Source organism: Gigantopelta aegis, chromosome 8 (genome assembly GCF_016097555.1).
Source record: "Gigantopelta aegis isolate Gae_Host chromosome 8, Gae_host_genome, whole genome shotgun sequence".
In the NCBI taxonomy this organism is placed as follows: Eukaryota; Metazoa; Mollusca; class Gastropoda; order Neomphalida; family Peltospiridae; genus Gigantopelta; species Gigantopelta aegis.
This window is the reverse complement of record NC_054706.1, coordinates 27895455-27956402: the sequence shown is the minus strand read 5'-3', so window position 1 is coordinate 27956402 and position 60948 is coordinate 27895455. Positions and strand designations below refer to the sequence as shown.

Genomic DNA, 60948 nt, shown 5'->3' with positions numbered 1-60948 from the left:
TTTGCTCAAATATGTGGGTTTTTTTGCCTGAATTTGATGTTTTACTTAAACATTGCACACACACACACACACACACCGTCTTGTACACTTAAGATGACGGGTGCCATCAATGGTGATTGATCCTACGATCTGGGGATGGGCATTATGAGAATTTTAGTATCGCTATGTCTTTCCTGTATTGTATTATTCACAACACCATCAACAGACCTCGCTGTTTAAGGGAGATATCACTCTCACTACACATTACTTCCAAGAGACTTATTTTTGTTTATCTCCCCTTAGCATGTGAATTTATATGGTATCAGTAATGGTAATATGTTAAATAGCTCCCCATAATCTGTTAGGGTAGCAATTAATCACTCCCTTCAATTTTTTCATGGTGAGGTCTGCTTCAACTCATTTTAAGTTACTGTAATCATGTAACAAAATAAAGAAAATACATGATACAAGTTTTAGGGGCAGGGTGTAGCCCAGTGGTAAAGCGCTCGCTTGATGTGCTGTTAGTTTGGGATTGATCCCCGTTAATGGGCCCATTGGGCTATTTCTCGCTCCAGCCAGTGCACCATGACTGGTACATCAAAGGCCGTGGTATGTGCTATCCTGTCTATGGGATGGTGCATATAAAAGATCCCTTGCTGCTAATTGAAGAGTAGGCCATGAAGTGGCGACAGTGGGTTTCCTTCCTCAATATCTGTGGTCTTTAACCAAATGTCCGACACCATATAACCGTAAATAATATGTGTTGAGTGCATCGTTAAATAAAACATTTCCTTCCTTGATACAAGTTTTAGTGTACTAAAGCTTATTAATAACGTTGGGTCATTAATGTTTGAACAGTTAAGAAAACCAGTTGAATCCGACTGACAATGAACTTGAAATCACAGTGTATCGATACATGTAGAGCGTATCATTGCATATTATTTATCCTTTGAATCGTAATCTATCAGCATACCGATAATACTGTTGTCCATCAGACCTCCGGCGAGATGTAGCCCAGTGGTAAAGCAATCATTTGATGCATGGTCGGTTTGGGATCGATCCCTGTCGGTGGGCCCATTAGGCTATTTATCGTTCCAGCCAGTGCATCATGACTGGTATATCAAAAAGGCCATGGTATGTGGAATACTGTCTGTGGGATGGTGCATATAAAAGATCCCTTGCTACTAATGGAAAAATTGAGTGGGTTTACCAAATTTTGACATCCAATAGCGGATGATTAATAAATCAATGTGCTCTAGTGGTGGTGTTAAACAAACTTTACGTTTAACCTCGGACAAGCACTGACACAGCTAAATCCCAGTCCTACCACTGGCTTACATGGACATATATGTACTACTCCATCACTTGATGTCATCATGGCAACAAATCATTTGGGCCTGTGTGTAATTCTGATCTTCAAGATCATGTTTTTTTTTTCTCATATATTCACCTGACCTCACCATATGTGCACTCAACTCCCCAACACTGAACTAGTTTGAACACAACAACCAACCATTGGCTACAATCTTCCACTGTGTCAAGGATTGCCTTTTCCAGTCACTGATAAAATCGGCCTTCACAATGTATTATTATGCTATTAAAGTCCAACCAAAATCTTAAGCTGAGATTTTATGGATATAATTAGTTCAAATAATATTTGTTTCCACAAACCAGTCGGTAGTATTTATTTATTATATAGTTTGGGATTGGCCAACAGGCTAATTGATACCTTCCAGTATGTTAAGGCCTCTCTCAAAATTTAATAAATTTATATACATATACTATAAGAAGATGACAGAAATTACGGTAATCAGGCCTGTAGGAATGATATCTGCAGTGAGGGGGGAAGGGGGACAATCCAGATGTGTACATCTATATAGAGTAGGACAAGAAATTAACCCCCACCCGCAAAGTATCCACAGGTCTGGTAAAAAATATATTTCTGGAAATAATGTGGTGGAAAAACTAAACGTTCATGTTACTCTTACAAAACAGATCCAACATTATTATATATTGTATTATATATTATTATATAACATGTATTGTGGCTTCTGAAAACATCTTTAATATTCTGAACCATTCTCTGTCCACTGTGCATTTTATTTTTTAAGCTATGTTTATTTGTGGTAGAAGGAAGAAAGAAATAACTAGAAATTATGGCTGAAAGAGTGGGGCAAGTTTTATGAGTCAATATAAAAACACCACAGCATTTTGTTTTTCAAACGTTGACTTTATTAATCATATGGTACACAGTTTTATTGAACTTATGTGATTCTGGTCACTTGGTCATAAAAACCTGTCAACTTTATAAATTAAAAAAATTAATTATTATTGGATTATAGACCCTTAATCTGGATTTCTACACAATCTAGATGTCCATATCTGCATGCATGCATGTGTTTTGGTTTGGTTTTTAACTGGGATTTCTAAAGAAACTTGTTTTGCTTTCAAAAAACATAACAAAAACAAATGGGACTTTTGGGGGTTTCATCAGGGTAGTGCATAAGCACATTTCCCATACTTTGGTATAGCTCTGGTTAATATTGGAAAAATAACAATAAAACAATGACTTATAGACCCTTAATCAAGATTTCTACACAATCTAGGTGTCCATGCCTGCAAGCATGCATATGTTTTGGTTTTGTTTTTAACTGGGATTTCTAAAGAAAACATGTAATGCTTTCAAAAAACATAACAAAAACAAATGGGACTTTGAGGTTTTCATCAGGGTAGGCCCTAGTGCATAAGCACATTTCCCATACTTTGGTATAGCTCTGCTTAATATTGGAAAAATAACATTAAAAAAAGAACTTATTTAACAAGTTCAGTCTTTTGAACTACTACTTCTGCATGTCTTTGACAACACTTTCAAAGATCTCCAAGAATATGTGAGCATGTTTCTTCTCAAAAACTAGCGTTGGTCGCAGTCTTATTGTCTGAATTCCAGAACTGCCCACATTAATACCTGGAACAGAATAGAAAATTTGTTCACCTTTAATTAATTCCACTTCCACATATAGTGAAACCCCTGCAAAACCAGAATTCCCTAAAAAAATAAAAATGGACGTTTTTCAGTCCCTCTCTACATGTATGTGCCCGTCTTGGATGGGTTGTGTTATGGTATAACATTGTCTGTCACTACACTATATGTTCATCTGTCCATAAACTTTTCGTTTCCGGAGCATATCTTTCTTATCAATTTATATAGGATCATCAAACCTTGCATTCAAGTACAACATGTGCACCATTACTAGGTCACAGTGACCTACTTTTGACAGGCATATCATGTACCTCATCAGTACTCTCGTTAAAGTTTAATACAGAACATATCCTCTATAAATCAGATAACTCTTTTAACTGGCCTCTTTACTTGGTCCCATGGGTGTCCAGTTTAGAGGGGTTTTACTGTATTCATTTTTAATTTCTAGCCAATCAAGCACTGTCTTGAAATGGAAAGGAGACCAATATTTCTTTAACGACACATATGATGAAATATATAAAAGGTGATTTTCATGAGTTTATTTTAGATGTAGGTCTTAAATGCACTAAAAATAACATTTATGTTACGTCATCAGGTGGCTGGTTTTCAAAGAAATATTTCAAGCCCTGAATATTTTGACACAATCAATACCTTTTTTCCTCAGCCTCTGCAAAGCCTGGTCTCTTGAAGCTGGATCTTTGAAATCAATGGCAATCAAGGTTCCTAAACCTCTGGCATTTTTCAGCAGTCCAGGGTACATTTTCTAAAGAAGACCCCCAAAAGAAGAAAAAGGTACAAAATTGTGACAAAACAAAACAAAACCACCTACATAATTTGAGATTCACAAATAATAGTTAATAAATGGAAGAAACTAAAAGTATGTTTAGAATGTAAAATATTAAAGGGAAAGTCCTGAGTTTATTAAGATGTTGCCGACTAACAGAGATGACCAAAACTGCATATTAAATAAATTTTTCTACATAAAATATCAGTACGGTAGCTGTATATTAAATGTGTTTCTGATCATCCTAGTCTTTGTACTAGGTCAATCTTTGTTTTATTTCCTAAAATATATATTGTTTGAAATTATTGCGGGGAAAATTCCAGTTTGGATGTCAAGAAACACATTAAATATACATGTACAAACATTGCTATTCCAAACAAGAAACTATATTTGGTATGTGATTTTACTCGTTAACTGGAAACATCTTACAATGGCTGTAAACTCAGAATAGTCCCTTTAAAAGTGTCAAATATTGTTTCCCCTTCTACCCATTCTCCACCCCTACACACACACATAGCATAGTCTCTAATGGGGGCACAAGCCAGATTTTTATATCTTTATTTATATACAGTAGGACTAAAAAAAGGTACATTTTCGTTCTCGAGTGTCTGGGAAGTACAATTTATATATATATATATATATATTCCACAATTTAAAGGGGGTTGGGTGAAGATGGTACACTGGCCCCCAATCACACCTCTCTTTCTTTCTTTTTTTCACCCACCACATTATATAGAAAATAACTTACGAATTACGAGGAATTACGGATTATCTGTCCCAAGTGAAATTAATGTTGTCTGTCACGAGCTTTAGTTTGTGACTGACAACATTAATTTCACAAGGGACAGATAATCTGTAATTCCAAGTATCGAGTGGGTTATTGTATTTATTACCATAGTGTAAATAGTTTAGAAACTTAAACTTTAAACTTCTTACATGACACAACCTATATAATATACAAGACATGAAAGTCTGAGGAAACTGATCACGCCACGAAAGAAAAGCAAACCGATGACGTCACCAAACTAACGTCATGACATCAGCGGGGAAAGATGGCGTCTATCTTTCCCTAGAGAACAATAGAAAATATATTCACCCACATCTCACTGCACATAATATGGGTAATAAATAGAGTATAATAAATGAGTTACCAGTTATTATAAAATTTATGTCCTGACAAGTGAAAATTATTTCACGAGGGATATAAATTTGATAATAACTGGTACCGAGTTTGTTATTCTATTTATTACCCCAGCTATTTGGATGTTTTTTTTAAAAGCCTTTATTTTCTATATAGCTTACATTGGTTACACATCCATGTATATAGAAACGACGTAAACTACTTTACTGTTCTGGGTATTGCTTTAACTTTGTATTTTATTCACGGTTCACAGATAATTTTCAAAACCCAAAGTTCTATATATTCTGTAAAAAAAAACCCTATAATGAATTGCATTAAACTACCATTTTGACACTGAAACCATAAAGACAAAATGCAAACGCTTTAAACTACGTGACGTCATTGTGTGTGCTTTGCCAAATTGTGATGAAATCATATTTAGTACCGACAAGGCGATTGGTTTTTTGGCATCAAATTGTCCAATAGTAGTGTACGTTAAACCAATGTATGATAATTTCTTATTTTTATTTTCCCCATTATGAGTGCCTGTTGGGGTAATAAATATATTTCTGTCACCCCTTAACATGACTAATAAGACAGTGTGGGTGCACACACACACACACACACACACACACACACACACACACACCCCACACACACACAAACATAAAATCCTGGAAACACCAATGGAAACAACCAGTTGTGCCCATTCCCAAGAATCTATCATTGTATATACCTGTACATCCTCCAGTCCCTTCGTTACATAGTTTCCAACTTGTTCAGCATTTCCCAGAAGACCCTGCTGCTTGATTGTGTTGACCACTTCCTGCAGTAGCACCACCTTTGACGGGTCGCCCACCCATGTGTTGAAAATTCTATATGCCTGCAGGTACAAGAGAAAAAATGTGAGGAGAATATGATACTAACCTCAGTGATCAGGGTCCAAGTTTAAAAAAAAGAAGTTTGTTTTGTTTAACAACACCACTAGAGCACATTGATTAATTGGATGTCAAACATTTGGTAATTGCAACATATAATCTTAGCTTAAGTTTGTTTTGTTTAACAACACCACTAGAGCACATTGATTAATTAATCATTGGCTATTGGATGTCAAACATTCGGTAATTGCAACATATACATGTAGTCTTAGAGAGGAAACCAGCTACATTTTTCCATTAGTAGCAAGGGATAGCACATACCACAGCCTTTGATACACCAGTCGTGGTGCACTGGCTGGAATGAGAAATAGCCCAATGGGTCCACTGATGGGGATCGATCCCACACTGACTGTCGCATCAGGCGGGAGCTCTACGTCAGGTTTTGAGAGAATTCCGCTTTACAGAGGTTCTACTTTTCACTGCAGTAACTTTTAACGTTCTGACCAACCCTCTTGCTGTTAATCATGCTGCCAAACACCACTGTATACCAAAGTGATGACTTCTCACTTTTGTATAGGCACTCTAGAAGGTCTGATTAAAATCATGGTAAACCATTTAAACCCCCATATTAAGTAGCAGACACACTTACCCAAATTAGCCATCCCTGTTCTGCACCATGTATCTCATAACCCTGCCTTCAGCATGTATTTTATACCACTTCCAAACTGAATACTTAAACTATTATTTAAGCAGAGGCCTAGCTTCCATATATGTAAACCGGCCTCGGTGGCATCGTGGTTAGGCCATCGGTCTACAGGCTAATAGGTACTGGGTTCGGATCCCAGTCGAGGCGTGAGATTTTTATTCCAGATACCGACTCCAAACCCTGAGTGAGTGCTCCACAAGGCTCAATGAGTAGGTGTAAACCACTTGCACCGACCAGTGATCCATAACTGGTTCAACAAAGGCCATGGTTTGTGCTATCCTGCCTGTGGGAAGTGCAAATAAAAGATCCCTTGCTGCTAATCGGAAAGAGTAGCCCATGTAGCGGCGACAGCGGGTTTCCTCTAAAAATCTGTGTGGTCCTTAACCATATGTCTGACGCCATATAACCGTAAATAAAATGTGTTGAGTGCATCGTTAAATAAAACTTTTTCTTTTTTTTCCATATATGCAGGTACGCAGCTGCATACCACCTGAGATTACAAATACATTTTTTTATTACAATATATGATGTAAATGTGTGTATGCTCTATGCCAATAGTGTTTTATTCCATCGCCGAAAAGTCTGTGTACCACCTGAAAATCCCAAGCTAGACCCCTGATTTAAGCTTTTACATTTCGTCGCGTGAGAGCCAGAAGGATGTAAGTGCATAAAAATTATTTTTTTAAAAGCCGAGATAATGAAAGAAAACTGTTTTTCTTGATCAGTAGTTAAGATGTCGAATTTGTTTTAATGACAATGAAAGCTGAACATATTTACGATTTCTTTGTATATTTGCGGTATTTATAGCATATTAGGTGTTTTAATTATTTGCTTAAATAGTTGTAGTTACAACAATTATTCATGATTAAATTAAATGCGTCATTTACGACCAACAGTATATCAAGTAAATTTAAATATTTATTCTGAAAGAACCATCACTTCTAAAACATTTCAGTTTTGCAAATCACATATTTATTTTTTAAAAGGAGAAAGCTTGTAAATAGAAAATATTTAGAAGCAAACAATCAAAAAGGAATACAAATAGAAGTACGTATTAATAAAATCACCGCTTAAACAAAATATTAAAGAAAGAAAGAAATGTTTTATTTAACGACGCACTCAACACATTTTATTAATGGTTATATGGCGTCAGACATATGGTTAAGGACCACACAGATTTTGAGAGGAAACTCGCTGTCGCCACTACATGGGCTACTCTTCCGATTAGCAGCAAGGGATCTTTTATTTACGCTTCCCACAGGCAGGATAGCACAAACCATGGCCTTTGTTGAACCAGTTATGGATCACTGGTCAGTGCAAGTGGTTTACACCTACCCATTGAGCCTTGCGGAGCACTCACTCAGTGTTTGGAGTCGGTCTCTGGATTAAAAATCCCATGCCTCGACTGGGATCCGAACCCAGTACCTACCAGCCTGTAAACCGATGGCCTGCCATGACGCCACCGAGGCCGGTAAACAAAATATTAAGTGAAAACAGTTATTTTACTTTTGTTAATAATAAAACGATAAATAAAATCATCAATTGAACAAAATAATAATGTGAAAAAAAACTACTCTGACTCGTGAAATCCTTGTTTTCTTTAACCGACCCCTGATTTTGTGTGACCTTATCTGGTGCAGGGTTTGTGCCAGAGGGTAAAATTGGTATGGTACCATACCTAAATATTTCTGCAGAATTTATTTTTTAAGTTAACTTTTTGACAAAATTAATTACTCTTATCATTACTGTATGATTTTCTTAATCCTAGCCCTAAACTTAACTCATTTTCTTTCTCAGGAAGGACCCCCCCATATCTCTGTTGGCAGTGGTTGCATTCAATTCCATACAGCCATACCCAAAAAGTTATATCTGGCAGAAACACTGTGGTGGTAGTGCTCCATGTTGTTTGATGATGGTGCATCAGAATCAGACAACTTGTCCATAAAAAAAAGCAGAGTCATCAGAAAAGCTGATGTCATGTTGTGTGCAGTGTTCTTTCTGTGTTCTTTGCGCCATGGGAGTCCTTTTGCAGATAGTTCCTGGTTCTGCTGCCCCAGGGTGTACTTCACTGGTTTCAAGAATACCTGGTTTATCAGCTAGTGCAATAGACAAACCAGAATAGTTAAGCAAACTGAAACTGGTATCCTTTAATGAAGAAACTATTTTTAGCAGCTTATTGGTTTGGGATACACCGGGTTCAAGTGAAGCTCATTCAAAGGATATAGGGTTTACATTTCCAATGATGGGTGTGTACTGAATATCAAATCCAGAAGTAGTGAACACTATACCATGTCCACCTGTTTAGCATGCAGGATTCTCTCCAGGTTACATTGATTGAACAGTAAACCCTACAGCTTCTGCTGTGCGTTGGGTGTACTCTCCGGGTTCTGTTGTGTATTCAGTGCACACTACTGGTTTTATTGTGTATTTGGTGATCTCTCCGGGTTCTGTTGTGTGTCCAGTAATCTCTCCAGGTTATAATGTGTGTTCAGTGATCTCTCCAGATTCTGTTGTGTGCCCAGTGATCTCTTCAGGTTCTATTGTGTGTTAAGTGATCTCCCCAGGTTATGTTGTGTGTCCAGTGATCTTTCCAGGTTCTGTTGTGTGTTCAGTGCACACTCCTGGTTTTATTGTGTATTTGGTGGTCTCTCCGGGTTCTGTTGTGTGTCCAGTGATTGATCTCTCCAGGTTATATTGTGTGTTCAGTGATCTATCCAGGTTCCGTTGTGTGTCCGGTGATCTCTCCAAGTTCTATTATGTTCAGTGATCTCTCCAGGTTCTATTGTGTGTCCAGTGAACTCTCCAGGTTCTATTGTGTGTCCAGTGATCTCTCCAGGTTCTATTGTGTATTCAGTGATCTGTCCAGGTTATGATGTGTGTTCAGAGATCTCTCCAGATTCTGTTGTGTGTTCAGTGATGTCTCCAGGTTCTATTGTGTATTCGGTGATCTATCCAGGTTCTGTTGGGAGTTCAGTATCTTTCCAGGTTCTGTTGTGTGTTCAGTGATCTCTTCAGGTTCTACTGTGTTCAGAGACCTCTCCAGGTTATGTGTGATGTGTGTTCAGTGATATCTCCAGACTATGTTATGTGCAGTGTTCTCTCCGTGTTTTGTTGAGTGTTAAGTGATCAATCCTCCGGTTTCTGTTGTGTGTGCAAAATTATTTTCTGCGTCTGTTGAGAGTGATATGTCATGTTCAAGTTCTCTTGTGTGTGCTATGTCATGATCATGGTATGTTGTATGTGTGTTCTGTCATGTTCTTCTTCGGGTTCTGTTGTGTGTACTATGTCACGTTCAGGTTCTGTTATGTGTGTCACGTCATGTTCAGGTTCTGTTATGTGTGCTACGTCATGTTCAGGTTTTGTTGTGAGTTCTCTATTATGCTCAGGTTCTGTTGTGAGTGCTATGTCATGTTCAGATTCTGTCGCAAGTGACTGGGTAAAGGCTGTGGTATGTGCTGTCATGTGGTATGTCTGTGGGAAAGTACATATAAAAGATCCTTGCTGCATTAGGAAAAATGTAGCGGGTTTCCTCTGATGACTATGAGTCATAATTACCAAATGTTTGACATCCAATAGCCGATGATTAAATAATCAATGTGCTCTAGTGGTGTTGTTAAACAAAACAAACAAATAAACTGTCGCAAGTGCTATGTCACGTTCAGTTTCTATGGTGTTTATTTTCTCATGTTCAGCTTTTTGCTGTGTTATGTTCAGGTCTTGTTATCATTAATGTTCCAAGTTCTGTTGTGTATGCTATATATCATGTTCAGGTCCTGTTGTGTGAGCTATGTTATGTTCATATCCTGTTGTGTGTGCTATGTCATGTTCAGCTTATGTTGTGTGTGCTATGTCATGTTCAGCTTCTGTTGTGCGTGCTAAGTTGTGCTAATGTTTTGGTGTGTGTGTTGTGTCATGTTCAGCTTCTGTTGTGCGTGCTAAGTTGTGCTAATGTTTTGGTGTGTGTGTTGTGTCATGTTCAGCTTCTGTTGTGCGTGCTATGTTGTGCTAATGTTTTGGTGTGTGTGCTTTGTCATGTTCAGCTTCTGTTGTGCGTGCTAAGTTGTGCTAATGTTTTGGTGTGTGTGTTGTGTCATGTTCACGTTCAACATTCTGTTGCTAGCTTAGCTTAGTAACTGGTTTAACTTGTCCATAGTCCATATACCACTAGTGTTTCGAACACGCATATCCAGAGTCCGGCCTCCGATAGAATCGGGGGTCTGACTCAGGACAGAGATATTCTGTTGCAAATATTTGTTAACTGTAAAGTTAATCAAAGTTCATAGATCTTGCTATCGTTTATGTTGACGCCACATTCACTTTATTCGCCTTTTAACCTTAAGTCTGATTACACTGTCTTTTGTTACTGGACTTTGTCATGGATAACTTACAATGACGTTTGTATGTGCAATATTGTTAATCCATAATGCCTATATTAGATCTTCAAAGGCAGCTGAAAGGCGGAACTTGATCACCGTAACATATAATTAAATACATGTACATCCAAAATCAGTGTGATTATGCTTGCACTTTGGTCGTATATGCCACATACAACATTATTATGAATTAAAATTGTATATACAGATACAAATTACATGTTGGAAACTTTGCTTCAATTAAAAACATTTCAAAATAGATATTTGTTTTTTAAGAAAATTCACCAAAACATGTTTATTATTATAATTATGGTGTACATAAAATAGCAAACCATACAAACATTAATGTTTATGCAATTCCTATTTATATATACAGACACCATTCTTGTCTGTTGCCAAATGGTTCGGTGCATGCAGTACCAAATGTTTTTCTTAAATAGACCGGGCTCTCACAACGACAAGTCATATTAATTTTTGGATTCAAGCACATAAAAATATTGACATAATGTATGCTCTATTGTACTTCACATTTGTAATTTCTATCACAGACCGATACCAAAGAATACATATGTGTTGTATTTGGCACATACGACCTGTCAGACATAATTATATAACGAACTGTATTTAAAAATGGTGTTCACATAATGGACAGCAAGCAAATCGGAAGAAAGTCATATGTGTCAGTTACGTCTATTTTCGTGCAAATTGGTATCTGTGATTCACTTACGACCATTTAAATCCTTCTGTATAAACGATGCAATTGGGGACACAGCAACGATTTTTTGTGACAATATGTAATCGGGGATGGCGATTCCGAATATGCAAAAAAGACGTTTTGGGTCGTATCTGCCACTTACGACCTTTTAGCTCTCACGCGACGATTTATTAGTCCTGTGCTGGTCCATCAGAAGGGGACTATAGACTCTTTCTCCATCTGTCTGTTCATCTATCCCACATATAGTTTTCCAGGCTTTTTTTGGTTTTGCAATGCCTCAAAATATTGAGCTGAAATTTTGTCTGTACAAGCTTTACAATACACATGGTAGAGTTAGCAGACAAGTTTGACTTTCATGTGGCTTTCTCATTTTTACCAGTTATGGCCCTTGAATTTAGGAGATTAAAACATTTGTTGGACCGGTCTCGGTGGTGTTGTGGTTAAGCCATTGAACATAAGGCTGGTAGGTACAGGGTTCGCAGCCAGGTACCGGCTTCCACCCAGAGCGAGTTTTAATGACTCAGTGGGTAGGTGTAAGACCACTACTCCCTCTTCTCTCTCACTAACCTCTAACAATTAACAACTAACCCACTGTCCTGGACAGACAGCCCAGATAGCTGAGTTATGTGCCCAGGACAGCATGCTTGAACCTTAATTTGATATAAGCACGAAAATAAGTTGAAATGAAATGAAAACATTTGTTGGACACTACTCTTAGACTGCTTGTTCCATTATACTGTGGTAGGTATAAGTAATTGAGGAATTAAATGAAATAAAAAGTTATTTTACTTCTTTGGGTCTGAATTTATCACTACAGTAGAATCCTCCAGTCATCATCTTCTTGGCGAAGGTCACGATATCGGGGGGTTCTCGCAGGTTCCAGTGTTCGTGAGCCCACATCCTCCCCGAGATGCCGCACCCCGTCTGAACCTCGTCAATCAGCAGACCCATGCTGTTCTGAAATACATCACATACATAGGCTACATGCATTCAGCATAATTTCTATGTAACCAGTTTTTGATAATTTAAAAATATACATTCTGAAATACATCACATACATACATTCAGCATAATTTCTACGAAACCAGTTTTTGATAATTTAAAAATATACATGCTGAAATACATCACATACATACATGCATTCAGCATAATTTCTATGTAACCACAGTTTTTGATGATTTAAAAATATACATGCTGAAATACATCACATACATGCATTCAGCATAATTTCTACGTAACCACAGTTTTTGATAATTTAAAAATATACATGCTGAAATACATCACATACATACATGCATTCAGCATAATTTCTATGTAACCAATTTTTGATAATTTAGAAATATACATGCTGAAATACATCACATTCATGCATGCATTCAGAATAATTTCTACGTAACCACAGTTTTTGATAATTTAAAAATATACATGCTGAAATACATCACATTCATGCATGCATTCAGAATAATTTCTATGTAACCACAGTTTTTGATAATTTAAAAATATACATGCTGAAATACATCACATACATGCATTCAGCATAATTTCTATGTAACCACAGTTTTTGATAATTTAAAAATATACATGCTGAAATTTATCACATTCATGCATGCATTCAGAATAATTTCTACATAACCACAGTTTTTGATCATTTAAAAATATACATGCTGAAATACATCACATTCATACATGCATTCAGCATAATTTCTACGTAACCACAGTTTTTGATAATTTAGAAATATACATGCATCATAACTCACTAAACGTATGACAATAAAGTTTGTTTTGTTTAACGACACTACTAGAGCACATTGATTAATTAATGATCGGCTACTGGATGTCAAAGATATGGTAATTATTTCTCATAGCCATCAGAGGAAACCTGCTACATTTTTCCATTAGCAGCAATGGATCCTTTATATGCACTTTTCCACAGAAAGGACAGCACATACCACGGTATTTGACCAGTTGTGGCTCATCACAAATGCACTGACACAGCCACAGGTCATGGAAACATTGGCCACCTACAATTACACCTCGTTTCCCCCTCCCTCCCTAACACAACTCATAAACAGTGTGATTTCCCCCTCCAAAGTGGGTGCCCCCCAATATTAAAATCCTGGCTACTCCATTGTAAAAATGGTGTTAAACTCTTCCTATTTTTTTCAGTACATATGGTTCAAAAGAAGGAAGGAAATATTTTAATTAACGACGCACTCAACACATTTTATTTACGGTTATATGGTCTCAGACATATGGTTACGGACCACACAGATATTGAGAGAGAAAACCCACTGTCACCACTTCATGGGCTACTCTTTTTGATTAGCAGCAAGGGATCTTTTATATGCACCATCCCACAGACAGGGTAGTGATATACAAGTCGTGGTGCACTGGCTGGAATGAAAAATAGCCCAATGGGCCCACTGACGGGGATCGATCCCAATATGGTTCAAAGATGATTACTGATGAAAAGAGGAATTTAACCTCAATATTTGACTTTTAAAGTCACATGCTCCAGTGATAACTGGGTTTACCTGAATTTTGGACTATGAACAAAGTATCTAGCATAGTCACCTACTTTTAACCAAAAAAAATATCATCAAATATTTTTCTACATTTACTGCAGATCTGTCAAATCAACTATTTGTACAGCCAATGCAATCTCAGACATGAAATTTTGTTTTTTAAATTTAAGTTATCATTATACTAGATAGATACTAAATTTCTATGCAACAGATCCATACTACAAACAATTGGTAATCCACAATGGTGTACCTCATTGGTGATGTTTTGCAGTTCTTGGAAGAAATATGCAGAGGCATGGTTATCTCCCCCTTCACTCTGAACTGGCTCCACGGCTATAGCCACCGGAGGTTTTCCTTGTTTTTGGTATTTCTCTATCAAATCTTTCACCTGTCAAAACAAAGTGCCACTTCAAATGATCAGGCAGTATCAGACTTGGCTGTGTGTTTATCTCTTGCAAATATGTAATGATGTATTGGTACAAGTTATGAGTTCAGTAATTTGTTAAATTACAGACCCTAGGTTTTAAACACTATTTTACTATTACAGTTGGGGGTTTTATAACTGAAATCAGACATTACTTATATTGTATTGTTTAGAATATCAGTTTCTATACATCTGAATTGTTTATGGCCATCTTGGTCTTTGTAATGCCACGAAATGCATTTTAAAATATTTTTTTTAATACACATACCTCTGAGAAGTAACTGTAACAGAGATGCAAGAAAGAAATGTTTTATTTAACGACGCACTCAACACATTTTATTTACGGTTATATGGCGTCAGACATATGGTTAAGGACCACACAGATTTTGAAAGAAACCCCGCTGTCGCCACTACATGGACTATTCTTTCCGATAAGCAGCAAGGGATCTTTTATTTGCGCTTCCCACAGGCAGGATAGCACAAACCATGGCCTTTGTTGAACCAGTTAGGATCACTGGTCGGTGCAAGTGGTTTACACCTACCCACTGAGCCTTGCGGAGCACTCACTCAGGGTTTGGAGTTGGTATCTGGATTAAAAATCCCATGCCTCGACTGGGATCTGAACCCAGTACCTATCAGCCTGTAGACCGATGGTCTAACCATGATGCCACTGAGGTCGGTGTAACAGAGATGAGCTCTAGTCTATTTGTAGAGGGTATTTCCCTGTTTCTATGTCACAGACTCTTGTTTCACTTGATTGCAATTTTATCCAGATGTATTACAGGTTTGTAGATTCACCAAACTTAAGTGTTTATTTCCAAGGATTGAAACAATAGTCTGTGACTTTAATTCATATTCTGTGGCTTTATCGGAAATTCTCCTGGACTCTAAAATTATGCAGAAATATAATTTTGAATGAGGTAATAGTGTTATTGTTTATATGCTCTGTCCATATAACCAGGATAGTACATACCACATCTTTTTATGTAGTAGATGTGGGGCAATGATTTGAATGGGGCTGTTCCACCAGAGCAGATAGGAACATTTTATAGAAACATTGCTGTGTACTTTCCCATTCTGCCAGAATGTCTACTACAGTGAAACCCCTTTAAACCGAACACCCTAGGAACCAAGTAAAATGTCCGGTTTTAAGAGGTATCTGGTTTAGAGAGGTTAAGTTCTTTAATGATTTTTAAAAAAAAGGACCGTGAAAATGTCCGGTTTTGAGGGAATTCCGGTTTACAGAGGGTCCAATTTTGAAAGGTTTCACTGTAGTATGGTTTAAATCCTTCCAGGGAAAGCTGAATTACTATTACAAAGCACTCCAAATTTAAATAAATTCATTTCTATGGCTTGCAACCATGTACATGTATATTTACCATTTTATTTTATGATTTTGTTGATTAAAAAGTACCCACCTTAACATACAATATTTAATATCTGAAACAAAGAATACAGTCTTTTTAACATAACCTAATAATTCAACAGCTTTTTATAATCGTGAATTTTGCATGCACAAAAATTATGGCAAAAACTATCAAACAAATAAGCTATTAAAACTATTTGGAGCTGCAACACTAACATGACCCACCATTTTAGAAGTAGACATTTAATACATTTAAAATAATTAATTAATCATATTATTGTGTTAAAAAGGGATCACAATGGAATGAATGAAGAATTGATGAAATAAAAGAATTAAGAAATGGTTAATAACATTTCAGTGCAAACAAAAATGCAAGCTAATGCATATGTGAATGAATACATTTATGTTTACCGGCCTCGGTGGCGTCGTGGTTAGACCATCGGTCTACAGGCTGGTGGGTACTGTGTTCGGATCCCAGTCGAGGCATAGGATTTTTAATCCAGATATCAACTCCAAACCTTGAGTGAATGCTCCGCAAGGCTCAATGGGTAGGTGTAAACCACTTGCACCGACCAGTGATCCATAACTGGTTCAACAAAGGCCATGGTTTGTGCTATCCTGCCTGTGGGAAGCACAAATAAAAGATTCCTTGCTGCCTGTCATAAAAGAGTAGCCTATGTGGCGACAGCGGGTTTTCTCTAAAAATTACCATATGTTTGACGTCCAATAGCCGATGATAAGATAAAAAATCAATGTGCTCTAGTGGCGTCGTTAAATAAAACAAAATTTACTTTTACATTTATGTTAGTAAATGAGAAATAAATGTTAAATAATGTAAAATGGTGGGTCACATTATAGAAAACTACATTTGTCTTCATGGACGGTCTGGAATATTACATACCTGAGCCAGACATCGATCTTCTTCCTCTCTATTTTCACGGGTGAACTCATCCAGCGGATACTTGAGCTGAGGGAAATCTGCTATGGGCCAGTCTGGCTGGGGAAGATCAAGCTTGTGAATTGGTTTTGTGTGAGTCAGTGCTAGGGCACCTAATTAAAATTAATGGAAGCTATGTATTAATTAGTTATTGGTAATGCCTAAAACAAAGTGTGTATTTCCAGGAACATAGGGTAGGTCAGCTTATTTTATAAATTATATATTATTGATTTTTAAATTAATTAATTTTACAATAGTCCGATAAAATATGTATATTTCTTTTCATGTACATATCAGTAAAAAAAGAAGAAAAAAGAGGAAGAAGAAACATTAAAAAAATAAGGTCAGGTTGTTTTCTAGATAGGGTAGGATTCCTGGAAAAACTATTATTTTCTTTTAGGCCTAAGCTATCAATAACAAATTGTCTCTGAAATACTGCCTCTCAAATCAATAAAGACACAATCTACTCAGGGAACATTCAAGCAAAAATTCCAACCATTTTCTAAAATTGGAAAAATCCTTCAGTACGGAAACATGGATCGAACATGTTTTGGCTCCACCCACCCCTAATTCAACAACATATGTATGGTTGTGGGTTTTTTGGGTGTTTTTTTTGTTGTTGTTTTGTTGGGGGTTTTTAGGGGGAGTTTAAGCAGTCACTTGCCAAATTGACAACTGTAAATTAAAGTTTAATTTGGCAAATAAAAAAAAATCACCCACCTCAAAAAAAAACCCCAAAACAAAACAGAAGAAAAAGAAAAAAACCCTCAAAATTCAAATAAATTTTCCAAGGAGCCTCAATTTTGTTAAACACAATGGTGGTTTTTTTGTGGGTTTTTTTGAGAAGCTACTAACCCATGGTTCTGCCATGGAATGCATTCTTGAATGACATTACAGTCTGTGGTGGACATCCAGGTTCCTTGTTCATCAGAGCAGTCTGCAACTCTTCTTCTGTAATTGATTTGCCACCGCGCAATCGGCTCTGTAACAGTCAGTATGTATTACAAGATATATATCACTCTGTAACAGTCAGCGTGTATTACAAGATATATATCACTCTGTAACAGTCAGTATGTATTACAAGATATATATATCACTCTGTAACAGTCAGCGTGTATTACAAGATATATATCACTCTGTAACAGTCAGTATGTATTACAAGATATATATCACTCTGTAACAGTCAGTATGTATTACAAGATATATATCACTCTGTAACAGTCAGTATGTATTACAAGATATATATATATCACTCTGTAACAGTCAGTATGTATTACAAGATATATATATCACTCTGTAACACAGTCAGTATGTCTTACAAGATATATATATCAGTCTGTAACAGTAAGTGTGTATTACAAGATATATATCACTATGTAACACAGTCAGTATGTATTACAAGATATATATCAGTCTGTAATAGTCAGTATGTATTACAAGATATATATATCACTCTGTAACAGTCAGTATGCATTACAAGATATATATATCACTCTGTAACACAGTCAGTATGTATTACAAGATATATATCACTATGTAACACAGTCAGTATGTATTACAAGATATATATCAGTCTGTAACAGTCAGTATGTATTACAAGATATATATCACTATGTAACACAGTCAGTATATATTACAAGATATCATATATATCACTATGTAACACAGTCAGTATGTATTACAAGATATCATATATATCACTATGTAACACAGTCAGTATGTATTACAAGATATATATCAGTCTGTAACAGTCAGTATGTATTACAAGATATATATCACTATGTAACACAGTCAGTATATATTACAAGATATATATCACTCTGTAACAGTCAGCGTGTATTACAAGATATATATCACTCTGTAACAGTCAGCGTGTATTACAAGATATATATCACTCTGTAACAGTCAGCGTGTATTACAAGATATATATATCACTCTGTAACAGTCAGTATGTATTACAAGATATATATCACTATGTAACACAGTCAGTATGTATTACAAGATATATATATCACTCTGTAACAGTCAGCGTGTATTACAAGATATATATATATCACTCTGTAACAGTCAGCGTGTGTTACAAGATATATATATCACTCTGTAACAGTCAGTGTGTATTACAAGATATATATCACTCTGTAACAGTCAGTATGTATTACAAGATATATATATCACTCTGTAACAGTCAGCGTGTATTACAAGATATATATATCACTCTGTAACAGTCAGTATGTATTACAAGATATATATCACTCTGTAACAGTCAGCGTGTATTACAAGATATATATATATCACTCTGTAACAGTCAGTGTGTATTACAAGATATATATATATATATATATATATATATCACTCTGTAACAGTTAGCGTGTATTACAAGATATATATCATTATGTAACACAGTCAGTATGTATTACAAGATATATATCACTCTGTAACAGTCAGTGTGTATTACGAGATATATATCACTCTGCAACACAGTCAGTATGTATTACAAGATATCATATATATCACTCTGTAACACAGTCAGTGTGTATTACAAGATATATATCAGTCTGTAACACAGTCAGTATGTATTACAAGATGCCAAACACATACAAACGCACGACCGGTATAACTGCTAGTAGCAGACGTAAACTTATAATGTTTAGTGAAATGGGCCTCAGACCTGGTGTAGCCTAGGCCTACAAATAATTTATTATCAAAACTGACAGTCTCTTGAAAAACATCAACAATAAATTAATCCCCATAGTGTTATATATAACTAGTAATATATCTCAAATACATTATGTATCTGTCAGAAAGAACCTAGTAATACAATTTTGGTACGAACATATTGTGTTATGATTAAGTATCAATTAGCTTACATTGTAGGTAATGAAACATGCTTTCTGCGCATGTTCAATTGAGCATGCGCCACAAGACATCGTCTGCACTTGGTTAAGTCCCGGCGGTGACACCTGTAAAATGAAAATCTAACTTGCAGATGTTTAAAAAACAACATGTTCTTTTTTAGTAAATAGTGTATACATCTTTATCACAAACCTAAATTAAATCTAAACCTGAATTCAGGATTGTACTTAGCAACAACTATGTAAAAAAGACGATTTTCCGTCCCTTTTGTTTTTTGTTCAATAATTGTAAGTGCCATTTTGACATTTTGTGTCAAGCTGAAAAAGATCCACTATCGTGTTACTGCACTTGGATTCTTTATTGTTGTTTTGTTTTGTTTGTTTATTTGTTTGTTGTTTTTGTTTGTTTGTATGATTGGTTTTGTTATTTTTGTTGGTTTTGTTGTTTTGGGGGTTTATTTGGGGTTGGGTTATTTTGTTTGTTTGTTTTTCGTGTTTGTTTTGTTGTTTGTTGTTTTTCGGTTGTTGTTGTTGTTGTTTTGTTTTTTCGCGGGCTGGGATTCCACCAGTCTTCTATTGATTTTAGGTTAGTTGCGACCATGGGATTTGTATAGTACAGAATTTAATAATTATAAACAATATTTTAAAAAGACTATTTATGACACGCTACGCCACATAATAGCCATGTAATGAATATCTATATATTATACAGCTTGTTAAGCATTGTCAGATGTATGCCAGAACGGTTTTGATTGGTCGAATGAAATTGCAGATTACATGGAGTAGCCAAAAAACGCCTCCAACTTACTGATTATTAAAAAAAATATATATGAAAAACTTATAATACGTTAATCCATTCAGGTAGGATGAATTAGAGACACGTATACATTTTGGGATGGAATGTTAATTAAAAGTTTTGTTTTGTTAGGTTTTTATTCTTGTAATTTTGGAATTAATATATAAAACATGGAATATTTTAAAATCAGCTTTTCTATCATTTGAATACTGAGGAAAGCCGTCAATGTAACTTACAGCAAGTAATGCCGTCTGTAGCTTCTGCGGCCAGTCTTTTGGTGGGAACACACTCAAGGCAGGGCGGTTGATGAATGCAGACTAAACAAAAGGGGAACAAAACAAACTCATTAAAATATTTCTATTTGCACAAAACAAGTTGTTAGACTTTATAACAGCCACAATTTAACCAACAAAGATGCTTTCTTTTAATAACATACTATAGTACCAATCCTTAGATGTGGACACTGCCCCCCCCCCCCAACCCCCTCCAATGAAGATAATACCCCCTTGACCCATCCAGTTGCTGGCATTTTCCGACGCATCAGTCCCTAAGGAAAGGTGGATGGGAAGGCACGTGCCTCCCCAATCAAAGACGAAAATGTACGGATGTTTTGTTATTTTTTGTTGGTCCTGCTCTATATAAAGATAACAGTCTACCACTATAGACTGTACACCATCCACTACATTGTGCCTCCTCCCTCCCCTCCCCTCCCTTCTCCAGATATCGTTTCTACATGCCTGCGTATATATGCAATTATAAAATGTAGTCAGGTCAAGGTACACTTACCAGATTTTCTGGTCGTGACATAGCCTTGGCCAGACTTGGGTGATTGTAACCTACAGTAAAACAAATAGAGTTGTTATCATCCTATAATCAGAATAAAAATGTTAGCTATTAAATAATACCAAAAAATGCATGATTAATTTAGTTACAGACGTCGGAAGCTGGGGACAGGGGATTATTGGCCCTCCAACTAAAGTGGGCAGTCATTAATATCTCCCTTCACCTAGTGAAATACAAACAGTAACTCGCCCACCCCCACTCCCCGCCATCCCAGTTGCCGAAATGTCTCTGAAACATACATCAATATACAAAATGTAACACTAGCCTACGAGTGTCACATTACGGAATTTAGTTTTGTAAGTTATTTTAGAATTGGTTTGGATAATCGAAATCAAACGATTTTTACTGCAACACCCCCCCCCCCCCCCCCCCCCCCCACACACACACACAACATCTGCAACACAACACCCTTCCATTCTCGAGCGTTACGTTGAACGGTTCCCCAAAAACAAACTGTTATCTACAGTACGTGTACTTGACAATTAATACAATTTTAATGTTTTAGAAGACTTCTAATGTCGCATACGATTGGATGTTTTGGATTAGTGTTGTCGTTAAATTTGAGAGGCGGGATTTAGCTCAGTTGGTTGAATGCCCGCTTGAGGTGCTTGCGTCGCAGGATCGAACCACCTCAGTGGATCCATTCAGCTGATTGGGGTTTTTTTTCTCGTCCCAACCAGTGCCCCATAAATGGACAAGGAAATGTTAGGACACGTTTTATTTAACGACGCACTCAACACATTTTAATTTCATAAATTAATGCCAAAAAATACAATCTTACCTAGAGGTAGAGAAGCAATTTGTGTATAAAGATCCAATAAAACGTTGCCGTCGGCATCGACAATGTAGTTGCCTTGACTACGATCATAGTCCACGAAAAACTGAGCTGCACCGGTATTCTGTGAAGTAAAATCAATTATGGGTTGAGATGCAATACACCAAGTGTGGAAGATATAGATCCAGCGGGTCGTTAAACTAGCTCTGGATTGGAGCCGGTACCGGGAGTCGAATCCAGTATCTACCTGTCTTAACTCCGATGGATTAACTAGTACACCACCGGGACCGATTTCCCTCCTAACTTACCTCCTGTCATGATAGAAGGAATTGGCACACGTCAGAACTTGCGCCAAAGCAGGCGTGCACTACAACAGCTTGTTCTGAATTATTCCGTTGTACTTGACATGCAGTCGATCCCTGTCGGTGGGCTCATTGAGCTATTTCTCAGTCCAGCCAGTTAAGGACCACACAGATATGATACAGATACTCTTTTCGATTAACAGCAAGGGATATTTTATATGCACCATCCCACAGACAGGGTAGTACATACCACGGCCTTTGATATACCAGTCGTGGTGCACTGGCTGGAACAAGAAATAGCCCAATGGGCCCACCGACTGTGGTCGATCCCAAACCGACTGCGCATCAGGCGGGCGTTTTACCACTAAGCTACGCCCCCCTCCCCCCACCAATAAAAGACGACGTTTAAACGATGACCTGAGCTGGTGTGTTGGAAATGGGGCAACTCAAACCCATGTGGCAGCTCTCCTTAAGGGGACATGATACTATTCGGTCAACATTAAAAAGTCATTACACCTTCTTGAAAATTTCACATATTATAAAGATATCCTTATATTACTGGAATGTCAAAAATAAAAATCATAGGTCACAGAACAAACTTTTGATCCACGGGAAATAAAGTGAATAGGTATATGAATGAATCACTATGACGTTTCCTTTTCTGCGTGTGTAGTCGAATTAATCATGTTTTATATCCATTAACTATATTTAATTTGTAACTTTTCTGTAATGCAACAAAGAGAACATTAGTTGTGTTGCTTAAAATGACATCCAGCAGACACAGGTACATATTTTCACAGCTAAAACGGAGTTTTAAATACATTGGAACTAAGGGGAAAAGTGACTTTTTGAAACATTTACCGACTATTGTACACATGATCTAAAGGTCGTGAAATCTTTATAATTTTTGCACCGATAGTAATGCTGAGTGAGTAAATCAATATGAGATAATACAAATGTTCTGTCACCGGTGAAACTTTTTCACAGCCCGAGCTTGAAAAATAAACATTCATAAAAAGTCCACCATAAATTGTTTGAGCACTTCTGTTTTAAAATCTGCTTCATTGGAGTGATCAACGATGTTCTTAAAAACACAAACAGTACAAATAACATTATGTTCCATAAATTTATACTAGTGTGGGTAAGGCTGGGTTCGGGGTGAAGGATAGGGGAGGGTATAAATTAATACTAATGTCATTAAATGACCTGTCTGTCAAACGTGACGAACTAGTCAAACAAAATACACTAAGATATGTGATATTTTATTGAAAGAAAGAAAAACATGTTTTATTTAACGACGCACTCAACACATTTTATTTACGGTTATATGGCGTCAGACATATGGTTAAGGATCACACAGCTATTGAGAGAGGAAACCCGCTGTCACCACTTCATGGGCTACTCTTTCTGATTAGCAGCAAGGGATCTTTTATATGCACCATCCCACAGACAGAGTAGTACATGTATACCACGACCTTTGATATTCTAGTCGTGGTGCACTGGCTGGAACGAGAAATAGCCCAATGGGTCCACCGACTGTGATCGATCCCACACCGACCGCGCATCGAGCGAACGCTGTACCAATGGGCTACGTTCCGCCTCTTATTTTATTGAATACGAAGCCAAAATGACAGTCCTGTGATTGCCAGTCTCCTTAAATCATACAATTTTTTGTTATAGAATTTTATTTAATTTCAAAGAGCATCATCTCTTTTTGCCAAAACAAAAATGATATATGAAAAATATGTCTTGACAAATAAAAGCAGACTATGGCTAAAACCTATATAGACGGACGGTATTTTGTTACGTCACTGTGTATGTTTCAGTGCTAAACCTATCCTTAGTGACGTCACGCCACTATCGTTCTACTAGTTAAAGAGTCTACCGCCGCCAAATATAGTGGCGCTGCGTGCGGTAGTATCGTTTCCACAAAGCGCAATATCCACATTATGGAATCGGTACCTAATGACTGGCAGAGTAAACCGACGGCATGATGGAGGTCGATCAAGAGTGACGCCCCGCGATGATCGCCATGTTGTCATAGAAGCGCGTCGTCGACCCACTTTGAATGCAACTCATTTGCAAAACCACCTCCAAAATGTATTTGGACTTCGTGTTTCCAGACAAACTATCCGTAGTCGGCTTCATGAAGCAAGTCTGCATTCTGGACAACAAGCTATTAGAGTTCCACTCACATGGCATCATGTTGAGCAGCGTTTGAACTGGGCAAGGGTTCATGTTAGATGGACTCGTCACAATTGGGCCCCTGTGCTGTTTACCGGTGAATCTCGTTTTTGTCTGGATTACACTGATAGACGGCTTGGTGAGAGATTTTTACCACATCTTGTAGTGGAACATGACAGATCTGTCATGGTATGGGGCGGCATTAACATGATGGGATGCACTGACCTCTACGTGATACAAAATGGGACTCTCAGTGCTCAGAGATATAGAGATGAAATCCTCCACCCGATTGTTCGCCCATTTGGTGGTGCAGTTGGTCCTGGCTTTCTTCTTATGGACGATAATGCACGTCCACATCGTGCTCGTATAGTTAATGAGTACCTGGATACGGAATCAATTGATCGTATTGATTGGCCTGCACGTTCTCCAGACTTAAATCCGATAGAGAATGTTTGGGACATGCTTCAGCGTGCCATCTCCGAACGACCACTGCAACCTCAGACTCTGGATGAGCTGCAGCAGATGCTCCAGGAGGAATGGGGTCGTATTCCAGATCAACGCATTACCCACCTGATCGGTAGTATGCGCAGAAGATGTCAAAGTGTTATTGAGTCTCGTGGACATCATACATGATACTGACATGTCCAGATTAATCCATTGACATGTACGCATGATGGTGTTTTTGGCAATGGACATGGCTGTTTCATATTGACACATTATTTGATTTTACAATTTCTGCATTGTTTTCCATGATACCCTTATCTGTTGCTTATTTTACATCTCTTGAACATTAAAATATATCATATGAATATCAATGGTTCCCGTTTCCTTGCAATAGGGGTATTTTTCAGAAATACCCCAAGCAACAGTTGAGTAGTATATTACTTATACTGGACGTTTAAGTCTGCTTTCCATACAATCTGTAACATATAGGCAACAGGCACAAACTGACGTACACGAACCAGAAAATATCATTTGCAGATCCGACGCAGACGTCTGCGACTGTTCCCATAAATATTTCATAGGTCTGCATCAATCTGCGTCGGTCACTGACCTGCAACAGATTGTACGAAATCAGGCTCAAGTGTTCACAGAATTTTCTATATTTGTTGTTCTTATAGGAGCACTAATTAATGTTCCAGTTAAGAAACCGCTTGTCGGCTTTTGTGAAATGTTTATCTTCTTTCTTTATTATTATTATTATTTTATTTCTTCCATATTTTCGTCATCAGAACTATGATCCTCACCGTCACTTGTGTATTCCACATCAGAATCCCATTCATCGCTACTTTTACCGGCCTCGGTGGCGTCGTGGTTAGGCCATCGGTCAACAGGCTGGGTTCGGGTCCCAGTCGAGGCATGGGATTTTTAATCCAGATACCGACTCCAAACCCTGAGTGAGTGCTCCGCAAGGCTCATTGGGTAGGTGTAAACCACTTGCACCGACCAGTGATCCATGACTGGTTCAACAAAGGCCATGGTTTGTGCTATCCTGCCTGTGGGAAGGGCAAATAAAAGATCCCTTGCTGCTAATCGGAAAGAGTAGCCCATGTAGTGGCGACAGCGGGTTTCCTCTCAAAATCTGTGTGGTCCTTAACCATATGTCTGACGCCATATAACCGTAAATAAAATGTGTTGAGTGCGTCGTTAAATAAAACATTTCTTTCTTTCTGTTATTCTTTAGAACAAGTGTCATACTTTCTATACGTTAAGTATATTCAATACCTGAGATTGGGTTGTTAAACAAACAGCATTTCCCCCGAGAAGCCGTTTTTTTACATCCACTCAAGCTGTGCGTCTGTGGCCATGGAAGGAAGGAAATGTTTTATTTAACGACGCACTCATCAGTTGTGGCCATGGATGCAGGACTCGAATTTAATGGCGGCCATGCGGCAAATTGTTGCATTACCCTAGTCATATGCTCCAGTGCACTGGAAATTAAACAGTCTTAAGGCCAAACCGGCCGTGCCTTATGTTGCATGTTAATAATTGGTGATCATACTCGAAAACGACTCCTGAAAGCTGTTTTAATACAAACTGTCCATACTACAGGTATTTTGAATTGGTGCTGTTGTGTTTTAATACAACTGTCCATACTGAAACTGTCCAGCTGTTGTGTTTTAATACAAACTGTCCATACTACAGGTATTTTGAATTGGTGCTGTTGTGTTTTAATACAAACTGTCCATACTACAGGTATTTTGAATTGGTGCTGTTGTGTTTTAATACAAACTGTCCATACTACAGGTATTTTGAATTGGTGCTGTTGTGTTTTAATACAAACTGTCCATACCTACAGTATTTTGAATTGGTGCTGTTGTGTTTTAATTTGAAATTGGTGCTGTTGTGTTTTATTACAAACTGTCCATACTACAGGTATTTTGAATTGGCGCTGTTGTGTTTTATTAGACATTTGTTGACGTTTGTCTAGTTGTCCTTCCTCCTGGCCATACTACTTTCAAAACATCTCCATCGATCTAGACCAAATGGCCTTGCCTTGTATTAATTATTTGCCAGATTTTAGGCATGTGATGTTCATGTTGGAGTGGCGTTAAATATTGATTTATATTATATGGACTTATTTTACTTTATGTAATACGAGGCTAAGAAGTAAAGCTCTATCGGTTCAATAATGCCGTTCCAGTTGTGCGCATTGCCTCTGTCAATAATGAAAGAAAGTGTAATATGGTCAAATCCCATCATCTTTGTCCTCGCCGGAATTAGATGCACGCTGTCGTGTAAGAGGAAAATTGATTTGCAGTCATCGAAAGCTGTGGTGACCTAAAAATCAATTTGGCATTCGTGATCCGTCTTTTCTTTCAGTTCCTTACTGATTTCCGTCATGAGAGCTCTTTTTTTTTTTCGACTTCTTTCGTCATTATAATCCACTTTCCAGTCCCTATCTCTCCAACAGAGGTGGAACAGGGCGGTGGGAGGCCTCCCCCCACCTTGCTTGAGGACGAAAATGTCCGGTTTTTTGTTCTACTATATAAATAACAGATTGTGCGCCCCCCCCCCCCCCCTCCCCTCCACCACTAGGGATTGTGCACCCCCAACTTCATATATCGTTCTTTCGGGCCTGTGGAATATAGATCAGTGGTAGTAAGAAATGTTTTACTTTAATGACGCACTCAACATGGCATTGCACATATGGTTAAAGACCACACAGATACAAATGTAATAAAAGAGGAAACCCGCTGCCGCTATGCTTTGGGCTACTCTTTTCGATTAGTAGCAATGGATCTTTTATGCTCACCATCCAACAAAAGAGGAAACCCGCTGCCGCTATGCTTTGGGCTACTCTTTTCGATTAGTAGCAATGAATCTTTTATACTCACCATCCAACAGACAGGACAGTACATATCATGGCCTTTGTTATACCGGCTACGGAGGACTGGCTGGAACGAACAACAGCCCAATGGGTCCAATGACTCAGATTTCCCCTCTGTTACAACCAGTGACCTACGGTCTCGTACATTAAAAGTCGTGGTGTGTATTGTCCTTCATACGATAAATTGCATTAAAAATAACCCCTTACTGCTTTTCAATAGTAGAAGTGGTGTCAAAATGTATGTTAGACACAAAATAGTCGTACGTTCTTGTGGTTTTCTTCTTCTTTTTCTTCTTCTTCTTCTTTCTCTTCTTCTTCTTCTTCTTCTTATTCTTCTTCTTCAAACGCTCATGAGCGAATGTGCGTTGAGCTGCGGTTAGGTGCCTTCCTACAAGTAGATTGAGCCTGTTAGTCCATCTTTTAACAGTGACACTGATCCATATTAGTCCAGCCTCTACCCTTTGACCAATCCAGCTTGGGTAGCCTTATTAGGAGCCGAAGCTCCCGTTTGTATACTTCTCCGGTTTATTGAAAGATTGCAAGCTACCTCGCAATGTTAAGACATAGACCACGAAATAGAATAGTAGCAGACCTCGACATGAAAACGGGGAGGGGGAGACGTAGTCCAGTGGTAAAGCGCTCGCTTGGTGCGCGGTCAGTTTAGGATCGAACCCATCGGTGGCCCCTCATGGCTATTTCTCGTTCCAGCCAGTGCTCCACGACTGGTGTAACAAAAGACGTGGTATGTACTATCCTGTCTGTGGGATGGTGCATATAAAAGATCCCTTGCTGCTAATCGAAAAGAGTAACCCATGAAATGGCGACAGCGGCTTTCCTCCCTCCCTCCCTCCCTCCCTCCTCTCCTCTCTCTCTCTCTCTCTCTCTCTCTCTCTCTCTCTCTCTCTCACTCTCTCTCTCTCTCTCTCTCTCTCTCTCTCTCTCTCTCTGGTCCTTAATCATATGCCTGACGCCATATAACTGTAAATAAAATGTGTTAGATGCGTCGTTAAATAAAACATTTCCTTCTTTCCTTCAACATGAAAACAACTGAGGGGAATGATTAATTGCTGCTCTAACTTAGATTATGAAGAGCCATTTAAAGTCGCAGACCCTAGTTTCAACCCGTGGACATGGGCACTAAGTTTGATTAGTTTACAAACCTGTAACACCTTTGGATAACGTTACAACAGAATGAAACAAGTCTGTTAGACTAAAACTCGACTCCATAACAGTTAACCATTACTTTTCAGACACACGTGCGTTAAAAATATGAAAAATGCATTTTGTGGTATTAGAAACACCAGGATGACTAGAAACACATCGGTTGTACAGAAATGAATAATATAAACAATAACATATAAGTAATGTTTGATTTCAATGATCACAAACGGTTTTAATAGTGGGGAAATGTGCCTTAGTGTTTAAAATCTAGTGCCCGTCCCTTTAAGATGTTACGATATTGATATTATATAAATTCAGCCAGTGCACCACGACTGGTACATCAAAGGCCGTGGTATGTGCTATCCTATCTATGGGATGGTGCATATAAACGATCCCTTGCTGCCAATCGAAAAGAGTAGCCCATGACGTGGCGACAGCGGGTTTCCTCTTTCAATATCTGTGTGGTCCTTAACCATGTCTGACACCATATAACCGTAAATAAAATGTGTTGAGTGCGTCGTTAAATAAAACATTTCCTTCCTATATAAATTCACACACTAAGGGTTGCTAAAAACGTTACTCTCCTTGAACTTGTTTCAGGGGAGTATACGGGACCTAAACAAACTATAACCATATGAAGTCGTGTTTGCATTGGAAAGGAGAATGGTCTCTGTTTCTCTGCCTTTCTGATTACGCTAATGCATTTATCTGCTTCTCCATTCAGCTTAGTCTGGCCGCTTCAGAGAGTAAGGCTTATTAAATGTAAGACTGAGCTGTAATCCTGCCAAAATTGTATGTATTTTCCGTTCCATGTTCATGGCTGTCGGAGCTCACATTACAAAAGGAGTATATTATGTGCAACAGTCACAGAAATATTCCAAAATGCACCTGAGAGCACCACAAAACCACACACACGCCAACATAGAAATAAGTGTTAATTAAAAAAAAAAAATTACAGCCTTTAGATCAACCACGTATGATCCCCATCCCTCTTTACCGTTCTCTTCCACAGACGTGAAATTACACGTTGTTGGGTAGTCAAAATAATTACATGTACGGCTAATTGCATGTTTCGGCCAATCAAATTACATAGTACAGATAATTTCCACCAAAACGTATCTTAGAGCAACACAAGAATAGAGAAGGAAATGTTTTATATAACGACGCACTCAGTACATTTTATTTACGGTTATATGGCGTTAGACATATGGTTAAGGATCACACAGATATTGAGAGAGGAAACCCGCTGCTGTCACTTCATGGGTTACTCTTTTCGATTAGCAGCAAGGATTTTATATGCACCATCCATAAACAGGATAGCACATACCACGGCCTTTGATATACCAGTCGTGGCTGGAACGAGAAATAGCCCAATGGGCTCATCGACGGGGTTCGATCCCACACCGACCGCGCATTGAGCGAGCGCTTTACCATTGGGCTACGTCCCGCCCCCAGGTACAGAATAGTGTGACAAGACATGGAAAGGCAGTACGTGTTTGCTCGTCCGTCACCCCTACCTCCCAATCCTATTAAACACTACCCGTGAGGTACATGTAACGTCCGTCAAAGGTAGGTCGCGGTGACCTAGTTATAGTACGCAACACACCGCCATCCCAAGCTGTACTTGATTGCAAGGTTTGATGATCCTATATGAATTGATAAGAAAGATGTGCTCCGTAAACGACGGACATATAAAAACAGGGGTAACATGTGTAATGACAGGTGGCGGATTTATGGCCGTAGTTTAAATGTCTTGGTTAAAAAAGAAACAAATATTCCTTTTCTTTCTTATTTTAAAATAGTAACAACAAATGGCATGGTGTTAACGCACCTTTAACGTGTCACGTTACGTTTTTTCGTCGTACTAAATGCAGAACCAAGCTGCCAAGACCGCGGTGTTTAACACATTAGTGCGACAAATCGATGTTTGATATCATCATACCGGCATTAATGTGGCCATCGATCGATAGCGGCCTTAAATATAATACTCCGTGAGGTTTTCCCCCCTTTTTTGTCCTCTTTTATTTTTTATTATTATTATTATTATTATTTTATTTATTTTTGGTTTGCTTTATGAGCTTTTTTTTTTTTTTTTTTTTATAAATTAATTTGTTTTTCAGAAGGCCAGTATCAAGCTGCTTGCTTTAGTCAATAAAACCTCATACTGAAATTAATATTCGAATAAAAATAAAGTTATTTTAATTTAAATCACATATAATAAAGAAATAAAAAACTGTATCCTGATACATGCGTCGCTACATATACAATACGTGACACGATACTTAAATATTTGACTTTGAACGCTAACCTCTAAATAGACTGGCCTTTGTAATTAGGCAGTGTAAAATATTTTTGGCTCATGAAACCTTTTTACTGTTAACTTACATATTACTTACAACGACGTGTTTAAGTTGTTAATCCCGATGTTTGTCAGGCACGACGGATCAGGGGGAGGGGCTGTGGATGTTGTTTCGAGGGGGGTTTTGGGGTTTGTTTTTTGTTGTTTTGTTTTGGGGGGGTTTTGGGAGGGGGGGCGGTTGTGTGTGTGTGTGTGTGTGTGTGTGTGGTTTTTGTATGTTTTTTATTGTTTTTTTTGACCACGACAAGGCATATTAGAGCTAACAGCTATACCTGAATAGCATCCAGTTCCTTTAGAAGTTTCAGTGACTCTGGCCCAGGACAGTCAGTCTTCATGTTTGGTCCGGGCGGTTCCGCCGGGTTGGTCTGCACCGCGGTCCCATAGTTCGCTATAACACAAAGACAGGAAATCACACGAGTTAATAAATCAACAAACCAAGGCCAGAGCCCTATTCCACGAAGCAATCTTAGAGCTAAGATCACCCCAAGTGCATACAGTAGTTATGCACTTACGGTGATCTTAGGGCTAAGATCGCTTCGTGGAATGGGGCCCATCAGGATTCTTGAAATAACCATTATTTACATGATTCATCGTCTGCGTTGTTGGAATAATTGCAATTAACAGGTTCTGTGACAATGGATTGTGTATTTCATAACTGTTATCGCAACTCTATTGATCCCAAGCAGGCGCTTGACGCACCTGAAGTAATAATAATAATTTTAAAAACAAAAACAAACAGCAACAAAACAACCTTAGAACAATACAACGTATTTGTTCTTACCTTTAAAGAATTAGTCTAAAGTGAAAAAAAAAAAACTGCTTAAAGGGACAAACCCTAGTTTCAACCCGTGAAAATTATCACTAAGTTTATTTAATCTACAAACCTATAACACATTTGGATAAAGTTACAATTGAGTGAAACACGAGTCTGTGACTTTGAAATGGTGAAATATCCTCTAATAATAGACTAAAACTCGACTCCATAACTGTTACTTCTCAGACGCACGTGCGTTTTTAAAAATATGATAAACACTGCATTTTGTGATATTAAAAACACCAGGAAGACCAAAAACACTTCAAAAATTGATAATCTAAACCATAAAATCTGAGTAAAGTATGGTTTCAGTTATCAAAAAAGGCTATAATAATCAAAAATAAGCCTAAGCTAAGATCGCTTCGTGGAGCCGAGGCCGGCACCTGTGCCCAGAACAGGCGTGCGCTACAACAGCTTGCTCTGAATGTGCACGTTAAACAATTCCATCCATCCTAATAAGACTCAGCTAATGTGCTCTGTAGCCAGAATATCATTTACCACAGTTGACATTTTCTCAACTTTAGCCATCTGACATTTCAAATTATGACAGTTTAATTGTGTGCAAATCGTTTCTGTTTTATATGGTTGAGTGACAATCAGAGAAAATGATAAGCTATTATATGTCTGGCCATAATAAGCAACAGTGTCACAGATATGTTTTGTTTTCAGCTACCAGTTCGTCCGTCACTATCATTTGACTGATCTATTCGTGAATATGTTTGTGGTAGAACCTCTGGCATGCACGCGAGAGCCATTGAATCGATGCCTCGATTGTCTTCATAACTGTTAAAGACCGTGGTATGCAGGGCCAGATTAGACATTGGGGGGCCCGGGGCACTTCAGGTTCGGGGGCCCCTCAACATAGAAATTAAATTAAATGACAAATAAAAAAATGAACTAATTTTATAATTATTACCTTTTTTTTTTTTTTTACAAAGGAAGTCCTTAGTCGAGTGGGGGGGGGGGGGGGGGAGACCTCTGGCAGGGAAGCCCGGGGCAATTGCCCCCTTATAAATCTGGCACTGGTGGTATGTATTATATACACATGTATATAAAGACCACACTACGAATCGACAAAAATCGACGAGGCAGCAACATGTTTTGTCTGTTTTGTTTTACTTGTTTTTTTTTTTGTTTTGTGTTGTTTTGTTTGGATTTGTATTGTTTTGTTTTTTATGGGGGGGGGGGGGGGGTGTTTGTGTTTTTGTTTCTGTGTGTGTAGTGGGGTTTTTTGGTGGGGGGTTGATGGGGGTACTCAGACGACTTGGTCCTGATCCCTGTTTGAGTTTGCTTTGTTTAACGACACCACTAGAGCACATTGATGTTTTTAATCATCAGCTATTGGATGTCAAACATTTGGTAATTTTGACATAGTCTTAGAGAGAAAACCCCTATACTTTTCCATTGGTAGCAAGGGATCTTTTATATTAACCATCCCACAGACAGGATAGCACATACCACAGCCTTTACCACAAGCGCTTTGCCACTGGGTTACGTCCCGCCCCGCCCCATGCCAGATTACTCGGTACGGCTCAGTAGTGGCTGATTCATGATTTTGTAAGTTAGGGGAGGGAATTAGTAAATTCTAAATTTTGAAATAAAGAAACCCAGTGACCCCCCTGAATCCGTCAATACCCCCCGAGTTCACCCATCAGTGTCAATCCCTTGTTCCCACATTCTTATGTGATTCTCAACAGCGTCAGTGCGAGCACCACAAATGTATAGGTATAACACCGTTACTGCCGCAACATCATAATATGCACCACAGAATACACCGAACAGCTGTGGATTAAATATAAAAGGAACATTCGTGTTTGCCTGAAAATTGCGTCATAATAAACTAAAGATATCTTACCGGATTTCAACGAAGGCGTAGCCGTCACCACTCGCCGAAGATGTCTCATAGTCGCCATTATTCCAACGAGTTGCGACGTCCTCGGGTTACGGGGATCAGCTGTTTGTGGTATTGATCAGCAGATACCGAAACCCGAAGCTCTCCGCTCTTGTCGGACGGCGTTTGTGCCGCTTTAAACCGATCACTTAATAGATGTAACTGACCTTTCTGGTGTGCACCGGCGTTAACCCACTGCTTGATAAATGACCCTGCTGGTGTGCTGTGAAGTTCAAGTATGTTCAACTGAGAGCATTCGGTTACTAGTATCAGGGGGCGTAGGAAGTGATTATGCGCAGGGACGTAGGCTGTGTGTGTGTGTGGGGGGGGGGGGGGGGGGGGTCCCGTGGTTAGAACGAACCTCCCTGTCGATAAAGCAATTTTTACAGTGTAATATTGGGCTATTGATATAGGTGTCCATGGAAAATGTAGACTGAATAGGCGCCTTTGCAGGGGTGGGGTTGGGGGTAAAAAAAACCTCCTGTTCATGCAAATTTTCTTCTTTTTAAAAAAAAAAATTTGGGGGGGGGGGGGGAGCACGACTCAACCTTCATATAAACTTTGCTCGCCACAGACTTGACCCCACCCCCTCCCCTCCCCTTCCCTGCTAAAATTCACGCTCAAACGCCTGTAAAAAAATTTCTTATCATGATTGACTGTTAAAAACGGTGGAATCCCAGCCCAAGAGACACAACTGTTTGTCAATAGCCACGAGTGTTTGTTTTTAAACTATCAAAACAAATAAAATAAAATAAGTTTATTCATATTTATGAGCAGTATAAATAAGCTGTGCCACGTAGGCCTATTGTGTACCATCGAAATATTGATATAAATCGTAATTTGATCAAATAACTGTCAAACCAAACTGAAATTATTTACAAAAACAACCATAAATGGAGGCTAACAACGATTACAATAAGTTTAATGCGCGAATGAAAAATGGGTTTTAGTTATAACAATGTAATTCACTTTCTACCCCATAATTACATATATTTCACAATTTATCCTCCCTTTTTATTTCCTCTAGGCTATCTGTCTTTTTCAATTTCTAATATGTGTGCACATATGTGAAGTTTTGTTATTGCTCTTCTAAAATTGTCATTTGTTATTTTAGTTAAATGGGCCTATGGAGTTAAACTATATGGTTTTAGATGTCCCTAATACATGTATATTTTTTTTCTTCTGATTATAGAGTTTGTTTTGATAATACGTTAGATATGTTTTAAATAAAAAAAAATTCACATTTTTTTCCAAACTGTTTTCGTGTACGTGGTGTAACATCTAATGCCTTTATAATAATCTTATTTGTCTGAAATATAGAGTGTACATGGCTATGCCAGCTAGTGGTACCTTATGTGTCTAGTGTTTTGCTATTTAGCACAGCATTAGCAGGTAACGAATGATCCAAAGGAAGGTGTCTTAAATTAGCCTAGTATTTGGACACACGGACGTTTATAACGGTTTTGGTATCTTTCTAAGTCAGTCTTAAGGCTGTTGTTTTGGAATTAAAGGGACATTCCTGAGTTTGCTGCATTGTAAGATGTTTCCGACTAATAAAATATTTCTACGATTAAACTTGCATATTAAATATATTTTCTCGTTTAGAATATCAGTGTCTATATATTCAATGTGTTTCTGGTCGTCTTAATATTTGTAAGAAGCCCAAACTGGAGTTAGTCTTCAAATAATTTCGTACGTACTAAAAAACATATTTTAGGAACTAAAATGAACTTTAACCTAGTACAAATATTAGAATGATCAGAAACAATTTTAATATACAGCCACTAATATGTTATGTAGAAAAATACATTTGATATGTAATATGTAAGTCTCTGTTAGTCGATAACATCTTTAAAATTGCAGCAAACTCGGGAATGTCCCTTTAAAGCTGTTGTTTTGGAATTTCTTCCAACTTGAAGATTGAGTTTGCAGAATGTAATATGTACCTTTTCAAAAGGTTCAGAGTGTAAAGAATAAATAAATTTGTTTAGACATTATTTTGTTTTCCTTGCAGCCCAATTCCCCAAATGTTAGAATTATATAATAGTATTGGTTTTACCAAAGTATCAAATAAATAACTGCATATTTGTGATAGGGGTGATGAGCATGCAAAGGAACTTTGGGGCTTGACGTTTAATCCTTTGTCGTTGAGATTCGGTTTAGGTTTATAAAAATGATCATTTGATGCTAGGTATTATGCTATAATGTAATTTGATAGTCTGTTATTAAAGGATACCAGAGATAATTATTGGGGTCTAATTTCGAAACTTTCTTATGGAAAGGCGTTATGTAACCTGTAGTCCAACAGGAAGGAAAAACTCCAGACTGTGTTAAACAATTTTGCTAAGAGTGCTGAAATTGCCTCTTTACCATATTTAAATAATTTTATTTGATACTTAATCAATGCATGTTGTTTCCTAACATGTTATTAACTAGATTCCGGTAAAATTTTGGATTTTTATCAGGCATAATTATAAGTTTGTAAAAAATATAATCTTTTGTAGCCTTTTCAGTTTGATTGATCCCCGTCGGTGGACCCATTGGACTATTTCTCGTTCCAGCCAGTGCTCCACAACTGGTGTAACAAAGACCGTGGTATGTATCATCCTGTCTGTGGGATGGTGCATATAAAAGATCCCTTGCTGCTTATCAAAAAAGAGTAGCCCATGAAGTGGCGACAGCGGGTTTCCTCTCTTAATATCTGTGTGGTCCTTAACCATATGTCCGACGCCATATAACCGTAAATGAGTGCGTCGTTAAATAAAAATGTCCTCTTTTTTTGGAAAAGGCGTGTTCAGCAATCAGGACTAGCAATCAGGCTCGTAGGAACAATATCTAGTTGGTCCTTAACCATATGTCTGAAACCATATAACCGTAATTAAAATGTGTTGAGTGCGTCGTTAAATAAAACATTTCCCTCCATTTTCAATTTGTTTATTAGATCGTTTGAAACAAAGGATCAACAATTTTTGGTACGTTACAGAAAACAATGTTCAAGCGTCTTAACTGGATAATAAAAATGTAATTCAAAACTGTTTGCAAGTGTTTAATTAATACTGAACGTAAATAGTCTTTGAATATATATTTCACAAGTAGTCTCAAAAGAATGCTATACAGCCCCGTACAAAAACGGGCTAAATCAGTACAGTAGGCAATAACAGGCGCCCGTTAGGTTCATATTCGTCAGAATAGTGATTAGTGTGAAAGCAGAAACACTCATGTGACAAGTCATAGATAATAATCGGTCAAACTTGGGCTGCGTTCAGCCAGACCGAGCGGAAAAAACGTCCGCTGTACTGGTTTATCCCCTTCAGGGTAAACCAAATGGTCACGTTTGAAACCAATCAAATAGTTCGCATGAAGGGCGCAACGATCGGTGCCAGGTTGATGTCATCTTAGTATAGGCCCGTGAGCCTCCTGTGAGTGGAATTCTGGCAGTTATGGTGATGACATCTCACACCATAACAATTACTGATTATGACCCAATCTAAATGGGTCACAAGGACGAACGTTGACGTCGGCATATCGTTCACGTCGATCATAAAAGTCCAGTGTGTATCGGGACTCGTCGAAAAACATTACCCTAGCCCAAAGCCTGTTAGCCCAATGTCTTTGACATGTATACCATTTGCGTTTGGCAGTAACGTGCCTTGCCGCCAAAGGTGGAGCGGCGTAGGATCAACGTGCGTAGAGATGACGTCTATGCAATCGGTTCCGAATCGTTTCACCGGTGACTTTGACTCCAGCTACAAGGTGGTTTCAGATTTAATTGAAGTCGTCACATTGTTGCAATTTTACTAAATGTTTTCAAAAGTTCGCACATTTTCATTCCAACTTATTTTCATGCTTATATCCAATTAAGGTTCAAGCACGCTGTCCTGGGCACACACCTCAGGTATCTGGGCTGTCTGCCCAGGACAGTGGGTTAGTTGTTTAGTGGTTAGAGAGAGAGAAGAGGGCGTAGTGGCCTTACACCTACCCATTGAGCCCTTAAGAACTCGCTCTGGGTTGGAGCCGGTACCGGGCTACGAACCCTGTACCTACCAGCTTAACCACTGCGCCACCGAGGCCGGTCGTACACACAATTCGAGTGTTATATTCGGATGGACACCCCTTTCACGTCCATCATCACGTCACGTGCTTCTCGTTCTTCACAGGGGCTTCGTATTTGAGTTGCCTTGAGTAGGAACGTAACAATACATTGTGCACTTATTGGGAAGTTTTGGTTTTTTAAAATCTTGTTTCATTCAATAATAATTCATATTTGAAATGAAAAATATATATCCCCTACTTATTTTTAAAAGCTAATTTCGAAATCTAAAAATAAATAACTAAAAACATTTTGAAAACAAAAATGTGCATCGACCGGGAATTGAACCCGGGTCACCCGCGTGGCAGGTGAGTATTCTACCACTAGACCACCGATGCTTCACGTCAACAACTTTTAATTTTATATTGTCGCTTCCATACCTTAGACCGAATTGGGACTTTCGCGTTCGTGAAATCGGGTTACTTCTGAACTGTCACAAAACAGCAGTTAATTAAGCACTATTGATATTTTGAGGCGAAATCATGGTAATAAATTAGTCAGTGTTCTTTGATTTTGTTAAAAACGGACTACCCTGACTTTGTTACCGTGCATCGCAAAACGTTTCTTACTGAAAACGCCATTTTATGAACTAAACTAACCAATCTAATTAAAATTAGCTCCACTATTACATGTGGATCTAAAGACAGCCAGTTGGAGCTCATGTCCACCAATCAAAACCTTACTTGCAGAATCCTGCCAGTGATTTAAAACTAACAACACTGCATAGTCCCCAATGTCCAGGTAACATTTCGTCTGTAAATAATAATTTAAATATTGACCAATCACACTTCGCCTTTTATAACGTTATTTGGGAGCATACAAATTCAAAAAATATCGGGCGAGTCTATTTTAGTGGCCGCAGTACAGCGAAACCATACTAATACGTACGGGATGGGTTATCAGTCTTCAATTTTACATTACAAATTATTTATTTATTAAAAAAACTAAAAACTAAATCAGTCTTCAGTTTTACATTACAAATTATTTATTTTATAAAATAAAACATGTTTTAAGGCATTCGTAATTCACACGAAACATGTCGTATACCCTCAGGATAATTCGGAATGTTTTCAAATTGTTTTTAAATCACTGGCAGGATTCTGCAAGTAAGGTTTTGATTGGTGGACATGAGCTCCAACTGGCTGGTGTTAGATCCACATGTAATAGTGAAGCTAATTTTAATTAGATTGGGAAAAACGTGATGTTATAGCCATAAAATATATGTATTCTAGTACAGAATTCAGTTTATTACTGCACTTTTGCTCCCGTTTTTTTTAAATGTTGAAATAGGCTCAGTGGCGTAGCGTGAGTTGCCAGCGCTCGGGGCAAGGCAAGTATTGACAAGAGATAAGTATAGCATTCGACAATATAATTGGATAACTCAAGATAATAGGTTCAACCCTCAACATCAATATAATAAGTCGAGATCTCAACGTAAGGCCCACTTACCATTAAGGTAATCTGCGTGCGGAAACGTGCATTTTCATATCTACATTTTCGATATTTGACGTCATCAAAGTACTTTTAAGCCACAAGTAACCATCGATCGACCCTTTTTGCACACTCGTCTTATTATCTCGAGCTCTCGACTTATTATTTTGAGCACATTACTGATTATCTCAAGCGCTCGACTTATTATCTCGCGTGCTCGACTTATATTATCTCGAGCTTTTGACTGAGTGCTAAACTTATTCTATTATGTTAAACTCTTTTTTTTCTTTTTTCTTTCTGTTTTTTAATATTTATTTTCCCCAGTCCATTCTGACCATGTCAAGTTGGGGAGCCTTGAATTCATGGCCTTACATCAAAGTAATATAATTTATATACAAGTACATATATCTAATTTGTTGTATAGTAATGTTATATAGTCATATATAACAATTTGATACATAAATGCATTTGTAATGTTTCTGTATAAATTAAAGATTGGTAAAAAACAAAAACAATTGCTATGACGCATATAATGGAAAGGACTGGGAAATATAGGAGAAGAAGAAAGAAGATATAATGGTTAAAACACATAATAATAAACTGATAAATAAATAATATGCAAACAAACAAACAAAACAAAACAAATAGATAGATAAACAAATAAAATAAATAAATAAATAAATACATGGGGGGGGGGGGGGGGGGGGGTAAATCTATACTAGCGCGAAACGAAAAAGACCTGGAATTCGAAACAAGCTATTGTTAGGAAATACGTTTCAGTCAAAGAGATTAAGCCATGGTGTCCATTATTGATTAAAAATTTCGTAATTGCAATTCTTATATAAAATAAATCTTTCTATTTCAAACTTGTTTCGCAAATTTTTTTTAACTCCATTGATATTTAATATTTTTTTCTGTACTTTCATACAGTAGATATAATATTTAATGTTGATAATCAACCAATTTACAAAGTTACTATTTTCGTTATTGATCATACCAAACATAACAATATCTTGATTAAAAATTATTTATTTATTTATAAAATTTAAAAAAACTAAATCAGTCTTCAGTTTTACATTACAAATTATTTATTTTATAAAATAAAACATGTTTTAAGGCATTCGTAATTCACACGAAACATGTCATATACCCTCTGGATAATTCGGAATGTTTTCAAATTATTTTTAAATCACTGGCAGGATTCTACAAGTAAGGTTTTGATTGGTGGACATGAGCTCCAACTGGCTGTCTTTAGATCCACATGTAATAGTGGAGCTAATTTTAATTAGATTGTAGTATGGTTCGCTGTACTGCGGCCACTAAAATAGACTCGCCCGATATTTTTAGAATTTGTATGCCCCAAATAACGTTATAAAAGGCGAAGTGTGATTAGTCAATATTTAAATTATTATTACCATTTTCATATCATTCATATCATCCTAAATACTGGCCCACCTGTGTTACATGGATAACCTGGGGGGGGCGGGATGGGGGGGGGGGGACGCCGTGGTAGGGTGCATATTTGGGTGCGGTAGGGCGTTGGCGGTTTTGGCCGATAGGGAAGCCTGGTAGGAGGCCTCCCCCCCCCCCGGAACGCCCCCCCGTGGAAATCCGGACTTACCATAGTGGGCCTCCCGCCTGTTTGATCGCCTGACTGCCGGTGGCGCGGTGCTCCCCGCTTTACGAATCCTTTATCCTCCAGGGCCTAATTAATAAAATAAAAATATATATATATATATAAATATTATTAGTAATTAATTAATTATAGTATATAATTATTTAGATTTGCCCGATCGAAATTTTAAGTAAGTGCACCTACTAATTATATATTAAAATAATAGAAAGATATAAGGCTTTTATTTATGGTGCTATTATAAATATATGAGTGATAATATATAAATATGATAGATCCCTAATTATAACTGATATAACATTTAAGTTTGTAAGTGGTCATACCACAATTAAAAAAAAAAAAAAAAAAATTACCCCATGCATTTTTACCCCTCCCCCCCCACCCCCCTCCCGCCCCGGACGACAACTGGCGATGTCAGAGGCTGAATCCGGGGTGGGCGTGCCTGACCCTGGGATAGGGGCACGTAAATACAGTTACCCATACCCATAAATTATTATTTACAGACGAAATGTTACCTGGACATTGGGGACTATGCAGTGTTGTTAGTTTTAAATCACTGGCAGGATTCTGCAAGTAAGGTTTTGATTGGTGGACATGAGCTCCAACTGGCTGTCTTTAGATCCACATGTAATAGTGGAGCTAATTTTAATTAGATTGTAGTATGGTTCGCTGTACTGCGGCCACTAAAATAGACTCGCCCGATATTTTTAGAATTTGTATGCCCCAAATAACGTTATAAAAGGCGAAGTGTGATTGGTCAATATTTAAATTATTATTTACAGACGAAATGTTACCTGGAAAATTGGGGACTATGCAGTGTTGTTAGTTTTAAATCACTGGCAGGATTCTGCAAGTAAGGTTTTGATTGGTGGACATGAGCTCCAACTGGCTGTCTTTAGATCCACATGTAATAGTGGAGCTAATTTTAATTAGATTGTAAACTAACATTGTTACATTCACTACTTCTACTCAGCACTGTCCTTGGAAATCTCTTCTGGCACGTGATTGGTTGCTCCATGCCCCAAGCTGCCACAGGTATATACCATATAATAAAATAAGCATGACCGAAACTGATTGCTCCTTGACGCATAAGTTCTCCTTGGAACTTATTGCTCTGTTACACATAACGTAACTGCAAGCACGGGCGCCAGAAATAAGTTTTATTTCCCAAAGGCGTTCAAATTTATTTCAAACCTGTTTTTTGAGGATATTTAAGAAACAGAATACAACATTCGTGTCCGTTGGATATCACTTATCTTACAAATCGATGTTTAAACACGTATCCAACTCGCTTTCACTCAGATTTAAAAAAAACACCCCAAAAACCCCCAAACCTCATAAGATAATAAATAAATCTGTTCAGTGGTATTTTAGCTGCAATCCCAGGGTGGGATGACAATTTGTATTCACTTTTTTCAGTATAGGCCTATCTACTTTGCTGGATAACATGAATTGAAAAAAAAAAAATAATAAAAAAAAAATGCACTCACTTTTCCAAAGATTAGGGAGAATGGTCTGTATTGAATATATTGTCTCTGCATATATTCAGTATCTTTCTGGACGTACAGTCGTGCACATGTTTGTGACAGCTAGCAATGATGGAATTTATCATGCAAAAGGCCAATACACATTTGTTTTATATAATTCATAAAGACAAACTATTAAGTTTTAAACCTATAGCAACTAGCTTCTTTTTTTTCTTTTCAAATTACAAAAAAAATAAAATAATATCTTAACAAATTACTGTCTAATTCAATAGGTTAAATCTCCTGGAAGGTAACTATTGGAACAGCAAAGGTAAAGCAATTGCACGCGCAGTTCTGCCTTTTAATCTGCATTGTTGATTACTATTTCAGTAACAGTTCAAGTGGAACTGCATACCTTGCCTATTTCAACATTTTGTCTTCACCCCTCTACTGACCGGCCTCGGTGGCGTCTTGGTTAGGCCATCGGTCTACAGGCTGGTAGGTACTGGGTTCGGATCCCAGTTGAGGCATGGGATTTTTAATCCAGATACCGACTCCAAACCCTGAGTGAGTGCTCCGCAAGGCTCAATGGGTAGGTGTAAACCACTTGCACCGACCAGTGATCCATAACTGGTTCAACAAAGGCCATGGTTTGTGCTATCCTGCCTGTGGAAAGCGCAAATAAAAGATCCCTTGCTGCTAATCGGAAGAGTAGCCCATGTAGTGGCGACAGCGGGTTTCCTCTCAAAATCTGTGTGGTTCTTAAACCATATGTCTGACGCCATATAACCGTAAATAAAATGTGTTGAGTGCGCCGTTAAATAAAACACTTCTTTCTTTCACTCCTCTACTGATGCAATTGAATCTACACAATTTGATGGCAATTTGTCAAGAAACTTTTAGATTTAAAATCAACATAATATATAAATAAATACTACATGTATATAATAATAAATAAATAAAAACACACACACAAATAACCACTCACTAACGCACACTTGTATAATTATTTAAAACTATAAATTTCTTATAAAGTTTTGAGGAATATTGACTGCTAATACTAATTATTAAGAGGATATTTAAAGATTAATACATCATCATTCAAGTCAAGGAACCTATTATCCTTTAATATTTTTGTTAGTAAAAACAGAATGACCCGCGTGGCAGAGGAGGCCGTATAATTTAGCATACAACAAGCATTTTTTTTAACATACTTTTTTATATGACTTTTATAATGTAAACTGAAGCAAATGGACCTAATTAGAAGAAAAACACACAAAATGTAATAATATTTCATCATAAACTTGTTCAGCGTACATGTAAACATGACACGTCAATGGATATTCCAGAGGCCAATTTCGCAAATTTCCTAAAAAGCGTCCCTCCTCACCAAAGCAAGATATAATACTTTAACAAAAAACTAAAATTAGCACACTTTTCTGTGTTATCTTAGCTAGTTATCCTCCAAGTTTTAATGTGTTTGGTTAAACTGTGTATTTTTAATTATTAAGCAAATTGTTGCCCGTCTGCCAAAACTGTCCACAGCCGGGCACAGAAACACAGAAATGTTGGAAAATATTATAATGTTGTCACATACTGACAATCACTTTACACCTGATATGTCCTATAGACAATATCATTGTGTAGTGTTTGCATTTATTAATATAAAATACATCAGGCCCGTAGGAACTGGGATGGGGTGGGGTGGGGTGGGGTGGGGTGTGTGTGTGAGGGGCGTGCCTAGGGGCTTGTTCTCCATCCCACACTTGAGGGACAAAAATGTATGTTTTAAATTTTCACTACACATAAATAAAGATGATATAAAGATGAAAATCTAGTTTGTATCCCTCATTAGAGACTGTACCCCCCCCCCCCCCCCCCCCCACACACACACACTTCAAATATCGTTCCTACAGGCCTGTACAAATGTGGACAATATGTAGAGGCTGACGTTAGGAGCCAGTTCCTTTTATCTTTAGGATTTTGTAATCACGATTTCAAACCAACTGTATCAGCTAGTTTGCTCCACATACTGACATAAAACACATTTGTTATTATATATTGGAATAAAACAAAAATAATTACAATATATCCAGTATTGTTTTCATGAAGGAAGAAGGAAGTCCTGGTGAAAATATATTACAGGTAAAACAAAACAAAATAATATATGATGCTTATTCCAAGTGCTAACTATTGTACATTTTGCTTTAAGTTGCTAGATGCCAAAAGTGATTAAGTATATTATTTTATGGTAACAGTCGAAAATTAGACGACCAATTGTTTCAACCTCTGTCAAAGGTAGCAGGCTTTCTGCCAGAACATAATTCGAGGGAACGTAATACAAACTAAATATATTCAAAGGCATATATTGGGTAGTTATGGGTTTGAAATGTTGTTTTATTGGACATTTTATTTAATGCACTTTTACAAATTTTAAACGGCAATTATCTTACTATAATCTATCTAAAAATTAAAACAAAACATATCCATTAATTTTCGAGATTTTCGAGTACATACATGTAATTTTACCTGCATTCCCTCTAGCAGAAACCCAGGGTAGGGAACCAGTTATTTGGTGTAGAGTATTTTTAATATCACATAAAGAAAGCATTGAAAAGTGCAATTTTATTATGCTTTATTAGTGGACATTAGCTTTAAAACTAATTAACCATCATTAATTCTGGCCAAAGTAGGCCTACATATGTTGCTCCTGCCAAAGTGTTAGCATTTTAATTTTAATGACAATGTACTGAACTGACGATAAACATTGTTAGCTAAACGTTAAACGCAATCTGATTAAAATCAGGTCCACTGGCCTGTACTGGAAAGTAAAGATCCAAATAGAGCTGATTTTAATCAGATTGCGTTAAACGTATCAATTCACGTTTTGAAGCTGTTTTGCAACTAGAAAGACGTTAGTATGGAGTCGTTATGGGCTATCGGTGAAAATTAATTTACAGGTAAATAAATGTGAACTATAAATATTCATATGTGAACAAATTGCAATACCTTTATTTAATGTATATCTTAAGTACATACTTGTCTTTCATTTTCACATTGTAAATATACCAAATTGTCATGTTTATGTATTACATTTATACTTTTGGTTTACCACTGTCACACTGAAAACATTTGGCCCATAACTGTATTTAGTCAAATATTAGGCAAAATCTAGACTGGAAATGATTTATGCTTATTAACCTTTTTTGCAATTTATTTATTTTATTTTTGGCATCAATCAGTCTTGTTTATAATAGCAATATGTATGCAAGTTTGAGAGTCTGTGTGCGCTATGAAAGAAACAATCTTAAAATTAGTGGCGAGAATTTCAAAAGTTATGTCCCTTGGTATAAAAATCCCGGTCAATCATAATTACTTTAATAAATCAATTCCTTTACTTACGGTGGTTTAAATTTATGTTAGTGACATAAATCGGTTCTTTAAAATACTGCACATAATAACATATACATATAAATGGTGTTTATGGCTGATAAAGGGTTATAAATTGATAACCTATATTTGGAAAAATAATTTTACCACTTTTAATTTGCAACTAAGGTGCTAGACTCACGTAAACAAATTTATTCATCATTCTAGTTTACGAACACTACCGATGTTTAACGATTAAGTCGGCCGTTAATGACTGTAAAGCCGTAATCGACATGTAGGTATTAGGGGTCGCGTTTTTGGCAAAATGATAAAACGCGTTTAGAGTTGCGGCCCTTTGCTTGGTGGTTGCTACCGAATAAGAAAATTGGTTTTCTTTTTGACTGACCGTTCAAAATTGCGCCCAAATTCCTTTTCTCTTTTGGCATAATTCTTGCTCCATTCAAAATTCAATAGCACCATTACCCCCCACACACCACCACCACCACCACCACCACCACCACCACCTTTCCTGTCCTGGACGGAGGAGCCGGCCGAGGCCGGCTCTTGTGCCCAAGACAGGCGTGCGCTACAACAACTTGCTCTGAATGTGCACGTAAAGCCCTATGACCTGACCTGACCTAAAATTGGTTATGCAAAACGTATATATAGAATACTAAACGAGCTTTCTTGTCATACCATTTTTATGAAATGAGTGAAAAGGTTTGGTATCTGACGAGCGAAAGCAAGTCAAATACCAACACTGTTGACGAGTTTAATAAAAATGGTATGAAAGGCAGGCTAGTTTAGTATTTTATTTATTACAAACTAATTGCAAATAAGCCGCAACGCAGAAGTAAGCAGATGTCGAAACCTACACGTTATTTTTCTACGAATTGGGTCAGCAAGTGACCTACGTCACGTTTACGTCACGCTTACGTCACACCAATATTACACTAGTTAGATATTGAGTAATTGTTATAACATGAGCAATATCTTTCACTGGTGTGTAATAAAATAAAATGTCAGTGCTCCCCATAGATAATAATACATGAGTGGCTGTTAGATACCATTTATCTCACAACGAGTTGTTTTAAAAGGTATCTAATGAGTGAAAGCGAGTTTGATACGTTTTTAAACAACGAGTTGTGAGATAAATGGTATCTAACGGACACGAATGTATTATTCTATTTCTTACATATCCTAAAAAAAGGTTTTTAGCAAATTTTAACATCTTTTTTGACTAAAAATTATTTATAGCCTTTGCACTAGCAAACTTACGCGTCACAGACACAGTGATTGTCAGGTTAACTATACGTCACAGTGTACTAGTATTCGATTTCGATCGTACTGTTTTTCATTGGATGTATGTCATTGGTGACCTGGGCCCCGTTCCACGAAAGAATTGTAGCTAAGTTTAATTGTAGTGACTTACGGTGAATTTTACAACTGGCACCGTAAACTTTACAGTCGTTCCACAAAGCAACCTTACGGTAGTCGTAAGTGCCCCTTTAATGATTAAAATATTCTTTACGAAGAAGTACGAATTAGTTAAATAATGAATTGGTTACCGACTTTTCGGAACATCTTAGATGTATTCATTGGTATCGGACATCCATGAAGTAACTTTGTCAGTTTATTTTCTAAGCGATAATTGCCGAATGCATAAGACATGAGAGTTATCTCTCGTATTTTCGTGTGAAAGTCTATGGCCTAGAATGTTTTTTCATCGAAAGCCTAGTTTTATAAAAGGTGTTTGGTATATATTAGATCCATTTTTATACAAAAAGTTAGAATCCTTCTTAGAAAATGACAAAATCATCATTTAACTGCCATTTGACAGCTACGTTAGTGGCTTACAACTGCCTCGTACCTATTGTAAATTGTCATTGTAATTTACGACAATAGTAAGCTGCGCCACGTCGTGGAACGGGCTGGCGATCGTAGACAAAAATTAAGGTCGCGATGGTAGGTATTTACGGCGATAGTAGTGCTAAGATAGCTTCGTGGCCCCGATCATCACCTAGGAGCAGCCAGTCATATGTCTTGAAATTGTTAACACACGTACATGTGTAAACAAGTATCTCACTATGTGTTATCAAAAATAACGTATGATGTTCTCACCAACGGGTGTGTAAGAAAGTAAATTAAAGAAAGATTGTAACACATTAACGTCAAATTTCATAGGTTAAATCTCCTTTTTTGTTGTTACATAAAGGGATGAATGTAACTAATGGAACGGCAAAGGTAAAGCAATTGCACGCACAGTTCTGCCTTTTAGTCTGCGTTGTCCATTCCTAATTTAGTAACAGTTCAGGTGAAACTGCAAACCATAACTATTTCAGCATTTTGTTTTCACCCCTCTATTGATGAAATTTAATATAAATAATTTAATGGTAATCTGTCAAGAAACTTTTAGATTTAAATTGAATTTTGTTAAATATTAATTTTATTATTATTTGTGTATGAAATGATATAAGTGTTGGTATGGGTTTACAATTAATATTAGAAATAACATTGCGCGCGTGTGTGTGTGTGTGTGTGTGTGTGTGTGTGCGCGCGAGAGAGAGAGAGAGAGAGAGAGAGAGAGCGAGAGCGAGAGAGAGAGAGAGAGTATGGGTTTAAAATTTAACAATAATATATTTACACGAGTTAATTTATATGAGTTACATTAACACCACCACCATACACTGGATAAACGTCAAGTATTTATTTGTAAAAGAAACAATAAAAATGTGCATCGACCGGGAATTGAACCCGGGTCACCCGCGTGGCAGGCGAGTATTTTTTTTTTTATCTTTTTATTTCTCAAACTTAATATTGCACGTATACATAAATGCATATACATAAAAAAGATAATAAATAACACAAACTCACACGTACACAACCAGAACCACTCTCACATTTATCCTAATATCATAAACCCTAACACACATTCGCAAAAACATATTAAAAATCACAAACACACACAACAAAAACACCAGCCACACAAAGATACATTTTACCCATTCCCCCCCCCCCCCCCCCAAAAAAAAAAAAAAAAAAAAACTAACAATATATATATAACAATAACAATAATAATAATAATAATAATAATAATAATAAATAAAAATAGTAATAATAATAAATAAATAAATTCTAATTTTAATAATTTGTAACTACTGAGTTAAACACATTAACTGACAAAATAAAAAACTTTGTATAGAAAATAATGTCATGAAATAAGCTATTGCTAATAGTTCCAAGTTTATCCACACCCTCACACACATACTTCTTTTAGTGTCTCTCTTCCACACCTTTTGCACGCACAATTCGTCTCTTTTGTTTTCTGGTGACCACAGTATTCATAATCGTCTCGTCGGCTGGGCGTTTGATCAGATGCGACCGACGCCTTAACTTTCGCTGTTGACCACTGTCAGTGTCTGTTGCCATGGTATCCGCGTCCTTCTTGTCACAATTAGCGATCCATTTCACTCCCTTGTGTTCACCTTTTTCAGTCACTGGGACACTTGTTTTCATATACGGCTTGTCCGAATTCAATTCTGATGTTACTGTTTTACTAACACTTTTCTCCTCAGCATGGTTTTCCTGCGTAGCCAATCGTACTGTGACTGCTTCATTCATCCCGTCACTATCACTGTCACTATCATCAAACCACTCGCTATCATGTTCATGCTCACTACACACACACTCATCCTCATTATTCCCACACCTTTCACATAGAAAAATCTTAATGCAGTTTCTCGCGTAATGTCCTTTTTCTTTGCAAAAATGACACACAGTATCGGGGCAGTCTTTAATCACATGACTATCCGACATGCAGTTATAACATACTTTGAGTTGGTTGTCATGCAGCACTTTGAAATACTCCCACACCCTCCACTGTATTGAATTTCATTGAATACGGTAAACTCTTTATGTTGGGTGGGAATTTCACACGCACATACCTTGTTCCGTCTGCAATGTGTGTACCCTTATAAAATCTTCTGTAAATTGAAGTAATCAGTTCAATATTCAAAGATTTTAATCGTTCTTCAATTTCGTTATCAGAAATATATGCAGGCAAATGCAAAAACGATACCACAACACTATCCGAATGTAGCAGTCTCGCTTTCATCTTGCGACCGTTTAATTCTAACGAGTCATTTTCCGAGATTATCCTAGCTTGAATAACGTCATCAAGTGTCACCTCATATCGATCAGGCCCCTTTGGAACACAGGCGTGAATCACATCCCCTACTTGCTCTGTCAAAAAGTCAATCAACTCACCAGCCGCCATTTTCTTATTATCGCCAACATCAATTACAACTGTGCATTCCTTCTTGTATGATATTTTCTTCTTTTCTTCTCTCTCCATGTCTCCTCCTCCACTCATATCTTTACTCTAACCTCAAACTCTCAACTCAAACAGACTAACAATGTAGATAACGCCAATTCAAAAATTTCAATACGGGAGCCGAGGTGAAACACGTCCACCATCGACAAAACCCTAACCTAATGTATTCTACCACTAGACCACCGATGCGTTACATTAGTTTATGTTTAATGTTATTTTGTCGATCTACGGCCGCTCCGCTCCATTTACTTCTTTTTAAAAAGTTTCAAATATAACGTAACTTAGTTTCCGGCTTTTATGTCGTTGAAAAACACATAAATAGTTCGCTCCCGCTAGTTCAAAACATTTTTAAACAATGTTTTAAGAAAATGGTAGTTTAATCGTTATAGTTACGTGATTTCACTAACGAGCGTATTTATTGGTTATTTATTTCACAAGCCAATCAATAGAAATCATTCTAACAAAATGAACTGAAGCAGCGAAGGTACAATATGATAACATTAAAATAATAACAATAATAATAATTTAGGCTACAGAGGTTTCAAACATCATCTGATAAAGAAGGAAGGAAATGTTTTATTTAACGACGCACTCAACTCATTTTATTTACGGTTATATGGTGTCGGACATATGGTTAAGGACCACACAGGTATTGAGAGAGGAAACCCGCTGTCACCACTTCATGGTCTACTCTTTTTCGATTAGCAGCAAGGGATCTTTTATATGCAACATCCCACAGAGAGGATAACACATACCACAGCCTTGATATACCAGTCGTGGTGCACTGGCTGGAGCGAGAAATAACCCAATGAATGGGCCTACCGACGGGGATCGATCCCACGGATAAAAAAATGATGATGATAATAGATTTATATACTTGTACCAATATCATCGGTTAAGTACGACTAAAATGCACACATCATTATATTTAGTTGTGTTAAATATTTGAATATTTAAGATATATTTTACAGTAGGCCTGGGATCACCTGAGTTGAGTTCAGCTTGACCGTGCAGGAAAACGCTCAATGAATGTAACGGTCAAGGTATTTGAAACGTACCGTGATGTTGAACAAAATAAAAGTCTGTCGTAGGCACTTTAATTAAATGAGTTTCATCATATCCGGATATGTGGGAGATCAAGCATGGCATACAACTACCCCATGTATACCAAATTCCGAGTGGGGAAACAATGGGACCTGTCAGTGTGGTACAGCATCCATGACTGGAACATTTCCTGCAACATTGTCCCACCTACCAGAACCAGAGAAAAGCAGTCTGGCCTTCAGATGAACCCCTGAGGGAGAAACTCTTTGGCCCCTTGGAGAATCTACGGAATACAGCAGCTTTTGTTCGAGCCACTGGGGTCCCTGCCTGAGCGTACGACGACGACGAAGAAGAAGAAGCATGGCATACAGGTTTTATCACATTGGATATTAGTCCTGCAACAGAGGCTGAAAAAGAGCCTTAGTTTTTTAATAACCGGAAGTATAACATTTGTCACTATGGCTGAAATTAATATCTGGGGTATGCAGTTCATGAAAATATAAGATGACATTTTCTAAAGTTTGTGCGAACAAGATGGCGGCCGTTTTTCAAAATGGCGCCAGTTCATCATAAAAACTGTATATCTTCAGATCTACAGCACTTAGAAATGTGATCTTGGTATCAAAACTGATAATTATGGGCTCAGTGACTGTCAGATATTGGGTTGACTAATGGCTGACTAAAAGGACGGTAATTATGGTATGAAAATCTAAAAATGTTTCTAACATAACTTAGATAAACCTAATTTTATGTGAAATATTAGTTTTAGATCGTTGATAAAATTTAATTTAGTTAGCATGTTTTGAAAATTATTAAAATAAAATATAACTGCAAACTGTAAATAATTGTATAAAATAATAAATCAAGATACCGACATGTCGTGCTATTAATCAAATGGTTTCCCAATAAAAAAACATTGTCATTATGCACCGATCAGCATCCACAAACACCTAACCACTTAAGTCTAATTAAATAAATTAATGGATCAATATATAAGTGAGTGTACCTGAATGAATGAATGAATGAATGAATGAATAAAATAATGTTTAGCAAAACTCCAATGCAAAAAAGACTTCTGAGGGTAGTTCACCAAACGACCTCAGTGTTTTGTACATAATACACAGTACATAATATACTAGGCCTACTGTCCTCAGACTCATCTGGCGTGTGGGACGTAGCCCAGTGGTAAAGCGCTTGCCTAATTCGCGGTCGGTTTGGGATCGATCCCCGTCGGTGGGCTCATTGGGCTATTTCTCGTTCCAGCCAGTGCACCACGACTGGTATATCAAGGCCGTGGTATGTGCTATCCTGTATGTGGGACTGTGCGTATAAAAGATCCCTTGCTACTAATGGTGTTGTTAAACAAAACAAACTTTAAAGGCATATTGTCACAGACCACTGACCTATTTAATGGTCAAACAAAGTATTACCTGAACAAAAATAATTTGATTTGTCCCTAAGTGTACTTTATTCAACCATCTTCATAACTACCATACTCCATATATTAATGACATTTTGTAAAAATAATTGAATTATGGCAATGGTCCATAATTCAAAAACTAAAAATGCCGAGAGTGATGACATAGATTTCACTTCATCATTGTTTAGTTAAGGTGGTGCGATAGCTAGATTTGGTTTCCAACAATTAATGTATTTTTTATTTATTATCCATTTTTAGAGAAATAAGGTCCTTAAATCCGTGACTGTGTGCCTTTAACTCAACTGACATAACTTGTGTTGGTGGAGGTACACATGCAACAAAAGCATCTGGTGCATCTCTTGGATACATTTGCATGCTGCTGTGCAAGGTTGTCCAGTGTCAAGACATGTGCACATCAGGATGTTCAGCAGTTTTGGAACAATTAATGCAAATAGAGTCTGTTTCATAAGTTTTGGTAAATCCTACCCATCAAGTGTTTTGTCGAAATGAATCTTGGAGGAACCCTCATTCATGGGCATGGTGTTTATTGCTATGTCACCTGGTATCAGTGGAGTTTGCATGTGTATGTGTCATCAGCTGGTGGCCATTTCTTTGCAAAGACTCTCTTCTTATTGACAATGTCACACTGACGATTGTTTGACAATGCGCAGTCAGCGTTACTGAACACGACCCAAAATATCGGGTGTTCCTGTGTTCCCAGATTGGGAACTACTAAAACTGTTCGATTTTCTTCATTATTATGCAGTATACTTAGCGTTTCCCGCAACCCTAGAAAGAGCTCACAGTGTTGTAGCCAGTTAGGGAGGATACAGAAATCCTATTACAGTGCTGCATACGCTTTTGCTGGTCATGCATAGCAAGTGCTGATTTATACCAGGTATGACTGGAATATGTTCTTTCATTGCATGTGATAAGATATACAAGTATTTTCTTTACTCTAGCTATACTCGTATTACGATAATACAGAAGCAATACGAGAAAATCACTGTGTGGACTGCTTATTACAATGTGTTGTGTTAATTTTCCAGAAGTAAATTTTGTATGTAGCACAATAATGTTTGTGTTTGAATACTAGTATATTGACTTTACAACTGCCATTTTAAAAAAATATTTACTTGTCTTGTCCTGTTCAACACTGGGACAGGATATCTTCGTGCTGTTCAGACTGATACCTAGACATTTGACCATGTACTTTGTATAGATATATGCCAGCTTTACCTAATATTTTAATTGGAGTGAACGAAATATTATTATATCTCGTAATATTTGGAAACGATATATGCCAGTCTTAACTGGTTTGCTGAACAATTTGATAAAAAAGTGACGGCCCATTTCTTGTGCTTCAATTGTGATCATGCTTTGACAAAGGCCAGCCATGCACAACATCAGGCACGAAATGAACCGGATGATTATGTTGTGTGTGACGATGATAGTGAGATGAAGCCGACAGTGTACCATATAATAACTAGTATGTGGATGAGGTGTGATTTAGCTCAGTTGGTTGAGTGCTCGCTTGAGGTGCTTGTGTCGCAGGATCGAACCATTTCGGTGGATCCATTCAACTGATTGGATTTTTTCTCGTTCTAACCAGTGCATCACAGCTGGTCAAAGGCCGTGGTATGTTTTTTCTTGTCTGTGAAAAAGTGCATATAAAAGATCCTTTGCTGCATTAGGAAAAATGTAATGGTTTCCTCTGATGACGACGTGTCAGAATTACCAAATGTGTGACATCCAATAGCCGATGATTAATTAATCAATGTGCTCTAGTGCTGTCATTAAATAAAACAAATTTGTTTTTAGTATGTGGATATGAGAACGGTAGTATACATAGCACTGTGTACTCAATTTATATTTTACTTTCAGGGTTTTTGTGTTGTGGATTTGTTGACAATACATTAATTAATTAATTAATTAATTAATTAATTAATTAATTCATCCATCCATCCATCCATCCATTCATCCATTCATTCATTCATTCATTGTGCATTCATTTATGGTTTGGTTTGGTAGTTGTGGCAACTTGTGAGTGCTAAAAGCTGTATAATGACCACAATATTTACTCAATGAGCAACGATTTAATCAATGGTATGTACCTCATCTTGATTTATCATTTCAGACAAACATTTACAATTTTAGGTCAAATTGTGTTTTAGTATCTTCCAAACATGTCAACCAAACTGATCAACCATCAAAATTTAATACTTAACATAAAAGTTGTCTTTCAACACAAATTATTAGATTTTCGTGCCAAAAACCACCGCCATTTTCGTCAGCCATTTTAACTGTAACAACCAATTATCTGACAGTATAACAAACAGTTTTAATGAACGTATCGACTCCATAAACATCAGTTTTGACACCAAAATCACATTTCTAAGTGTTGCGGTTCTAAAGTTATACAATTGTATTGATGGACTGGTGGCCATTTTGAAAAAAAATGGCCGCCATTTTGTTCGCACCAACTTTAGAAAATGTCATTTTATATTTTCAAGAATTTTGCACCGCAGAGATTAATTTCCACCATAGTGACAATGTTATACTTGTGGCCCCAGTACACTTCACTTTTCGGGGTCTCTGCTGCATGACTATATACATATTTATTTATTTATTTATCCTTCAATCCTTCAATCACTATATACATTGGTAAGATAAGGTCGCGTGATATAAGTCTGCTGCAGGACTATATATATATATATATATATATAGGTCACGTGATATAAGCCCGATACCGAAACACACACCCATATATATATATATATATATATATATATACATGTACATTTGTAATGATAAAACAACCACAGTAAACTCATTAGCCGAGAACTTTATTTGATATGAAAATAATACATGCACACAAATATAGTAATGAAGGTAAACAATGAAACTTACAATTATTATTTCCCACTTACAGATAATGTTCCATTTAAACACACAATACACAACTACAATGATGGAGATTATGATAATAACAATAACAACATAGTTGTTTTTTAAGCGCTGTCATAATAGCATGCAAACCATATTAAATATTGAAATATCCACCACCTTTCTAACTAAGATCTCACCTCCAGAATTCGAATTCTATCTTGAGAAAGAACAATAATACTAAACTATAACTGTTGACTGTTAAATACGATATTAGTGTTAAAGATTGTCAACATTGTCAGATATAATTACTGACCAGCCGAAAAAAATGACACACATCTAGGTGAGAAATGAGTTATAATTTTGATATAACTGAAACGGTAATAGCTTTCATATCTTTTATTGTTAATATGATCATAAGAATAGTTTTAATAACGCTTAATACAAATGTATCACCATTTTTAACCCCTGCGCGTGCTGTAACCTCACCGTGGTGCAGGGGTGTAACATTCTCTTTGAGAATGGCCAATACAGCACAAATCCCCTTGTTTTCTTCGGGATACAATTAAAGTTTTGAGTAAAAGTCAGTATCTATCTGTGATATTTGTATTTTTGCACAGTTCTTTACACAGTTTTTATTTAAATCTTGAAATTTTATATCGATGTTGATCATCACTTTATTTGTTTGCATTACCATGGTTTGACACCCAATAAGCCGATTTATTTTTCGTGCTGGGGTGTCGTTAAACATTCATTCTTTCATGCACCGCTTTTAATTGGGTCAATATAATTATAATTTTATTACAATGATAAAACGCCCATTGATGTACACACAGTAGAATTAATTGGGTCAGTGTAATTATACGTTTATTACAATAATGATAAAAACGCCCATTTGATGAAATATATATAAAAGAGTAGAAGTCTTGAATATTAATAAGCAAGTCGTGCGTAAAATGCAGCAAGCCCGTTCACAGCGGGAAAAAGATAAAATACGAATGTCAGTGATGGCGCGTTCACTTCTGCAAGTCCTTGAGAACTGATTGGAAGATGTCAAAGAAGATGTCAGCATGGTGATGCTTGAAAATCAGACTAGGTCTCAGCCTGACGGCCACAGGTCCACAAGCTCCGGTATGAACGCCTGGAAAAGAAATACAATCAACATATGGCGTCATTAACAGAAATAATATAGGCACGGTGATGCAATGTATTTTCCAATAAGGGCACGGTTTGGGGATAAGCAACTATAGCATGACGTGCGGATAACAAAACGTTCAGTAAAATAGTATTGATCAGTATATTGGTTATATTTTTGGGGAAGGCAATGCAAATTGTCTTTCCAGATAGACAGAAATGGCACATTTCTGGGGTATGCATCTGCACTATGAGGTCGCAGTAGCAAAAGGTACAGTAGCACAGTGTCTTTCCGATTAGAAACGGGTATGTTATAAAAGGTACATCTTTGGAAAAGGGGGCAGGGATGTAGTCCGGTGGTAAAGCATTCGCTTGATGCGCGGTCGGTCTGGGATCGATCCCCGTGGGTAGGCCCATTGAGCTATTTCTCGCTCCAGCCAGTACACCACGACTGGTATATCAAAGGCCGTGGTATGTGTTATCCTGTCTGTGGGATGGTGCATATAAAAGATTTCTTGCTGATAATCGAAAAGAGTAGCCCATGAAGTGGCGACAGCGGGTTTCCTCTCTTAATATCTGTGTGGTCCTTAACCATATGTCCGACGCCATATAACCGTAAATGAGTGCGTCGTTAAATAAAAATTTCCTCCTTTTTTGGAAAAAGCGTGTTCAGCGATCAGGCCTAGCAATCAGGCTCGTAGGAACAATATCTAGTGGGGATGGACATGAGGCGAATAGCTCGTAATGTTATGATAGATGGATGTTTTGCTGAACTTTTTTTGCTATCTTTGTCCAGCTCATCTGTCTCTGTCAACCGTATCCAGTTAGCTTGCCAGATTATGTGGAATCGTCGATTTCAAAGGATTTGTTACAATGTGATAAAACATTAATCTGTCAAACCGAACACGACTGTTTAAACCATGTTACAATGTGATAAAACAGTAATCTGTCGTACCGAACACGACTGTTTAAACCTTGTTTGAACACATTACAATTTTGATAATCCTGAGTTAATTTATGCTAAAACTATGAATGGGATCAATCATTTACTAGTTATATATTACAAATAAATGTAAAAAAAATAAAAAGAATTATGCCCCTTGTAACTGTGACATAGAACATTTAGGACCGAATTTACGAAGCCTGTTTTTGTTTCTTCTTAAACACAAGTGTTTAAAGGCATACTGTCACGGATTTAAGGACCTTATTTCTCCAAAAGTGGATAATAATTGAAAATTATATCAATGTTTAGAAACCAAATCTGGCCATTGAATCACCTTAACTAAACCATGATGGAGTGAAATCCATGTCAATCCTCTTGGCAATATTAATTTTTAAATTATGGACCATTGCCATAATTCAACTATTTTTTTTTACAAAATATCATTACTTAGATTGTTGAATAAAGTACATTTAGGGACAAATCAAATACATATGTTTCACGTAATACTTTGTTAGGCCATTCAATAAGTCAGTGGTCTGTGACAATATGCCTTTAAGCATTGTAAATGTATGTGGTTACACGAGTGTAAGACATAAACAGGCTTTGTAAATTCGGCCCGTGATGTTCCAATAGCTGGACATATTTTACACTGCCTAATAACTAGATTGAGAGCCGTTAACGTATACCTTTGTTCCTGAGATGGCGGATGGCTGCATCTCTGGTGTTCGCATCACAGAAGTCAATGGCGCACATGGCGCCGAGTCCTCTAGCGTTCATCACGACGCCTGGGAATCGAACCTACAACATGGTAATAAAGAGATAAATAACAATCCCACAACGCTGTAAGAAGCCTTTCAATAGATTGTTCAAATAAACCACAGACAGAACATTTCTTGTGTTGAAATTAAGTACAAGAATAAAATCATATGCTTAATGTCATGTTGAGAAAATCCACTTGTACATCCTCCAAAATCGTGCCAGTCGTAACGTTACATTACGAGGAAGTACGTTTTCAATATGGTTGTCCTTAGACTAAACATATAGGAGGCTAAGGAGGAAAGGTGTCATAGTATATAGAAAGCTGGCCAAAGTAGACGCATATTCAGGGATGTGCTTCAGCACTTTATTCCTTTTTCAGCTTTTTTCTTTCATTTTATTTTGCTTAAAATAATTTTCACAAAATGGATTTGATTTGATTGGAAATGCTCAAAAATTGACCTTTATGTAGGTATTGTAGAGAGATTTCAGCTTTAAAAAATATTTTCAGCTTTTATTTTAAAATGGGTATCACATCACTGCTTATTATTGAATATTTTTTGTCATCATGATTCATGCCGCTTCTTTTCGTAAATAATCAATTCTGGGTTTACTTTGACCGTACTGAAACTGCATATTGGTTGTCACCTATGACACAGCTTAATGGCTCGAAGGTTACTTAAATCATTATTCTTTCGTGTGTGGACGCGTCCATGACAAGTGACAAGCAATAGCGTTACCTGCATGTCGTGAAGTCCTTTCTGCAAGTAGTCTCCAACACGCATCATGTTGTTGATGAGGTCCTCTTCGTTGATGACGTTCAGAGAGGCCTCCAGCAGTGCCACCTTCGAGGGGTCACCACTCCAGGTGTTGAAAATTCGCATTCCCTAGATAAAAAAGGTTCTGTAATACAGTAAAATATATGGTATGCAGCCAAATTAAACAGTGGTGATACCAGGTGTTCACGAAAGACTAGCATATCCTGCCCCAACGTTTTCTTGTCGTCCTGTTGTTTGTTGAAAAAGCTCAAAATTAAACGCTCGGGCAGGCGATAAAACTGAGGGTTGATGGGTGTAATACAGCCAAGACTTTAAGAATAATTCTGAATCCTCTTTTTGTTCTTACTATATACATGTGTAAGTTACTATTGGTATTAACAATTTACATATCAAAGCATATTTCTTATATTATTTTACCATGACATCTATTAAAAAATTAAATGTATAAGAATATTTAAGAAATAATAATATATTTATAGTCTGTCCCACAGGGAACGCTTTTTTATACTATGAAATTTACTGCATGTTATTTAATTCGGAGCTGATTGATTTGTAAATTGCACACAAAAATATGTTGGGTTTTTTGTTATTTCCAAAACACTTTTAACTTTCTTTTTACGTCAAATCAAACTGACATTATTTAAAATAAAAATGTTAACAGAATGATGGGACGTACTATAGTAAGCTACAAAACCAAGTTCTCTTCTTACCTCCTTGACTCTATACTTGTCCTTGTAGTAAAACCCGCCAGTTAGCATCTTCTTCGCGAAGGTCACAACGTCTGGACCATCCTTAAGGTCCCAGTGGTCATGTGCCCACATTTTGCCAGTGGCGCCACATCCTGTTTGGACCTCGTCGATCAAAAATCCCATGTGATACTGGAAATCAAATTTCAGTTTTATATATATGTATGTATATGTGTATGTATTGATGTATGTCGAGGTTGACTGTTACATACATAGATATTAATGCACTGGCGCAGGGGATAATTAAATCCTTTCTGGCCTCACAAATTGTCCTATGCCGTTGCTGGGACTCGAACCTGTGGCAGCGAATCGCCCGCAAATTGCAAGGTTAACCACGATGCACTCTGAGCTATTGAGGCATCCATAAAAGGATGTTCTTTAACTCAACCACATGCATGGGACCTACAATCCACGCGGTCGATCCCGCTTACGTGCATGAAACAGTGGGCAGACCTGACACTGGCTAGTATGTATTGATGCATGAATATCTGTATATTGTATGTATGTCGAGGTTGACTGTTACATACATAGATATTAACGCACTAGCGCAGGGGATAATTAAATCCTTTCTGGCCTCACAAATTGTCCCATGTATGTATGTATATATGTGTGCGTGTATATATATATATATATATATATATATGTCTGTCTGTCTGTCTGTCTGTCTGTCTGTCTGTCTGTCTGTGTGTGTGTGTGTGTGTGTGTGTGTGTGTGTGTATTTCGCCAAATTATCTATTAAACTTCAAATATACCAATTACCCAGTTATTTTGTATCAAAATATAAATTATTACATACAATTATTTCGCCAAATTAAAATAAAAT

The 60948-nt window shown here is 37.2% G+C and overlaps 2 protein-coding genes and 1 non-coding gene across 4 annotated transcripts in view; all 3 read right to left on the bottom strand.

Annotated features, from left to right (window-relative positions):
• Positions 1 to 2188: 2188 nt before the first annotated feature.
• On the bottom strand, positions 2189 to 34306 carry LOC121378729 (4-aminobutyrate aminotransferase, mitochondrial-like). The gene is made up of 13 exons (XM_041507015.1): positions 34060 to 34306; positions 31663 to 31778; positions 22060 to 22177; positions 21222 to 21271; positions 20672 to 20752; positions 19655 to 19747; positions 17643 to 17769; positions 16752 to 16900; positions 14311 to 14448; positions 12325 to 12492; positions 5600 to 5746; positions 3611 to 3722; positions 2189 to 2944 (listed from the first exon to the last, which is right to left on the bottom strand). The coding sequence occupies exons 1-13, from the start codon at positions 34115 to 34117 to the stop codon at positions 2820 to 2822; spliced, it is 1482 nt and encodes a 493-aa protein (XP_041362949.1). The 5' UTR covers positions 34118 to 34306; the 3' UTR covers positions 2189 to 2819.
• Positions 34307 to 38452: 4146 nt separating this feature from the next.
• Positions 38453 to 38523, bottom strand: Trnag-gcc. The gene has a single exon. It is a non-coding gene; the product is annotated as a tRNA-Gly (tRNA).
• Positions 38524 to 56449: 17926 nt separating this feature from the next.
• The window catches only part of LOC121378370 (4-aminobutyrate aminotransferase, mitochondrial-like), a 47680-nt gene continuing 43181 nt past the window's right edge, over positions 56450 to 60948 (bottom strand). For both annotated transcript variants that reach the window (XM_041506510.1, XM_041506509.1), the window contains exons 10-13: positions 60090 to 60257; positions 59341 to 59487; positions 58531 to 58642; positions 56450 to 56908 (exon numbers count right to left, since the gene is read on the bottom strand). In XM_041506510.1, the coding sequence (XP_041362444.1) occupies positions 56784 to 56908; positions 58531 to 58642; positions 59341 to 59487; positions 60090 to 60257 (552 nt within the window). In that variant the 3' untranslated portion in view covers positions 56450 to 56783. The remainder of the gene's footprint in view (positions 56909 to 58530; positions 58643 to 59340; positions 59488 to 60089; positions 60258 to 60948) is intronic.

What these genes read in the sequence shown, in the direction of transcription:
- LOC121378729 (XM_041507015.1), bottom strand. Translation starts at nt 34,117, where the DNA reads ATGGCGACTATGAGACATCTTCGGCGAGTGGTGACGGCTACGCCTTCG. An exon ending in CATGTTTCATTACCTACAAT is followed by an intron (nt 17,770 to 19,654) that starts GTAAGCTAATTG and finishes TGACTGTTACAG; the next exon opens with AGCCGATTGCGCGGTGGCAA. An exon ending in GCAGAGGCTGAGGAAAAAAG is followed by an intron (nt 2,945 to 3,610) that starts GTATTGATTGTG and finishes ATTCTGTTCCAG; the next exon opens with GTATTAATGTGGGCAGTTCT.